Source organism: Seriola dumerili, unplaced genomic scaffold (genome assembly GCF_002260705.1).
Source record: "Seriola dumerili isolate Sdu_G_001 unplaced genomic scaffold, Sdu_1.0 BDQW01000161.1, whole genome shotgun sequence".
In the NCBI taxonomy this organism is placed as follows: domain Eukaryota; kingdom Metazoa; phylum Chordata; class Actinopteri; order Carangiformes; family Carangidae; genus Seriola; species Seriola dumerili.
In genome coordinates, this window is record NW_019174416.1 from 7,196,917 (window position 1) to 7,269,005 (window position 72,089).

The following is a 72,089-nucleotide window of genomic DNA, read 5'->3' on the forward strand; positions in this document are numbered from 1 at the left end:
TTTCTCATTCCCTGTTTGTCAAATAAACATTAACTCAGTGCAGTATGCACAGTAAATGATTTCTGACCTGCCTTTGATGCCTTTGATGCTCTTTCCCTGCAGCCCCTGTTGTTGATTTGTCGCTGCTATATCCATGTATCAGTTACATCTTTTGATTTTAATTTCACCGACTGTCTTAGAGTATTAATAGCTGCAGCTGCTATCCACACATTTATGCAGCTTTGTGTTCAGCTGTTTCCTCTGTGATCAAGTTTGACTTTGTTGTTATGCCGCCCATCCACCTAGCACCTAATAAGTTATGGAAAGGCCACTGGCAGCCGACTTAAGATTAATACTTTCCACCTTGGTTTGAGTCTTTCTGAGGCAAGGAAGAGACGGGTTTGCTACTAAGAGTTTCATCATCTGCAACTGAACATCATGTTTCCCCAGTCTTATTACATTATTATTATTAGAAATGACAAAAACACAAAGGATGAGAGGGAGGAGAGAAAGAGGACTGCTGCAACTGCAGCATGATGGGTAGGAGGAATCGTAGAGGTGTACTGTATATTGTGGCAATCCCCCAAATTATGGGCCAAATGAATATGTTTTGTTTTTGTTGCCTGTCCGGGACCGCTTCTCCCTGCTGACACAAATCATTTATATATCTCTTCTGTCTGGCTCTGTCCCTTCCTGTTTAAAAATGGCTGCAGTCACCCCAGTCATAAAAAAAAAAACTTGGAACTGACCTGAAGGACCTCAACAACTACAGTCCCATCTCCAAACTCCCATTCCTTGCAAAACTCCTTGAGCAGACTGTGGCCACATAACTGTCCTCACTAAAGTGACAAACAACCTGCTCATAGCCTTGGATTCTTGTTACCTCAACATACTCATCCTGTTAGATCTGTCTGCCACTTTTGTTGCAGTCTGTCACAAACTTCCTCTGGACTGATTAGAACATTTATTTGGTGTCACCAGCACCCCATTATCCTGATACCTCACAACAAGAAAGCAATTTTTCTCCATCAGCAACCTCAGGCCCCCCACCCTTTTTTTTTGTTCTGTCTGCTCTCAGTAAACCGCCAACAGGTGACGATCAAGAGATGTTCATCCTCCATTCATATGAAGGCCTCAGGCATTTTGCACTGGACTAAGTCTGCGTTCATCCTCAGAGCTCATGTCGAATACCTTGCAAAGTGAACTTTGTTTTGTTATGTGTATTGCACTACCTAATTGACCACTATGGAGGACAGTATAGGACAGGACATATACAGGACAGGTTTGTGGAAACAGAACTACAACAGAAATATAATAAGCACATGTCTAGACAATGTGAGAGGCGACAAGATGATTTGGACCAAGGACAAACATAACAAGCGATAGTTGATATGTGTAGACACATAACACACACCTACACAAGCTTACACACACTCAATGCTACAATGCCAAGATTGAAGAGGTAGAAAATGAGTTGTGTAGACTGAAGAGCGCTTTCTTGAGACAGGCCATTCTTTAACATGATAGTCCTTATCAACCTAGCAATTTCTATGGCATACCTGGAAAGTAACACAAGTGAACAAGGGACAGCTACTGAAATACTGGTTGAAGAAAATAACATTTTGAAGTTGCAATCATCGTACAGACTCCTCCAATCAAACACTGAGTGGCAACTTGGAAAAAAGTGGTCACCCAAGGGAAATATTATCCGGTCACGATTTAGACACACAGAAGATCAATGCAGAGACAAATGCTTTAGGTCGCTGATATTTTCAGGGTAAGTGAAACCTTCATGGCACCTGGCTGACAGGTCGAGACACAGCCCTTAATTTGTATGCCCTCTAACAACTTTGATTCCAGCGGCATTAAATGTCCAAATCCACCCTCTGAGAACATTTTATCCAGGTCTTTTCCAAATGTGCCTCATGTCTTTATACTCTGCAGGAGAATTTCAGTATGTTTCAAATGTAACTGTATCCATACATGGATAGTGAAATTTTACCCATTGAATTGGATCATTATCTGGTTGACCAGGTCCAATTCCAGGTTTCCCATGCACATTTGCTGTTGATTCTACCTCAGATCACTACCTTTTATCCTCAGGGTAGAAACCCTCCATTCCCCAAATAAAACATGGTTTTGATGTTGGCAACACATGCATATATTTAGCTTTTAAGTGAGATACAAGTGTCTAAAATAGGAGGTCAGTAATTGCCAATAAATGTATTTTCAATGTATTTTGTCCCAAAAATAAACCCCAAAGAAAAAACACCAAGAGTCATCATTCATCATCATCCTCTAATCTCATCTAGCTAGACAACGAGTTCACCCTCTGCTTTCCATTTTTTCATGTGGTGGCTATGGTCTTGACAGAAATGGTTTCATGCTCTCTAGTCAACAAAACAGACTGATTAATCCCAAAACTACCAACCGTTGCATCTCATTTTTGTCATTTAAGTGGGCAAGGCATTGTCCTGTTGACAAAGTCTGGGGCTTGTCAAGCTGAGGCATGAGAAGAATTTTTGGACATTTGTGCACTGTAGATTATGCTTGGATCTTTGACAGGTGACTAGATATAGCTAGAGATGATGGTTTGTGATTTCTGTAGCTGCAAATAAATGCTAGCTATGCAGCGATAGCAAGATTTACAAATAGCTCATTTAAACTAAAATGACAAAGTAATGAATTGAATTTTCATCAAAGATGTTCAGATTGCTTAAACATTAATTTCAGAGTGAAATTAATTATTTCTATGTATACAGTACATACCCACACCTTTCAGTGGGGATGATGATGTATGCTCTGTTTCTTTTAACCATCAGAAATTGCTTCTTCACTGCTCTCTCTGGAAGGTATTGGCCCATGAACTTTACAAGAGGGCCCATTTTCCCATTTTCTTTCCCCCCATCTCCTCCCTCTTGCAAATGGTATGTATATGCTGTATTAATTTTCGTTTTAAATCGGCAAACTGTAAATGATATATTACAACCCAGCCTGCTAAGGGGACAAATAATACCCTGGTATTATGGAATTCCAAAATGATGATAAATGAGAATAAAATGACCCCCCTCCTAAATGATACACTCCAGTGATACTTTAATAATGACAACTCTCACACCAGCAATTTTAAGAGCTCTCAAAAGAGAGAAGTGTGATTGCATTTGGCCAAGTGGCTGTGTGCTTCTGCCAGTGGTCTTGATTCAAGTGATCGTCCTCTGTGGCCAGTGGATCTAACATTACTTCATTCATTTTTATTTATAGATAGATAGACCTCTTCTTAAAGGTTCTATTTGTAAGTTTTCTCTCCTGCTGGACGGTGGAGCGGGTGCTGGTGATTGTCACTTGCCAAGAGCTTCAGCCATCGTTGTGTTTACAAAACAAGAGGTTAAAATACAGTCTTCTGGGCAGGTTGGAGGCTACAGTGAGTCGCTATCGGAAAAATGACAAGATGGGCTGAAGCTAGATGGTTAGCATGCTAACTACAGTAGAAGAAAAGATGTGATAGAGACAAGATTGAACATTAGCGTTGCTTTTCACTACTGGAGACAGCTCTTGGATATAAAGGAATGAAATTTGATTTGTGGTGTCATACATAAATTCATCTCTGGTAGCCATCTTTGTAAAGTTTCTTTTGTCACACCCCAACAAATACAGTATGCTCAATGGGGACAATTGAAATTCAAAATCTAAAGAAAGAGACCTTTTCATATGTGAACACCATGCTTCCAAATTGTTTTTGACTGACATTCATTTGTAATAAATAGTACTTTATGTAATGATCAGTGTTATGTGATTGTTAAGACAAAAGAGAGAAAAACACAAGAGTGGAAGAAAGAGAGAGTGCCCAAAAGTAAAATGAAACCATTTGTACGATGAAATATACCTGCAAATAACTAACATAGAATAATTGAGTCAAAGTCCAACATGAGTCTCACCTAGCTCTGAACTTGCACCAACCCCCAAGAACAATGTCAAACAGAAAACCTAAAAAAAGAAATCTCCAGCTTCACTGTCAATGCCATACAATTTCAGACTCATTGTTAAAAAATGACAAATAACTAATGAGAGTCATTAATAGAAACATTTAACAAATTAAAAACACAGAAACTCTCGTAACATTGCAGCTTTATCGTTAATTAATACATATATTTACATTGCAAGCTCAACTTTGAATATGGTCTCAATTGTCCCTAAATCTGATGTTTAATAATAACACTGAAAATGACTTGGTTCAATGTCTATTTTCTAATAATCAGAGTCAGTGATTGAAAGTGGATGCCTCCTGCTAAAAGGAATATTAAATATGTAGGAGGAACCTGCAGGATGCTGACAATTTAAAATCCCCCATCTAACTGTACAAAGCTCAGCAAAAGATGAAAAGTTGTGAGGAGAAACTTGAGTGAAAGATACAAAAGCTTTATTCCCAGTGTTGTCAGCAAAAAAAAGCATACAGGTCAAAAGTGTAAAACTAAAGGCTAAAGTGGCTGAGTGATGATTAAGAGGCGAGCTGGCTGGAATCCTCAGGATCGACTGCTGGTGCTCACCGAGATTTACCAAAGTTAAGTGGGGTCAATCTTCTTCAACTCCCATTCTACTAATTTCCAGCTCAATATCTGCAGTTCAGGTACCTTTAAGCAAAGTACTTCAACCCAAGCTACTTAAGTTGACTTATAATGTGTCCAGCTCTGCCATGATTTCACTTTTACAGGATTCTAATGAACATGAGGAATGGAACAATACTCACTCAGCATACAGGTTAAAACTAAAGCTTTATTATTTTAATTCTTCAGCTCACATATAGTTTTTATCAGTGTGAAGGTCTCTCTCGCTCTTGCTCTGGTTCCATTGCAGTTTTGTGCAAAATAGAAGCCAGATGCTTTTTAGAAAAGTGTTTCCATTGAGTGTTTAGTGAATAAAGCTGGATTTTCTCCTCTATAAAGCTATGGATTTCCAACATCTGATCAGTGTTGGGAAAGTGATTCCGATTGCATCCACGGCAATAACCCTTGCAGAATTTAATCAAAGGTCATGAAGGTATCTGGTGCACGGATTGACGAAAAGGCAAACCCCTTATATCTGGCAGCAGCCACATGTCAGGGATTTTTGGGAGATAATAGTCTGCAATGTTTTTGGATGTCATGCGATTTAAATGTTACACTTTTGTGAAATATTGCTTTTTTTGCTGTGTTGTTTTTAGAATAACTATTTTTTTAGTTTGCAATTTCAAATTGCACATTAAGCAGGTTAATGGAAACACGGCCATTGTCTACTGATTGAATTCTCTCTGTTGGATGTTTCCAGGAGTGCCAGAGTTGAGAGGCCTGCCCATATTAGTTTGTTGCATCTGGAGAGGGAGTGGCCTAAGGTTATGAAGGGCCGCTTGCCTTGGACCTGCTCACTCCCTCTGTTGCTGAGCAGTCAGGACGCCATCCCCATGCGCTACACATTAGATGAATTGGTTTGTGTTATTTTCCTTTACTTTTCCCGCGTAAACCTCCATCCATATATGCTTTACACCACTAATGCTACCATTTCCATGTTTCATTTATTTATTATTACTTATTACTTTCAACCTTCAGTGATGTGTGGACTCATTTGTTGCAAATCCCGGGTGAGGTTTTTAAAAAAAGGGGATTTATTTTTCAAGGATTTGAACCCAGGATCTTTAATCAAGAGTCATACCAGTATAACAACAGTTAACTGTTTTAATGTGGCATTAGATTCAGGTTACATTCCCTGTGGATGTAGTTTTAATACCAACATTTACTTACATTGCATTGTGGCAAAAGTTGAGTCAGGTTCAACTTCATTTGCTGGACCACCCCTTGTTTATTGCCTTGAGCCCCCTGCAGGGCTGAACTCAACCAAGAGTGTCCAAGAGAGTAAAAAACCCGATTAGAACCAAACCCGACCTAACTCCGACACAGTTAGTGGAAGCTAAAGCACTGACTTTGTTGCCCTGTCACACAGCTGTTGTTAGCATGGTCACAGCTTGCCTGATTATCCTGATTACACATGTGGACACCTTGCAAATGAAATCAAAAGGCCGACAGAACCTGACCCTAATCAGAGAGTAATAACTGGATACGTGAACTGCCACGCATATCCACCCTCTAGCTGGCATGCCAACTGAGCCAATGCAGCTGTCATGGGGGGGGGGGATGCTTTTTTTCATACAAAACCTTTTCTGTCTTACAAACAGGCACAGAGTCAGGTTCACTTTATTCTTATATTAAATACAAAAATGTAAATAATTAGTGTGTTTTTACTCCTGGAATTAAGATTATTAACAAAGCAGAGCGCACAGTCGCAAGTCTATTACTTCCATTGCTTTCACTCTACAATTGTTTTGTATTCACTTTCTTACTTGGCTCAAAAAGTCATTTAGTCCCTTCATAAATTAATGTCATGAACCCAGAATCCTTTGAATCCACTCAAACGCAGACTGTACTTCGCGAAATGCACGGAGGTCAAATGGGAAATCCTTTTCTAATTCCCTAAATTGTGTCTTTTAATAGATATGTGACACGCGCCGAAATGACCTCACTTACTGGGAATCCTATTCCAAATTTATTAGCGCCCGTTATTTATGTGTAACTCCCAGCGAGTTTCCATGTGGCTGTGGGAAGGTCGGTCAGAGCTAAAGCAACGCTTCGAAAAAGGCAAGAGGCAGATATTATTATTTCCTTTAGTTTCTAATAATGTGCTTTCTCATTCTTTAATGAGCACGTACCCGAGTGTGGTGGGAGGGAGAGACAAGATGATGAACACATAAAAAGTGAAATAGATTTCCCTGTTGGCAGAACTAAACGAAGGTCGTTACAATCACCACGTATTGGAGAGAGAAATAAACAGAAAGAAAAAGGCACAGATTAACAATTAAAATCTGTGAAACACCAGGGCTGTTCATCTGAATCTGGCTAATAAATGTGAATCCAAACTGTAAAATAAAGAAAGACAAGAAAGGGATTAAAGAGGGCAAGGACACATAAAAAAAACATAAAGACACACTCAGAGGAGAGTCAGACATTTGGAAAGTGCTCTGAGGACACTTTGTTTTACATGCTGATGGGCAGGTGAGCCGAGTCACCACAGCAATGTGAAGAATACAAAACATCACACGCACACACACACACACACACACACACAGGTCAGTCCTGCACGCTTCAGTGGGAAGAGACATCTACCTTTTGCTAAAATGTGAGGAGCTTTAACATGAAGCACCTGCAGTTTTCACTTTGAAAAGCTGCAGAGATTTGATTTCCCCGACATCAACTCCTTTTCCATCACTGCCTCAGCTGCTCAGACGTCCCGTCACTGTGTAGCAACATATTCACCACACTGCATGATTTACATGAGTCAGTCCAGTTCAGTTCTGTGTCACGCAAAACACACTCGCACAAAAACATGCAGATTATTTTGCTGCGACAGCATGTGGCTGATTTTACCTTATGTGTGTTTGTGTGTGTGTGTGTGTGTGTGTGTGTGTGTGTGTGTGTCATCACAGCAAAACTGTTGTCCTGGAGACACCTACTGTAGCAGGAAATACCAAGGAGTTGGTTTTGAGTACTTTGGCTGGTGTTTATATGTCTGTCTCTTCTGTAAAGTTCAGTGATGCTATCGTGATGACAAAATCTGTCCACAGGAGTGTAGTTGAGATCAAAATGAAGTCCGAGTTAGAAGATGGATGTGTGACCCATGAGTACTGACAACACATCCCAGGTTATCTTCTGGTTCTGGCTGGCACTGAGATGATTTATATATTTATCATATTTATCATAAACGTCGAGTAATGGCTTTAACTACCAGTCAACTAGGTAAATCTTTGGTTGGTGACAGCCCAGCTCCTCTCTGACCTTTCTGAGTATTTGATGTATGCAGACAAGCAATGTTTCCATATGCAGTGATGAGTGATCAAACAGAGCCTTTCCCAGCCCCTGTCCCTACCCTCCAAGCTGTCTGTCTGCTGTCTGCTGCCTGCTTTTGTGATGCCTTAAGTTTTAATGCTGCTTTTCAACAAGGCCAAATAGTAAGTTTTGAAGGTGTTAGGCCTTGAAATGTTAATATTAACACTGACTACACAGGAGGCGTTTCAGGCATGTTTTGAAGGAAGCAGATACACCTCTATTTTGCTTAGTACACCTGTTTACACAGGCCACAACCCAAAGTTACCCAACCCCAAAATGTAGGAGACCAATAAAGCAGCACTGCGCCTGAACTGCTGCTGCCGACATTCTGCTTTCCCAACATAGTGTATGTAGACAGAGTACATACCGTAATAGCTGTGGCTGCAACTGGTTTACAACTGATTACATTTAAAGGCATTATGTATATTCTTCTTGTACTCTACCTTTAACTAAATAAAATGACTCTAGGTTAAAAGGAAAATTGCTGCATGGTCTTGATAAATACATGCTGCTCTTTAATCCATTTTCTTTTATAATGAAACAAAAAAAAAAAAAAACTATTAAAAAAATGGAAAACTCTAGATGGCAAATTTTTGGCAGCATTTATTCAAACTGAAAGGCTAAATATCAACAACTTTAGATTTTGTCATAGTGGTGGATCAAGGTTGTGTAAAAGTAAATACCAATGTGGTGGTAAATACCACTATCATTACTCAAGCTCTTGGCCATTTGAGTGCAAACCTCTTTAGGAGTCAATGAGGATTTCAAAACTCCACTCTTTCCTTTGGCTCTCTGCGAGGCTGAATTATATTGTTTACTAGACTTCTGTCCTTGTCTGGTGACCTCCTTCAAACAGGCCTTGCCCTTAACTGGTGATCAGTTGTTAAAAAAAATGGTTGATGGTGCTTTGAAAACCATCTGGAAAACAGAAAATTTTTTGGTTATTTATAAAACTGGAAAAGTGGCTTTTTTCAGGGTTTAATTATAATGAGTGGCAGCGGTGGCATCAGAAATGTCTACAGCATCCATCTCGAACATCTCCGTTAATACACTTGCTCAACAAAAGTATAATATGCGAGTGCCTTGGGGGTATGCGCTCAATCAAGTGGACTTGCAAACAGGACAACCAGATCACCTTCTAGGTAAGTCTACTGGGAAGCAGTGCAACACAGTGGAAATGTTATAATAATTTGAATGCCTACTTTCTGATAACAGTAATGGAAAAGAAGAGCACAGTGAAAGAAAGGAAATCATCAACATTGGCGAAGTTGAGTTTCATAGGATTGCGATCAGTTTTACCAAGATTCTGGCAGTGGTGGGATTTGAACCCACGCCTCCTGAGAGACTGGAGCCTAAATCCAGCGCCTTAGACCGCTCGGCCACACTACCTCTGCTTTAGATGTGTCGCCTGCTTACATCGCAGGTATTTTCATGAGAAAAAAAAAAAACCCAATCATATTCTAAAGAGTAAGTAAAGTGACATTGATAAGGGCTTCCATCCAGTGCTAAGTAATAAAAGCAGCTGTTACACATCTGTTCCTGAAGGGAACTTCAAAGAGACTGGAGCCTAATTCCAGCACCACTTGGCCACACTACCTGAGCTTCTGAGTTATCAGTTGCTTGGATGAGTGGTATTTCCATGAGAAAAAAAAAACAATGAGATTCTAAACAGCATGTGTGGATAATGACATTGATAAATCCAGTGCTAAGTAAAACAGACACATCTTACATATGTTCCTGCATTGCCATGTAGTTGACTAAGACTTGTTGCTGCTGGTGCTCTATTTCCAATTCAACAAACTGCAGTCTCGGATCAGGCAAGGCTCAACACAGGAAAGGTCCTGAACAATTGGCAGTGGTGGGATTTGAACCCACGCCTCCTTAGAGACTGGAGCCTTAATCCAGCGCCTTAGACCACTCGGCCACACTACCAGACAGCAGACTTTAAATGCCGTACATCCAACCCTGAATAACCAACCTACCTATGGTAGACCTGAGAGCACGACGCACTGCAAATTTAGAAAACATCTTCATTAATTTGACAACACATACTGCAAATACTCACAAGATACGTAATGCTAAATGTCACTACGTGGGTTTCCAGGGGAACGCACTTGCTCGGATGTATCATAATACATGTATGCAGGTTCATCACTTTTATGGTTCATCACTCTTCAGTGTCCCCGGGAAACCCACATAGTGACACTTAGCATCACGTACCTCGCATTCAGTGGACTACCACACAAGGAGATCTCCTATCCACCATGTTCACAATAACTGAGGTGAGTGTATTGTTACTGTCCTGTCGGTAGCTGATGGTCATTGCTACAACACCCATTACAATGAGTCACATTGCAATGATTACAGTATTTACAGTTTTTTTTTCTTTTACTGATAAATACATTGATTTCTTATGCGGGACCCGTAGCATGTGACAGCAATGACAAAGTTTGGGTTAAAATTCCACAATGGGCTTGTGACACGTTATGTAAGATTCAAAACCAGAATTCAAACCCAAGCTTCATGGAAAACATTTTAATATTAGACTGGGTCACAAATGCATTTCTAGAACTTTTAAAACCTTGTAACCGGACATATTACAGTGACCATCTGGATCAATATATTACCTGATAGCATATTAGCCATCAACAAGTGGGCGGCCTTCTTCCCTCCATCTACTGTCAGCTGAAGTGAGAGAAAGGTGGCGCATGACAGCAGGAGAGAACGGTGCGGGGGTGAGGTGTACCTGGGAAAAAACAAAAAAACAAAAAGAACACCCAATAAGGTTCTTAATATCGAGGCAGCTTGTCTTGATTTTGTCAATCTGTTCATTTGCTTGAACGCCAGAATGTTTTTGTTACCTCATCTGACATGACTGTCCTATTTATGAATTTCATGGGCAGTGTATCTGCTCATTTGCCTGGTGTCTTATCAAAATTACACAGTCGCAAAAACATTTTCACTGTGTTTGTGTGTTTGTGCTGTGGACCTTTCACTAAGTACAATAAAATGAAATGAGGCTGCAAACAAATGTGTGTTGGCGTGGTGTACTAGCCCTGTTAAATCCATTTAAAATATGTAAAAGTTTTTATGTAATAAAACAAACTTCTTTAAAAGTGAATAAAAGAGTGAAATGGGCACCACGCAGTTTGAAATGACCTATGATTCTTGTTTATTCTTGTTTCTTGTAGCTTCTAATTCTTTATAGTTAGGAGAAGTCTGAATAAGAAATGATTTATTAATTGTTATTTAGCTCCATTATAGATGGACATATCATTTTGTTTCAAAACCCTGTTCTCTATTACATTGCTCCCACTTACATCCTGTCTATTAGTTCTGAATTCTTTCTTTTGTTTTTAGTCATTTTTGTTTTTACCTGACAGAGCACTGAGGACAGTGACGAGGAAAAACAGAGACAGGGTAACAAAAGTGACAACTAGAGTTACCACCTTGAGGTTGTGTGTCTCCACCAACCAGCCAAGCTGCAGGAAATATGGTCACAAATTCTCCTTCCTGAGTTACAACATTAAATAATGGCCAGAGGTGTTTCTGCAGAAGATTTTGATGTCACAGTGAAGACAAGATAGATAGATAGATAGATAGATAGATAGATACTTTATTTATCCCCTAGAGGAAATTCATGAATATCATCATGCCATAATTTTATCCTATACTACACATTTGTGTTAAAGTATGTCACAAAAGTGTATGAATTTGTGAGTTTTGCCCAAAAGAAGTGTGAGAGAAGTGAGGTCACAGTGACCTTGACTTTTGACCACCAAAATCTAAATCAGCTCATCCTTGAATCCAAGTGAATGTTTGTGCCAAATCTGAAGGAATTCCTTCAAGGCAGTCCTGAGATATCACATTCAAGAGGTCACAACCGTCTTTTGTGAGGTCACTGTGACCATGACCTTTGACCTTTGACCATCAAAATCTTATCAGATCATCATTGTATCCAAATGGACATTTGAGCCAAATTTGAATGGATTCCTTTGAGTTTCTAACATATTATGTTCACAAGGCCAAAACCATGTTTGTGATGTCACCTTGAGCTCGACCTTTGACCTTTGACCAGTTTCACTGATTAATATTTAAGTATTAAGTAAGTATAAGTATATTTTACAACTTCAGTGTTTAAACTAAAATAACTGAGCAAGAATAAGTCACAGAAACCAAACATACAGAGATGAGACACAGAATCCATTGGAGCAGTTCCTGACAGCCACACACAGAAGCTCTCGCCTTTGAAATTAAACCACTGGAAGACGTACTTTAACCGCAGACTAAGTAGAAATGAAGCCATAAAATAAAGTCAATTTGACACTTGAAGGCTTTACTTTGTCAACCAGTTACTATATTGGAGGGAAGGAGGAGGGGAAAGTACAGAAGTTTCACAAATAAAAAATCCTGACATGGGAAATTATTTTGGCACACGTAAATAAAAAGTGCATTCCTCCATGACTGGGAATTAACAAGCATTAAAGCAGAGACTATGATGCACAGCAGCTCCTCTCTGTTCTCTGCCTTTCCCCTCTGTCAGTCTCTCCCTGTCAGTCTCACTCTCTGTGCATAATAAGACAGTGTGTCATGGTGATGTTGAGGAGTCCGACCTGATGAGAATCCATCATGGGCGGAATGGGTTTTTTTGATGTTCAACAGAGATGTGAGTGTTTGTGTGCAGATCCTGAATCAAGCAGGCTTTAAACTGGCCTTCAAAATGACAGTGAACATTTGATCAGAACAACACATGATTTATGTTAAAAAAACACACACACACACACACACACACACACACACACACACACACATATATACACTCACACACGAAAAGATACACAGCCAGTATAGACATGTTAGGTGTCTTTTTTACTGTGTGTACTATCTTGGGTGTGTGTATTAGCATGCTAATTTCTGCTAATTAGCACTAAGCACAAAGCACATCAGACGCTGATGGGAGTGTCATTTGTTTTTCAGCCATTTAGTCATAAAGCAAGGTAATGGACAAATTAAAAAGGTCACCTGTTGATGGCTGTGTAACAAATTTAATGGTGGCCCATTCAGCAGTTGTAAAGATACTTCACTAAAAACCAAAGATATCAATCTACCTTTTCCTCCACAAGAGGAAATAATGCCAATAATGGGAGTTTAAATATGAAGCCAAAACTAACTAAAGCTAAAGCATTAAGATAAACACTAAGATAAACTTTTGCAAAATGAATACTCTGCTCACCATATTATCATCATCTCTTTTTTTTCTTTGATGATTATATTGGCATACAGATCTGATCTACACAGCAAATTAGTTTCTGGGAGAATCCTCTCACACTGCACCCAGCTGCCTCGGAGTCTTTATGCAGGTGTCCGTCCAATATCATCCTCTGATGCATCCAGCACTGCAACATCACCTACTGTAGGTTGTGATATTTCTCATCTAATATCTCTGTGGCTGTTTCATGACCACCTTTCATATTAGGATCATTTTGCTTTACAAAGACATGACAGTGCAGAGTCCCGCTCTGAAGACAGACTTACTATTAATATGTTCCGATGGTATACTGAAGCTGCTAAATTTGTTTGCTGATTTCCAACAGCAGGACTTTAAGTTCCTTGTTAATGTTTTCTGTGAACAGGACAACTCATCACATTTATCAGGCTGAAATGAACGATTTACGACATGTTTGTATAGTATATAGACAGGCTGGTGAATCTGACCAACGCTTGTACAGAGGTCCTATAGTCTGGGAATCACAAATGACATTGAGATATGTCACTGAGTAAGTGAAAACTTCAACCTGTTGGTAGCACTAGAGGAACAGTCAGGGTGTCATCAAATGCGAAAGGAGTCATCCTCTGGGCACCAGTGTTGTAGTACCTGAGTCCAGGACTAAGACTCGAGTAAGACTTGTGACTCGACTTGTAACGTGGGCTCAGACTCGGGCATTGACTGTATACAGATTCAGATTGGGATGATGGATGCTTCTTTTGTTAGCTTTAGTACGTTCATGTGCATGCATTTGTGTGGGTATTGTGTCACACAGAGTAAGTGAACTCCCTTTGCAATGTTAACAGTTGTGTCATTTGTGTTCAGTGTACACCTTTTGTATTTGTTGGTCAGCTCTTTGACTGTGACAGAGTGGAGCACTGGAACCATCTTAGAATCTCCTCACTCAACCCTGATGAGTCAGACTCGGGTCACTGGGACTCGACTCGGACTCGACTCAAACTCTTGTTTGGTGACTCGGACCTGGGGACTCGAGACTCGACTTGGACTTTAGGTTTTAGTAACTTGACCCCAACACTGCTGGGCACCATAGATATCTGTATAGAATTTCATGGAAATCCATCTAATAGATGTTGACCTATTTCTATCCATACAGCCATACTGCTAGTATGGACTTAAGACTAGACTCTATTCATAGAAACACACACATACACACACACACACACGTGAAAAAGGGGGAATGGAGATTTTAATCTTTCCCTGTTTCACTGTTAAAATGAATTACACATATCCTCTTTATTCCTCTGCTGAATGACAGTCCACACGGACACACACACACACACACACACACACACACTACAGAGTTTTCTCTATAGATCCAGGGTCAGCTCAGTTTTGTAATTGAATTCCATCGAGTCCATTCAATATTGCACAGCACCCAAAGTTATTCTTCTTGATTCTTCATTGGCTGGATGTGACAAGCTAATGCCTTTCAGTATTTCACTTTTTGAGAAGTCTCCAACTTTCAGAGGACTGAGAATGAAATGAAGCCAGTCGTGCTACATCAAACCAAATCCATGTCAGACATAGTGCCTGTAGCTACCTGAGCATAGCAATTCTGGCTCTGAAAAAGCTGCTGAAATAAAGTAGCTGCCGCCCCTATTGTGCGAGTCCCCAAGAGCCATCATACTGACGCATTCAGCCAGCTGTCAAGTGAAGGGATACAGCTTATATATATATATATATATATATATACACACACACAACTGAAACACTGATTCACCACATTTATAGAGTCAAATCATGACTCACAGTTTTTTAGCTGATAAAACCATGCATATGGCTGGTGAGTGGATTGACAGAATAAGCATATTGACAGACCCGGTGGTAAAGGGAGCAGATGTGAGTGATATTGTTTTTACGTATAAGTGATGGATGATTGTCATTGAAATTAGTTGTATCAGTTGTCTAACCATTTTTTAAAAGTACCATATTCTGTGTCTGTCTGTTTACTCCGATGGTAACACCATATCAGTTCATACATACTGCAAAATATCGGTTTAAGTTTCAGTATAAACCGCTGTCTAGAGAAGTGTTCAGCTTTCCCAGCACATTTGCACACTGGTATACAAACACATTGAAATAATTATTTGCAACTTTATGACATACATTCTTCCGTCTGTAAGTTGATCCCATACAACACTGCCTTTTACATTGCACAGGTCGTCAGTCTATCACAAGACTGACATATAAAGACAAACAACCATTCACTCTCACATTCACAGCTATTGGAATTTCCAATTAACCGAAACCCACCTTTCAGATCAATGCAGACTACATTCATGTAAAAAAAAAAAAAAAAAAAAAAAAAAAAAAAAGCAAGGCAGCGGCTCTCTCTCTTCAGGAAACGGAGGAGCTTCAACACCAGCAAACAGACCTTTACCATGGTCTACAGGTAACACACTGAGAGTGTTCTCACCTTTAACATTGATTCCTGGTATGGGAACCTCTCCGTCAGGTACAGGAACAAACTGACTCAGGCGGTGAACCAGGCCAGCAAGATCACCGGGACCAAGCAACTGCAACTTCAAGACCTCTACAACTGATCCATAACCTAAAAGGCAACCCGGGTCTACAATGACCCCACGCACCCCCCTCACTCATCATTGCAGCGATTGCCATCTGGGAGGAGACTCAAGCTAGGACAAATGAGTACAAAAAAAAAAAATCATTTGCTGACCTCTGCTGTCAATGCTGATGAAAATTTGTTTTTGTGTATTTTATATATTTATGGTTTATACTGCATAGCCAGGTTGTCAAAGACACATTTCCATTTTCCATGTAATGGACAATAAAGTTTTACCTTGTCTTATTTTAAACCTGCATGTGTTTGGACTGTGGGAGGAAGCCAGAGTACCCGAAGAAAATCCACACAGGCATGAGAAGCTGCGCTCTTGTAATGAGGCGACAGTGCTAACCACTGCACAACCGTGCCGCCTGCTTTTAAGCTTTAGTAAATCATTTTTGTCGGAGTGTGAAAGTTCATTCTTGACCATGGGAAGAGCAGCTCGACAACTCAAGGTCCACGTACTTGGATGTTGGAGAGCTTTTAGCTGGATCTCCCTCCTGTCCCTTTAAGTGAAGTATCACTGGCTCAGTTGTCAAGTTGGAACTTCAGTCACATGTTAATAAGTGGTTGTGCGTGAGGGCAATGATGGTAACGCCAGGTGGTCTTTAGGACGAGATCTTTCTACAGTTATCTACTGACTTTTGGTCAATGCTGGTCTGATGGTCACTGCTGATGTTTCTGGGGGTCATGCTTTCATGTCCAGGGTCCTCTCTGTTGTAGTTTTCCCTGCAGGCACCGCTCCAGTTTCCCTCACTAGATCACTGTTGTCTTAAGGATGTATGAGCAGAGATCTTAGGCTGTTGAATGGTTTGTGGTAAAGGGTTGAGTGGTTTGTGGTAATTGCTGACTCCTTGTGCCGTTAAGACTCGGACCATAAGTTCTGAGTGATCCGCCACTCGCATCGACCAAAAAAAACAGCTGACTGATGTGTTTCGGATGAAAGCAGCCTACCTAGCAGACACTTTCACTCTCTGTAATGAGACAAACAAACAGATGCAGGGTCCTGAATCGAACGCCGTGCAGTGCAAAGACACTGTCAAATACTTTTGTGCACAAAAAGGAATACAGAGTAGGAAAAATATCAAAAGGGGAGGTACTCTTTAAGCACTGAGTTTACCCAGCACATGAAGATGCTTCAGGAGCAAATTAAGTCCAGAATTGCCAATGTTGACAAGTTCTTATTAGAGGAATCGTAGGTGATGGGCTCCTACACTTCGCCTCAAGGACGTAGGAACACCTCAGCTGTTTCGGTGACATAGAAATATTTCCAGGAGAAGAGAATACGAAGAGTTTTGGATTGTTGCTCCCAGGCTGGCCAAACATACAGTTACAAGTGTTCTTCTCCCTCTCAGCACCACATGCCTGTCTGCGACAGCCTTCAGCACCCCTGTTATAATAGAAACAAAAACCCTCAACAGGCTGTCACTGGAATCACACCTGACATCCCATCCCTGGACAGAGGTATGCAAGACCCAGGTGGCCATTAGTTTATGAATGAACAGGATGGCACATAGTAAAAAAAAAAAAAAAAAAAAAAAAAAAAAAACATACAGAAGTTCTTGTTATTGCTACTATTTGTAATTTTTATAACACATAGTGTAGAGCTGTGTCGAAACCAGTGTTCACATGATGTGCACTGAGTCGTACTGAGGAGTGACGTCTTCAGGAGCACAGTGACACGTGGGGCAGGTGTGGCAGGTGGGGGGTGAGAGGAGAGCAGGGTGCCGGTGGACCAACAGATGGAAGAGGAGAGGAAATTGCGGTAACAGTGGAGAGGGTCGTAGAGAGTAGAGGAGAGAAGAAAAAGTAATTGACTGATCATAAAAAGTGTTGTCTGTGTAGCCAAAGCCTGATTTAGCTAGTTCACCCTATTAAAAACATGTCTTTATAACCATGAATTTACTCACTAGAGCACCTGGAGTGTTTTCACCCACACCTGAAAATCCAACCGTTTGAGTCACGTGTGCTATAAGCTACAGTAGCCCAGCTGTTTAGTTAATTATTAGCATTTTTTTTAAAGGTTTATGTCTCAGTAGGAACAAATTGACTTGGGGCTAAAAGTGTCACACTGGCTGGGGAAGTCAGAGTGTATTTTGAGGGCAAGTGTGTTGTCACTACTTCACCAGCCAACTATGTGCTCAAATCACAAAGGCCCGAATGTAAAAAGAGCCACTCGCCAACACTAGCCAGAAGGATGTTCTTTGTCAGAGGGCCAGTACATGCTAACATGTATTGTCTTCAGCACCTCATAATATCACAACTACCCTTCCTGAGTGGATTAAAAAAAAACAAAAAAAAAACGAATAAATTACATCAACACTTAATCGCACAATGTAGAACAGCTGAAGATACATATGCATGGAAACAACATGGAAGACAGAGACCTGAGACATCTTTAGTCCAGTCAGAGCTCTGAGAAAGTGCCAGGTACAAACACAAACATGCGTCATCATTTGAAGCAGCTTTTTGTTTGTAGTAACAAAACTAAAAGATACAGGAAGTTAAAAAGTAAACAGAAATAAAATGAAATAAAATAAACAAAGCCTGTTAGATTTCCAGCTTGAACTGAATTCTTATCCCACTCCAGCCCCGGTCAGAGAGTTTTACAGTGTTTAAACAGCATAAAGATTCTGCAAGGGGGCTGAATCTATGTGGGTTTTTTTTTTTTTTTTACCCATCTTCATAAAATTAGTTTCCATTTTATCACCTTGCAGGTCAATAATTTTCATGCAAAACGGTCATCGAAAGTGAATCCTGCTTCGGTGTCAAATTGAAGCGGTTTGATGAATTTGACATCCTCCTCCACAGCCAGTCGCCGTTCCGTGGAGAGCAGACAGAAATAAACAGAAGGAGTTGTTTTTTTTCTGACACTCTGCTCCAGCCTCTCCAGCTCTGGGATGTGCATCAGTCTCCTGCTCCTCTGTTGTTGGGTCCACAGACCCACCTTTACCTTGACTGCACTGACAGTGCTGATCATGTGTGCAAGTCTGGAAGAAAATCCCAAGTCTAGGGAGGTTTCTTTCTTTTTTAACTTTTTTTTTTTTTTTTGTGCCCCTCGATACGTGACTGCACAAAGAAGCTGATTCAACAGTGCTGCTGCGTTGCAAGAGCAGGTCACCAGGGCAGGTGCTGCAGCTCTTCTGTCCATAAACAATAGCAAGTGCTTGTCAATCAGTTACACAAGTCAGTTATTGACTACGTGTAACATACAGCACTTAAACTGAACTAAAATAGAATTCAGTGTCTTGGTAACCCTGATCTCATCCTTGCTGCATTCACAACTTTCACTGACGTGGAGTTCAACAGACTGTGACTGTGTATGTCTGGAGTTAAAATGACTTCAATTTGATTGGCACGCACACGTTTTGAGATGTCCCAAAGTGTTTATGGCATTTAAATAACTTCGTCCACTGGAGACAAGATATACAGGAAATCAATATAAATCACTGCTAAACATGAAACTTTGGAGACGTCGCTTAAGTGAAAGATGAAGTGAAAATTCTTCAATATTATTCCTATCCCCTAAATACTTTTAGCTCCATGGCTCCAGTTTTGCTAAGAGTATGTCCTCAATGAGAGCACACACCTTCTGAGCCATGTTTTAGAGTGACTGTACAAAATGCAACTGATTATGATAAATATTAGCTGGAGCAATATGTATAATTGTGAGCTGATTATTTGCATTTGATTTAAATATTTTCTAGGTTGTTACACCAGCATTTATCAGGGCTGCAGACAAAAAGAGTAAAGCTGGCACTGTCTTTTTTTCTTTTCTTTTTTTTTTCAATCTCATTTCAGATTCATTTTCTTCATTTGCATTTGCCAAGGCAAAATTATGTTTATTTTATTATTTCTCTAACCAGCAGCAGAATTTCTGTTCGACTCCAGTTTAGTTTCTTTTTGTTTCCATTCCAGAAAAACACACATAACTCTCACAAATCAGAGGCTGGGACCCAAATGCAGACATGGGAGAAGCAAGTCAGGATAATTAAAGCAAAGTGTTTTTTTGTTTTGTTTTCAACAGGTGAAGGTGAGTGGCGGTGAGGTGGCTGCAGGCTCGGCAGATTGGAGTAGGCAGGTTTGTTGACAGCGATTCCTGGAGAAGGAAAGAGGTGTAAATCTTCACTTTGCAGGCAGGCAGGCAAAACCAAATGACAGGCTTGAAGACTGAGACTGAGGCTGAGGCTGAGGCTGTGGTTGAAAAGTCTTTTTTGCTTAAGAAGGTTCCTGAGAAAAATCGAGTGAGAGAGAGAGAGAGAGAGAGAGAGAGCGAGCATACACATGATAAAAAAAGCACACTCACAACAAGGAGGAGGGGTTGTGAATTACTTTATCCCCATTTTTATAATACGTTGTTGTCAATTTCTCATGTTAACTGCTACGTGAGTTATTAAGGATTTTCCACTAATAAGCTTGTCCATGGATTTTCAATTGAGACAGCATTACAGCATTGTCCCAGTGTCTCCATTTCTCCAGTTTTGGTTGCACTAATAGTTCTTAGAAGTTTATATCACAAGGCACAGATGCCATTTGTTTCACATATAACGTTTCTTTGTTTTTTGAACTAGCAGGGCATTCAGACCACAGGCTGCTTCAACATTCTGCCTCATTGGGCCATTTCCCCTCTCTTGCTTCTTGATGTTATCCTTTGCAATGTTAATGTCATTCCGCCACTGTTAGCTGTGTTCTTTGTGTTCGTGGTCACTTTTTTTCTGCATCGCTGTCGCTGAGAATCAAAGGATATCATTAAAGCTCCCAAGCGCTGCGACAAAAGAGGCCTAGTATTCTGGCCTCCACGTCATAAACCATAATGCTGTCTACAGTGGATTATTAGTGAAGAAAATCCTGTATAAGCTTTGTTAAAAACCTCAGAGACACACACAGAAACACGCACTGATCCAACAATAAGCCAGTGAGACCCTTACAAGACCACCAAACACACAGAAGGATTGGGAAGTAAGCAGAGAGGAAGGGGAGAGAGGAGGTTCGTTAGCCATGAAATCTGTGTTAGATTTGTAGATAACAAATATGTACATGTCCTGTTAGAAAATCCCAGAGGGGGAGAGAGGGATGAAACAGAACCAGACAGATTAGTCATAAAATCGGTGAAGAACTGTTAGCGGCTCAAAGGTAAACCATCAGATCTTTTACAGGGAGTTGGTTTTATGGAGCCGAACAGGTGTCTGCTTGTGTTTTCAGCTGGGACCCAAACACTTGAGTGCCATTTTGTGCTTTGCGGCGGTAATGCTGTGCAGCCAGGCCAATACTCAGTGGGAGCAGAGGCTAGTTTTCAGCAGAAACAAGTCAAGCACAAAGTTTCAAAAAAAAAAAAAAATAAAAGTCTGTTTGGGACACGGCCATGAACCGAATGACCATAATGTCCTCCAGGTCTTTTTGCTATAATTCAATAATTTCATGGCGTATGACTTTCTAGAGAAAACATTAGTGAATGTGTGAAGGGAACACTCAGCCGTAACACAGGAAAGAACATTCTTACTGGTCCCAAACACAATGTGACCATAGTTATAACAGCCATTTAATTTCATGAGTAAAGAGAGCATGCTGATCAAACCTTAACACTGAACAGTATGTGTACACATGGAGCTGTGAGGGAGGTGTGCAGAGAAGCATGTCTGCAAACAGACAAGCACCATGTGACTGTGTCTTTCTAGTTTGCTTGCAAGAACCACATGCATCCAGCGTTGTCCGGCCTCCCTTGCGAGTCATTAACCACAAATCGTCTTATGTATAGTGAGGGATTTAGTGAACCGGGTTTTTATTTTTCCATCATGTAATTTTTGTGCCACTTCAAGATGGATACTCTGAATTTGGAAACTCAAGCAGAAAGATAGTGATTATAGTTTATGTAGCATATACAGTTTTTGGATGCAGCTACGAATTATTTATGACTTTGGGGGCAGAATGTTTAAAGGAGCCATTTGTAAGTTGCAGCAAGTGTTAGCGTTAACAGCTCATTACAGCCTTTTTGTTTGTTGCGTTTATAATAAAACAACAAGCTTATAAAATGCCTTCTGAGCAGCGCTACTTCTTCAGGGCAGACTGGATGCTACAGTGACTTGGTATCAGAAAGTAACAAGACAGTCTGTACACGCTGGGACTAGCTGGTTAGCACTTTAGCATTCAGTTAAGTCATGTTTCTGGCCTGAGTAACATAAATCCAAAATTCACTCTGCTTTTAGATCTCTTGTGGTCTTCCCTAACTTCTCAAGCAACATGCACATAGGTCTACAGTATAGCTGGTAAATGTTCCATTATGTGCACCAGCTACTCACTAACTTCACTAACATTAAAGGAGCCATTTGTAAGTTTTGCTATTGCTACATAGCCAACATTAGCTTTAACAGTTGTTTACTTACCAGTCTAGAGGAAATGTTGTTTCTTTGCTTATGCCTAATGGGCTGTTCCAATCAGTATGAGATCTTAAACACAAACAGCTGTTGTAATGAGGTCATTAATTAAGCTAATTGATGTATTAATTAGCAAATATTTTCATATCACATAACACATGCAGGGCATCAACATAAGTATCATATGTGGGACTTTAACAAGTTGTATTTTTTACTAAAATGATTTTATCCTCATTAATATGCACATTTATGCAGCATGGGGCCCCTCAGTGTAAATTAGATCAGTGTCACCATGTGAGTAGCTGCAGTGTGAACATGAAGCTTCTGACATTTATTAATACTGACTGATCTGTTGAAACACACAGACACACAGGATGAAATATCACCATGGCACTGTAGAAGAGAAGGGAAGAAAACTTTATCATTTAAAATGTATATTAAATGTTGCTAGGATACCAGTTCTACATGCAGTAATTAAGTGGAGGCACACACAGTTTGCTAAGTTTGCAAAGAAGCTACTATTGCCGGTGTAACTTGCATTGCTGGACCCATATTTCTATGGTTAAAGTTAAAGGAACTTACTCCACCAAATATCAACATTTTCAGTATAAAAGGTAAAGCGTAGTTTCTTTTTTTTATTGCCAACCAATCCTATGAAAAGATCAAAACTAACAATGAGCTGATCATACCACAAAGTTTTTTTCTGATCTTCTTTATTCCTCTGTGCCACAGAGCAGCTGCATTGTTTCCAAAAACCATTAAAAACACATCAGTGATTCACAATGTGTCACTGGGGGACATGTTCCTTTATTACAAAGAACACAGACACTGGAGTTTGTTTTGATTCAGTCCTACATGCACCGTCCTACCGCTGCTACAAATACTCACACCAAACATAGATTAATCCACAGATAAAAATAGCCACCAACAAATGAACTATTTACTCCTATTTAAGCACTGTTAAAAACTGTTAAAAACTACACTCTCCTGCTTTAGGAAGTAACTTTTTATGAAACTATAGATTTGTGACCTCCTAAGTCTTCAACAGGAACAGATGAGTGAGGAAAGACAGACTAATACACTCTTATTTTTTAACTTTAATGCAATTTGTGATACCACCAGTCTCATCCTTTCAACGTGCACTGCTTATTAGTCTTGAAAAGTGGCCGGGCAAAGTTTGGTGTTTTCTCCTTCATGCTGCAGTGCTGCAGGAATGACGTATTTTTTGTTTGGCTATGACATCACTGTCAAGACTTTACCACTGCTACACTTTCAAGCTGTATTTTAATTTAACACGTATCTCTTCTACAAAGGCCTTTCTTCTCACAAAGTTAATAATAATTTGTAAAAGCGTGAGTATAAACACAGTGAGGCTGTAAAGGTGGACTGGTGAGTAGATCGGTTTTCGTGTTGTGTGTGGTGGCTTTTAACATCCCTGACAAGCACTGTAGTTTCATTTAGCCTTTTTAAAGACATGTAAAAGCTTAAAACATCAAGGATGGACGTCGTAGATGTGTCCTTGTGTTAACAGACCTCACTTCAGTCATCTAACCAGAAACCCATTCAAAAGACCCATAGGAGGAGGTAACCAAAAGTCTTACACTGCTACCTAATTTCTGGCGTTTTTGGGCTAAGTCCTGAAGCACTCTATAGGAGGATCCATAGAGATCATATTGGTTTCCATTGGCGACCTGAGGTCTACTCAAAATTTTCAAAGTTACCTCCTTAACTTGCCCTGCACACACTGGGTGCAATTCGGAGTTCACCTTTTGTCAAGAGCACCTCAACATGGTGGACACACAGGGTGACTCCAAAAGCATCAACCCTACATTTAGTGGCCTAATCACTCTACACACATGAGCTACAGCAGCCCCTCTCAAACTGCTCCGACAGAATAGTCCACTTCTATACTGTTGCGTGATACTACCATAAAACTTCAGGGCAATAAATGGCCAATCATAGAAGTAATTTTGTAAAGAAACCATAAGTGTTTCAAACAGAGCTACTTTTTCTAAAGTTATATATAATTTTGAATTCAATATCTTTGGGATTTAACTGTTGGTCTGACAATACAAGCAATGTGAAGATGTCACCTTGGGCATTGGTAGACTGTGACAGGTATTTTTCACTATTTACTAATAGTTTAAAGCAAACACTTAATAGCTTAATTGAGAAAATAATTTAATTGCTAATGAATATACATGTTAATTGCAGTTGTGCTGAATAACGGTTAAAAATGCAGAAGTGGTCTGATATGTTTTAATGGAAAACAGGGAGAATATCCCTCAGAGAAGAGGCAAAGATACTAATTTGTTTTCGAGGAGGAGCCGAAGCAGATGAGAATTCAATGCAGCCGCAGGATATTTTCAGTTGAGTTAAGAAAGCAGTGTTGAGAGAAAGTGGGTACAAGAGAAAGGTAAATTGCTCCATTTCATTACAAGATCATTACTGAACTGCAGTGTCCATCACAGACTGATGTTCTGTAACACTGCATCTTGACCAAAATTGCCAACTCCTCCCAAACCTTGACACAGGGAGTGATTTCAGTGAGAGCTCTTAACATTGATGCTCTCGATTCTGATACCTGTTTCTCTCACTGCATCTCCCTGAGCATTCGACAGCCCAAAGCAAAACACAGGCTGCTGAAGGTTAGATGTTGATTCATGGATCTGCTTGATATGATGCCTGCTCATCCAAAAGTATGTGATATCGACTGTTTGTTCCTCCTACACTGTCTGACTAGTAAATTTCCCAGATGTGTGTACCTGACTGAAAGTGGGATGCTGCTGTCTGCATGATGATGCGGTTTTACCGCTAAGTAGGCCTATGGGTGGAATGAACTGATGTGTGAAGTGAGTTTGATTTTGTGTGAGATCAGGTTCAAAGGAGCTATTTGAAACTTTTGCTATCGCTACATAGCGTTAGCATTAACAACTGTTTATTTACCAGCCTAGAAGAAACATTGCGAGTTCAGCATCAAACTTAATTCCTTTACTCACCAAGAGCTGTCTCCAGTGGTGGAAAACAACCCTCTTGTTTGCTTCTGTTTCCATCGCTTTTTTTCCCTTTCACTGAAGTTAGCATGCTAACCAGCTAGCCATTGGCTATGTAGCAATAGTGAAACTTACAAATAGCTACTTTAAAGCTACTGAACCAGCAAATTCCTGCTACTTGACCACAAAACCATACATGACAAGAGTGTTATGCAGTGCACTGTTTTACTTGACAAACTCTCATAGACCCAACAAAACAAAGGCAAGACTCTAATGTCTGGCTTTTCTAATATCCAGTTAAGCATCAATCTTCATTCCTTTACTCTTCAAGAGCTGTCTCCAGCAGTGGAAAACAACACCGATGTTTACTCTTGTCTCTATAGAGTCTTTTCTCTGACTGAGGTTAGCAGGCTAACCAGGTAGCACAGGCCCATCACATCACTTTCTGAGAGTTTTTCTTCTGTAGCCTGCACTCTGTCCTGAAGGCGTAGTGCTGCTCAGAGGGCATATTATAACTTTTAACTCTCGTCTTTTAAACACACAGAAACTATTCTGTGGCAGAGAAAACTTAAAAATAGCCGCTCTAAGAGCATAGATGAATGTAATATAAAGCAAGACTAAGTACATTTTGCAGTTGCTTCTGCTGAAGGACAGCACAATAATATAATTAAAGGTGGAAATTAACATTATAGACTTCCCTCTTACTCCTCTTTGTCATCCATGTCTTAACCAATCACTCCAGCCCTCTCACTTTGTCCCTTATCTCTCCATCCATCCATCCGCTCATTCTGGTTTGATCACAAGGGAGAAACAAAGCTTTGCAGCCTCTACTAATTCACTCAGCCCCTCCATCCAACTGTCCAGCTGTTCTCTCTGTCTCATCCCCGAGGATAAGTTTAAAGCAGAAAATATATTCCCTTCTATCATGGAGGATTTAGGGGACCATCTCAAGTTAATGAGGGGTTTTAAATCTTAAGAGAAAAAACAGAGCAGACGATGATAGAAGAGAGTTATTTAAGGGGAGAGGAGTGTGCCTAAGTGCACTTGTGTGTGTGTTGAAGAGTGCGGTTGATGTATTGTTATACACTCTGAGTTTTTAAGTGATTTGCTTCCACAGATTGATGAGTACGGCAGTCAGTGCAGCCACAGACAGGTTTAGTCACATGTTCCACATACCACCACCCCATATATCTATCTATCTATCTATCTATCTATCTATCTATCTATCTATCTATCTATCTATATATATATATATATATATACTGTATATATATATATATATATATATGCAAGACTATCTCATACAGCTAAGTAATCCACATACACTTAATTAGCAGTTTATTAGGTACACCTAGCTAAAGCTAATGCGGCAATACAAGAGTCCTGCAATAAATTCTCCTTCATGAAGGTTATAATGTTCATTAAACTGTGTGATAATTTTGGAGGATGTTGTTTTGTGGTGAAGTGTTTCTGTTATTTAGCCTACCCCCACTGATAGTAATAATAATGAAATAATAAAAACACCTGTCTGTACAACACATAAATTTTCAACAGCACCACTAACTGCAGCATTAGACTGTTCCCTAACTCTCTCTACCTCCTTCAGCATCAGCATTTAGGTGTGGTGTCACTTATCTCCATGCGTCATGTTCATTTAGTGTTGTGTATCTCAGGCCCTGCCGGGTGGACTTGTAAGTTCAGGAACAGGTCTGAGTCAAGGTTGCTCAGATTTGTTCCAGGGAATTCCAGCACATGCCTGAAGCCAAATTAAAATGTGTGTCATATTACAATTTGCAGTTAAAATCTTAATGTGAGTGTCTTAATGGAACAAAAAAAATCTGATAGTAATAGAGAGAATAATCAGATGAATACCAGTCAGAAAGAAAAAGCTGAAAGAGAAGGGGGTCGGGGGGTAAAGTAATCTATAAAACCAATCTATTAACCTAGTAATCTACTGGTCCCTTGTGTAAATTAGCACCAAGCACTGTGCGTGTGTGACTCTGTAAACAGCAGTGCCAACAGGGCAGGGCGCTGAAGTGAAGTGGGTAAATTTGATATACAAAATTACAAGGCAATCCATCTAGTAGTAAAGCACTGTCATCCATAGAATGTTTTTTTTCCATGATTACCTCAAATACTGAAATAAAAGACAGTATTTTAATCAAACGCAATACAAAGATATGGATTCAGAAATTTCCAAGAATACCTTTATAGAATACTTACATCTCTGTTGTAGTCTAAACATGTTATTGGACACTAATAATTTCTGCTGTGCCTGAAGAGATGAGGTCCAGCCTGAGTTAGCCAAGTCAAGTGGCTATCTTCCAAAGTTACAGTCTTCTAACATGACTACAATGGTCTGTAGAAGCCTTATAGTTGGGCTGAATTTGGGAATGCACTTCTGCAGGGATTAAAGATTTCACTTCCCTTCTCTTTCACTGGACAATGAAGGGATGTCTACCTGGCCAGTATGAACAGGAGGACCAATTACACCAATTACCACAAATTACAATTACAACAATAACACTGAATATGTCAGTGCAAGTTAGTATGGTATTCAGACAGACTGGAAAATATCTGAGCCTGCTCTGCAAGTGATAGAATTATATCATGTTAAACTTGGGTACAGTCTTAATTGTGATGGAGCTGGGATGTAATAGCAGCAGATTGTTTCTGCTATTTATAAATGTAAATATATCAAAACTGATACGTGAGAGGTTCCGAAAATAAAATTCAAGCTTCCACTGTTTAATTTTAGCTTTTGCATGTTTCCATTATTACACCATATTGATGCTTGTTTGAGGTTAATGACGCACTGAAAATCTGGCTTAGATTTATTTTGGTGCTGGCACTCGGTAATGCACGATTGTCTACAGAGAAAAATCACTGGACGGTACTACAGAGAGAGAGAGAGAGAGAGCAATAGAGAGAGAGAGAGAGAGAGAAAGAGAGAGGACGAAGTGATCTCCCAACTGGGCAGGACAACAAAGTCATACAGAGGAATAATTCTGGTCAGGCCAGGGATGAGAAAGAGGAAATCAGTGCCAGTATCTGCAGATGGTAAAAAATGCTTTTTTTGTCAGTCAGAGCCATTGATTGAGAGTCCAATCAGTACAGTTTTCTGTGGCTGCCATGTCGCTTTTGCTATGTGACTGGTGATTGTTTTCAAATTTTAACAAAATGTTTCTGTTCAAGGCCTGAAATTCAACAAAGACATGTTGCAGCCCTGCTGTCAGGCCTTGGTAGATTATAGATAGACTGAATCATCCACAGACCAATGTCTTTGTTTTTCTGTGATTCCCAGATGAAAATGATCTTTACCCTCACAGATTTGCAGAAATTATAAATCACTGCTGTGACAATAAATCCTGCAAAGGCAGGAAATGCATGAGTGTGTGCAGCTCACCTGTTTGACAGGTGAACACACTGCTGCACTGCCACCTGTACATACTGTCTATATTATACTTTGACTGCATCATTCTAGTTTTTCTATTTCTAACTTAAATTTGACTTTGTCTTCTCTGTATACCTGGGGTATACACAGGCAGCCACTGACTATATTGTTCTATTAATAGACAGACAGACAGACAGACAGACAGACAGACAGACAGACAGACAGATAGATAGATAGATAGATAGATAGATAGATAGATTGAATGATTGATTGTATTGATCCTGCAAGGGAAATTTTTATGTCACAGCAGACTGGGGATAACAAAATATACAATATATGCATCAGAAAGAGAAATGTAAGAAAGGTTGGAGTGCAATAAGACCTGTCCGCACGGCTCAGATGCTGAAGTCTGCTTGTATTATTGTATCTATTGTATTGGGCTTGTTGGTGTTTTTAGCTGTGCCACTTTTGGTAGACATGCTTACAAGACAGTTATCGACAGTGAGTTATAAAACAGTGCAGGTTTAAAGGACTTCTTTGTAAGTTTTGCTATCGCTACATTGCCAACATTAGCATTAACAGCTTTTTACTTACCAGTCTAATAGAAACATTGTGAGTTCAGCATTAAAATTCATTCCTGTACTCTCAAGGAGATGTCTCCAGTGGTGGAAAGGGACAACAGTCTCGTAACTGTTCTAGGTCATTAGAGTTAGGAGTTGAAGTTAGCATGCTAACCAGCTATCCCCGGTCCATCTCATCACTTTCAGATAGTCCGATACTATTATAACCTCTTGTCTTGTATAAGCAACGATGGCAGAAGCTCTTGTCAAGCGACAATCACCACCATCCGCTCCCGGCAAGAAACAATGTTTGGCAGCAGAGAAAACTTACAAACAGCCCTTTAAGTGAAAACCATTCCACCATGACTTGAAGTCCTCCCACCCAATGGTTTGCAATGAAAAGACTAAACACTGGGCAAAAGATGATAAGGCGATGTTAGTGTAAATTGTAGGGCACAACCATTAATCCCTGCCTCATATCTGCCACTTTTTTTACTGCTTAAAGATGGCTTGACAGATGGAGAACAAAGGTCAGACAAGAGTAAATTCAGTAATTCAGCAAAGATGTTCATACCTCCTTTCTGAGTTTCTGCATTTACCATTTTAAATGGACGACCTTTTCAGGCAGGCAGCAGCTTTGAAACAAATAAATGCCTGCAGTGTTTTTCTCCATATACTGCACATCTCATGGTGCTGTAGAGAAGCCTGTGAAAGTGCATTAGGACCACTCACCTTTGGAACCAAATATTAACGGTATTGTTTTGAGTGGGATAGCCACTGCTTTATATTCAAGGAAATATTCCACTTCAGCGTTTTAAATCACAGCTCTCTGACAGTGACTAATTTCCTCAGTGGAGTGCCCTTTGCAAGCTTCTCCCAGCCTATATGGAGTTTAGCAGAGCAATGTGAGCCGAGCTTTAGAAGAAGCGGGAAAGTTAATATTTCTCTTCCAACAAATGCAGATGAAAATCTGTCTCACAAGTGAAACTCCACGTTTAAGGCCACACAGGGCAGACCTCCTACTTTCTCTTATGTCCATCTCTAACTATAGAGTCGCTTTAAATGCAGCTGCAGAAGTGATCAAAAACTTTTTGTGAGAAAGATACTTTGAACCCTCAGTTTTTGAAACCACTTATTCTATTCAAGTGTGCAGACAGCTGGAGCCTATGGGTAGAGAAAGATAGCATTATGGTAAAATCAGTGGCTGAAATGTCACTGAGTGCTTAACTGGCTTAAAATAGTGTATAGGTGCCTGTTAAAGAGCAGAAGAATTTTGTGTTTGTTAAGATGACTACAATTCCCATTTCCTAGATTAATTTTCAGGAAGACAGTTCTGAGGTGGAGTGGCACCCCAAAGGTGGACTACAAAAGTCCCATGCTCTACACACTAACAATGAAACAGTTTTAGACAAAAAAGAACTGCACAAAAAAGACACAGGGTGACTGGGTGGTAAAATTGAAACAAAAAAATATGATAAATGTTCCTTCAGCTACAGATGGAAGTCAGTGTCTTTGGTCTGAAAACCATTCAGCTTTACTCACAGACATTTGCCAGGCTCTATAGCACCGAGTACACTTCAGGCTCCCACACATTCAGGACGAACATTGTAAACTCGGAAGCAAGTCTGGACTTTTTAGCTATTTTATACCAGTTCAACCTGAGGTAGTGAGGCTCAGTGGTTTAAGGCACTGGATTTAGAGGTGCTATTGCACTAACTGGAGGGCGATGAATTCCTGAATGTCACTGGGCTTCTCCATCACCATTTTCAGAATGGCACATTGTTTCCAAGTAGACGAACATTGGAAGAGATTTGGTCGATCTGGTCCTCTTTTTAGCAAATCTACATGGTTTTGCATATACTCCCTCATATCAGAATATAGGTACAGGTACATTATGAGCAGAGTGGCGCAGCGGAAGCGTGCTGGGCCCATAACCCAGAGGTCGATGGATCGAAACCATCCTCTGCTAAATGAGAAAGCTACAGTTTTTCTTGCCTAAATAAATCAATGCAGTGTGTGTCATTATTAAACCAATGACAACCCCCACACACAAGGCCATGACTGCATTAACTGAAATGCTTTCTTTGGATACCATAGTTACATAATAAAGAGTTAAGAACATAAGGTAAATATTAAACAGAACTGTGGCCCCAGCAGTTAAAGCACTTCCTCTTCCCATAGTGTGGCAGAGAAGTCTAAGAGGCTAGAGTGATTCTCTATTTCTCAGGACTTCAGGGTTTGAATCCCACTGCTGCCAATCAAATGTTTATCCTTGAGTGTTCAGGTTACCCAGTCAGTGCCATCTGAAGATGCTGGCACTGTGTTTTTAGATGGGTTTTAGAGTTGTTGTTGTTGGACGCCAAAAATGGAGCTGGAACACGTTTCAGGCAGGAAAATGGGACCTCTCATCTAAATTAATGTAATTCAAAACCTATTTGGGGGGGGGGATCCACATGGTTACGTGTACACTCAATTACTGATGAGAAATTGATTTGATACCACACACTGTGTCCACACCCATCCACCAGAGACACAGCAGAGTGGCGCAGCGGAAGCGTGCTGGGCCCATAACCCAGAGGTCGATGGATCGAAACCATCCTCTGCTAATGGTAAAAATTGTCGAATATCCAATCAATCTTAGTAAGCTGTAACCACAAGTGTCTTGATTGACGTGTGTTTACCTCTTGCTGCTCCAATCACTCAACCATTCTCCTCTGATCTCTCTCATCGACAAGGTGTTTCCCACCACAGAGCTGCTAATAAAGTGCTAGGCTTGGCTAAGAGAGTGGGTTAAGTCTCTGAGGAGGTGTGGGTTTGACTCCTATTGCTAGCAGTCAGATGTTTGACCATTTAGGTTAAATTTTTATTGCCATGCGAGGGCAAAGAGTTTCCCAGTCTGGTGTTCCTTTTTGCAAGTCCATTTGATTTAGCATACATTACCACAGCGCCAACAGATAAGAGATTTGTTTGAAATCGCTGACCACAGCTGCAAGCCCCTGTAACAGAAATTGAGAGACTGAGAGCAGAGTATGGCAGTGGATGTGTGTTGGGTCCTTAACCCAGAGGTCAATGGACCACACCATGAGGCGATGTGGAAGTAACAGAGGTTTTATTAGAAACCCGGCAGCACAGAAAGAGAAAATCTGATTTTTATGCTTACATGAGACGCTAACATTACCTCTGACATCAAAATCCAATTTGAAGAGTCATTATAATTCCTATCTACTCAAAGTGACATCTGCAGTACCTCCTGTTTACATAGCCAGTTAGCCAGGACAGTTCCATTTCTATTTTTTCCCATTAACAGCAGGAAATAGACATTTTTTTTTCCATTGGCTAGTGAGGTGAAAACTGACAATTAAGGCTGTTTATTCCAGCTGCCATGCTGTACTGTGCAAGACTAAGTCATCATTTCCTTTCCTAGAATAATTCTGCATTAATTTCCAAAACTTTTGATCTCTGCAAATGTTAAACTACATAATAAAGACATGATTAAAGTAGATAGAGCTCATTAATTTAATACTACTTTTTTTAATCTAGTGAAAACTAATACACAGGGTTAACAAATGTTCTTCTTTTTGGTTGGAGGTGTTCTTTTAAAGGTTTGGTATAGGTTTTGCTATTGCTACGTAGCCAATAGCCATAGCTTCCTGAAGATGTAGCACTGCTCAAATGACGTATCATAACAGCTCTTGTCTTGTAAACGCAACGATGGCCGAAACTCTTGTCAAGCGACAATCACCACCACCCGCTCCCAGCAGGAAACCACATTCGGCGACAGAGAAAACTTACAAACAGCCCCTATAATGGCAGCTGATATAAAGTGTATCGCATTCTGTGGACGTCTGATAACAGGGCAGCATGAGTTCAGATCATCTGTTTTAAAACATCTATGAACCTCTGTTGTCTTGTCACATCAGTACGTTAGAGACTTTTGTTCAGAGTCATGTTGAAGAAACGGCACTTTGCCCTGGCTGATCAGTTGGAAAGTAGCTAGGAAAAGGTCTGATGTAAGATTGCTCCTCAATTGCAGGGTAATCATCATATGGTGCCTATTTTAGTTTCTACCGTGTGACACATCTGATCAAACCTTCAGTTATACTTTTTGTCAGTGCGGACATCCAGTCGGCAGCCTCTATGGTTTCTTACATGGAGTAAGTACTATTAGCTGTTGGCACACATGTCCTTGTTTTTACTGTATGTGATTGCTTGACAGCATTATATTTTCTTTGTTATGCAGTTCAGACACAGAGCACAGTCTGGATAATGTAAGTGTGGGAGCCATTCACACACATCAGGTCATCTTTCAGGGGTTTTTGATTACAGAAGGATTCCTCAGAGGGCTAGTCAGTGATGGTCAGCATATTTAAATGTTTATTTACATCTCTGCTGACACATTTCATGGTTAAATTTAGTGCGTTGTTTGCATTGCAAGACACAAAGCAGTTTTATATCATGAATTTACAAGGAAAGTCTTTACTGTATGTAGAATACCTTGTTGAGTTATTGCACATCAAACATTAAAGCCATTTCTCTTTCATACTTGAAATGGATGGGTGTTATTACTGCTCATTATTTTCTCTGTCCTTTCTCTACTGTTTAACTGCTGCTCTGAAGTTTGTTAGTTCTTGTAAATGTCAGTGATTTTTTTTTATTTTTTATCTCAACTGAATCAAATGGCTCCAATCAGCCTGTGTGTGTGGCAGTGACACAGCTCCAGCTTCAGACACAAAGAGAAGCTATAAAAAGTGTTCAGAGCTCAATTTTGCTTAAAAGCCGATGAACAAAAAAACCCTGTTGAGGTCAGCTGAAGTTGTTGAGGTGAAATCTAATTTGCACAGGTTGGATGTAAATTAATGAGCCTAATAAAATAATGTGAAACTGTCTGTTTTCATTTGTATGTGCTGCTTCTTTCATACCTTGAACTCTACAGAAGAACTCTAAGGATGCTGTGTGTGTATACAGTTTGTGTGTGTGTGTGTGTGTGTGTGTGTGTGTGTCCTCTATAAAGCAGCCCTCTGGATGCTGATCTGGATAAAGGGCCCTTGTCAATTTCAGTTCTTGTGTATGAGTGTGTGTGTGTGTTCACATCTGTAATTATATGCAATTGCAGTATAAATAAGCCTATACACTTCTCACTTTGTGTGTATTTGACCATGAACACACAGTTTTTTGTTTGTGCGTTTGTGCTGTCACAGATCTCCATCAAGAAAGCCATTTTACTCACTAGCTGCCTGACGTGAAGGTCGGTTTCCTCCTCCTCATTTTCTGTGCATTCATGTCACCAGTGATTTGAGGTATAAGTGATTATTACTCTCTTCATTATACATTTTTCAACAAGGAAACTTTAGAGTTAAAAAAAAATTGCAAAAAGATAGCAAAAAGAGTAACATTTGTGTTTGTGATGTCATGGGGGCTGAGGTCGGGCTAATACAAAATGTGCAGTTTGAGAAGCACATACATACTGTGTGGCTCCAGTTGAGACTGTAGGTCACACAATGCACCATGGCACAAAATTTGACAAACAAACATTACAAAGAAACTGCTGTAGGACGTTCAAGTAGCATTCTCGAAGATCTCCATTGCATTATCATTTCATTATCTGGCAACATCTGTGGCGATACATGGTAATTGCAGGTTTGTTTTTGAACCGCACTTTCATGATTTGTATTGCTTGTGATTTTGAGGGTGAGTCTTACCAGACATCCTACTTCATAAAAATGTTAAATACAAGGACTTCTATATAATTTCACCAATGGGTCAGAAGCTCAATCACCATTGTGTTACCTCACTTTGATGATAGATTGTGACTTAAAAGACACTTCAAATGAAAATCTTCAAGATACATTTTTCAGAGCATCACACACACACACACACACGCACACACTCTCTCTAACTGTTTGTATTGACACATTTTCAGACATGAGCTACATAGGTCAAATAAATGTAAAAAAGTCTAAAAGAGCCATATCAGTAAATTATTCTGCAGGTTGGATTAACAAAAGAGGAACTGGAGCTAGCAGTGAATTTGGCTGAGATTTATTTTTGTGCTAGATATTTTAATTCTACCTCATTCCAGTTTTCATGGCAACCTGATCTTACTAGAACAAATTGAGGCAACAACCACTCTGCTTTGTGTAAACTAGACAAGCTTGCATCTAACCTACCTACATCATATGCAGAAATAATATCCCCCCATTAATTAGAGTCAAGGGCATATTTTCCACTGAGTGTGGGGGGACACACACACACTCTTCTCACTTTTAATATTTCACATTGACACTGTCACCAAAGTCTCTGTGAACACTGTCCCGGACTGTCCACCATAGTACAAATGAGAGAAGATCTGAGTTGATAAAATGTTGATACACTCATCTAAATCACCCTCAGTTTTTACTGTGAGCTCAAAGCAATGAGCTGAACAGCACCAGAAAGAGCTTTACCCATCATTTCTTTCTTTTTTTTGCCCTGGGTTTTGTCTCTCAGACAGACAGAATAAAAGGCTGCTCCACTTCACCGTTGAAGGTTGTTGGAGCTGCGTGAAGCCTGAAATGAATTCCTGCAGGAACTAGTCAAACCTGAATAAAAGATTCTACTGGCTTTGTTTTTGGGATAATGTTTTTTTTTTTTATTTACTGCAAATGTTCCTCTAAAAAGATTCTACCATTAAACAAGACAGTCAAAGATAAGAAAGGAAAGTGCTGTGCTCTCACAACATACAGTACTGAAATGATCAGGTGTCTGTACATTACAAACATTAACAACACAGAGGTTTACACAGCCTTTCTTGTGACACAATCATTATTATTAATCACGCAATAACTAATATTATTATAAGTTATTATTTGTCAAGTTGATTAAATATTTGAACTAAATAGCAGAAATAAAGCTGCTTTGAAATAATACAGCCAAAAAACACTGACCACCCCTCTGTCTCCACTGCTTTCTAAAACTAATGCACACGTTTTGCTCCGTGTAGAGAAAGATGTCCTCTCCGTCTCTTCTCTCTCCACTCGTTCCATGTGGTATCTTTTGCCTGCAAACATCACAGACAGCCCTGGTTTGTAAACACGAGTGATGTTGCCCTGCAGGGCTTGTGGGAGTTGTCGTTCAAACAATACTCATGCAGTTACCACATGCTGCCATGTGGAGTCGCTAATGAGCTTAATTGCAATGTGTGGTTTTAAAAATTAGAAAAAAAAAAAGAGGGTTCACACACTGGGAAATTTTCTCATCTTATATTCAGAAAAATCTCTATATATCATCAGCATGAATGTAGACTACATTATCTGTTCTTTTTTTTGTCTGTGAAGGTCGTTTGAGCAGGCTTCTGTGTCCATGCAGGTGTGTGTGTGTGTGTGTGTGTGTGTGTGCCTGAGGCCTCTGCAATTGGCATTCCAGCCCACATGTAGTCATTCTGTCTCGCTGATTGAGCCTGTTGTCTAAATGAGGAGCGGTTAATTACCTCCTCACAGCAGCACCGTTCACCATGCGGCCTACCCACCAAGACCACAGAACAGAACACAACACGACACCTCTGGTTAACAAATTAGACAGAGATGCAAACAGAGGCAGGGGGAACGGAGATGCCGCAACAACCGAACAGTGGAGAGAAAGAAATGAGAGAAAGGAAAGAATGGGAGAGGAGAGAAGAAAAGGAGAGATGAGATTAAAGAGCTGGATGCTGTTAGCTAGCAAATGAAAGCCGGGGAAAAGAAAAGAGGGGGAGAAGAATGGGGAAACACAGAGATGACGTGGAAGAGGAAGAAGAAGAAAAAAAAAAACCACGGGACGCTGGTGAATAAATGATAGGCCAAAACAGGACGGGTGAGAACTCAAAGCAGATGAAACAGACAGGTTAAATCAAATGAGAGGGGGATGCTCATATAAACGGGAGAAGGGGGAGGAAATAGAAAAGAGAGAGGTAGAGAGGAAACTAGACCGACACCAAAACCACAGGAAGCTGCTTTAACAAATGGGGCTGTGCCACAGCCTACTAACTCTGTGCTGTGATAAGGCCCATTTTTCATTAACGCTACGATTTATCAACAGTGCTGAGAGGATCGTAGCAGGGGCTTTTGATTAAGGCCATTAGATATTAGACATTAGCCATGAGATTACTCACACTGCTGGGTGTGTGTTTGATTTTTTATGCCAGGGCTTGCCGTGGGCAGCGTCTGTGCCCTGCTGACTGCTCTCTTTGAAGCAGCCCTTGACAATGATGGGGTCTCCCCAGTGGCTCAGCGGGTGAAGGAGTGTGTCATGGGTTAAGTATGCTGTGCTGAGTTTAACCTTTGTCATGCCATCCCATCTTTTTCTCCCTCTGCTCTTTTCTGTCTCGTCTGTCACTCGCTGTCCACTTTCCTCCATTTTTTATAACCTCAGAAGTCTGCATGAACTGTTTTAATATAATGCTGTACATCTGTAAATATGTGAATCCATATGATTTATATTTGTCTACATTTTATCATGTGTATTAAAAAGTAAATATAAGACTTAAAGGTCCCAAGGTCTAGGTTCTATATTAATACTGTGAAAGCATGAAAGACGCTCAGTCCACAGAGAAATGCGTACAGCCTGTATTCAGAAACTGAGCCTTAAAACCAGCTGTCAGGACTTCCTGAACTTTGTGATGTCACAACAAATCAATCTCTGCTCTCAGCTATGCCCCAAGTCCCTCCCACCTGGACCCACCATCCAACCTTACAGGATTGGGATTCTCTGAGTGTTTTACCTGAAATCTGCTATATTTTTATTCAAGTAACAACAGGTCGTGAGCCAATCAGAGGAAAGGCTCAGAGCCTCTTCTCTTGATTGACTCACAACCTATTGTTACTAGAGTATGTAGAACAGTATGTAAAACTACACTGAGGTGGTTTTTTTGTTTCTTAAAACCACAAATATCTATTTGTATGGATCAATACTTCAAATAAAACACAGAAAAAGTGTCAAATATGGGTTGTAAAGTTGTACTAGTTAATTCATATAAACAACAGATCAGTTGAGTCAGTCAGTCACTTGGAATGATGAACCCATGGAGAATTATGACCTGACTTTGTTACTATCATCTATAAGGAGCATTTCTGGACCTTTTAGCTCATTGTTTTGGTTTTTCAACAACTATCTTTTAGCATTTAGCATCTAGAGTTTTTTGCAGGAGTAAGATCAAAAGAGAAATAAAAGCAGAGTGAATATTAGACTTACATTCATAAAAGGGCCAAAAACACAGATGAATGCTGATGTTTTTATGTGTCTGCTGGATGAGTAAACAGGAAGCCGTTTGCTAACATATTAGCCGTATTGATTTTTTAAAGGTGATATTTAAATGCTGTTCTCAGCTTGCTCTGATGCCTCAGAGCAGCCACATATGAACATTTCTGAACTTAGAACTTCCTAGTGGTAATATCAAAAAGGACACTGTGTTAATGCACACCCACCCACCCAACCAGAGAATGAATGAATGTTGTTGCTGAAACCAAAACAGACCGGTGTCACATGCAATGGTGATTACATCTTCAGACCATTACCTGAACAGATCCCGTCTTATTTGGACTCTTATTAAATGAATAAGGGTAATTGTGATTCTTTCATTTGAAAGCTCCACCTGATATAATTCAGCATCTAAAGACATAAAAGCAGATATGCAACTCATCAACTTCTACTTTTGCTGTGCCACTCACTTTCAGAAAGATTTCTTGGCCTTACAAGAATCATTATCATCAAAATTATTTGAGAAAATACTGTTTGTGTTGCTGATTATTTTTTAATTATTGAACTGTGGTACTGCTGAAGTAGTGGAAACTGAAGCCTCAGAGAATATGAGTGCAGCACTTGAGTTGAACATGAGGACAAATTTCATTGCATTGGCAAGAGGCTGTGAAGTAGAAAGTCTGTTTGCCTTGAAACATTTTATTTTGAAAAATGTTGTTTGATTTTCCTATGTTGTTTGTTTACATGTACTTCAGTCTAAATGAGTTGACAAGACGCCTGTTTGGGTCTTCCAGCGAACTCAAGCACCTTTGCTCTTGACTTTGAAAAGAAAATTGATATGTGCTGTCTGTGGTTCGACAGCTGTTTTCAGTTGAGTGAGTAATAATTACTGCACTCAGCAATTTCCTTTGCCACCAGTTTGTGGAGCATGTTGAAACCAGAAATCCATCACATTAGAAAGGTTCCAGTCTATTAGTAATGCATAAATATTTTGCTTGTGCTTTAATGAGTGCTTAAACATTATCAGATAAACTGTGCAAACACAAAATTAAAATTTTATTAAAAGTACTTGTTTTTCAAAATAGTTTCAGATTAGAAATAATTTTGTCGTTGCTAGTGCTGATATGTTAATACCCTGCGAAATTAATTAAAGCGTATGTCAACAACAAATTTACTTAATTTAGTATCTATTTAAACATGCATTCAGTGATTTATTCACCACTTGGTGGCAGTGGAACAAGCTAAAAACACAACCTGTTCATATATCAACTATACGGTGTTAGCTAACAGCTGATGGGTAACAGAAAAAAGGGAAGCCACTAGAACAACACGCAAAGGGTCATAGGATCTGGTGTCTTCAGAGACAGAGCAAAATCCAATATTCATTCCTTTTTAGCTCTGCTTTTGGTCTCCCCCAGTTCACGAGGGAAGTATCTGACTCTGTAAACCTACTATTGTTATTTTCACTGTAACAATCAACAATTTCTCTCCTCTCAACCCGGTTGAGGCAGACGGCCTGTTAAAAGGGACTTTTTCTTCCCCCTGTCGCCAACTGCTTGCTCATGGTGGGAACTGTTCAATTTATTAGTGAAAGAAAACTCAAGGGAAAACAAGTCCATGTTTGAACTATATGACGGACTAAGGGGTTTGGTAATGCCACATTTGAGGACAGCACAAAAAGCCTGCCATCATAGCCTCCTCTGGCTGCATCCCACTGCTTCCCTGAACTCCTTCCAACAATTCTCTGTTTTTGTATTCTCGACTCAATGAATCATATAAATATTGATAAGGGCTCACATTGTAGTGCAGTCTTGTCCCCGAGATTCATGGTGTTGCACTTGTTTGTATAGACCAAAAAAAAATAAAAAAAATGGATGGAGAGACGGCTGGAGTTGTGTGTGAAAAAGAAAACAAAGGAACTGTCACAAAGTCTGCAATTCTGACGGGTTAGGGCTATGAAGTATGTAGTATGTTTTTTTTTATAACGTACTGACACACACCAGACAACAACTCCTCCAACCTGAACGACCATACAGGTTGTTTTCTTCAGCCTTCTGATACGACCCGTACAAGTGTCTCCTGAAATGGCGCCCCTACAGTGGCAGATGTACCGGACTGGGTTGTCATGGTTACAATAACACATAGACTGTACCGAGAGCACCGTACCTACCTTCATCACCATGGTTACTATAATGACAGTCATGGCTTGGTTAGGTTTAGGAAAAGATCGTGGTTTCGGTTAAAATAAGGACTTAACATTGGACAATCTTTGTTGTCATGGTTACCATAATAACAATGTGGCTAACTGTCGAACGTGCATGGATAATAGAAACAACATAAACTACTACTTTCACATGGGACTCAAACGCCGCTCTCCTGTGTCATATTCCTGTGTTTTGTTTGACCCATCCATCCACCACAGACTTTGTCTCTCTTTATACTACGTCACCGCACTTTTCCCTTTGTTCCTGTCACAGTTACTACGACCACTACATGTCGCCTAGCAACAAAACGTATTTTGGTGTATCCAGTGTGTGTTGCATTTAACAGTTGAAATAGATTTTCATCATCTTAATGCTCTAGTTCAGTCCGACCACACAGCTCCTCCTGTCCACATGTCATAGTGACCTTGGGCAGAACACTAAACCCCCCAGAGTTGCTTCTGATTGGTCAGACCAGCGACTTGCACAGTAGCTTGTTGCCATCTGTTTCTGAATAGGTGAATGAGAGGCCAACCGTAAAATGCTTTGGATAAGTGCTACAAAAATGAAGCAATTTACCATTTTCTATGATGCTTTTTGGTTTGTGAAATGATTGTGCACAATTCAACATGTTGCACAAGCCTGGCTGATTTAAAGGGCACTTGTCTAAATGATGTGGTCTTTGACTGTAACATCTGGGGGGAGTGTTTGCTACCTTGGTGCCGTGATTGACTGACTCCTCTCTTAAACCATACTGTGCTCAGCCGATGACAGGTTGAGACCCTCCGTAATACATAAAAAAAAGATGGCTTCCATTATCTATATCACAAATACTACAGATGCAGTGATCTGTGTTTGTTCAAGTCCCTTCAGTGGATCAGTGGATTCAGTTTTTTTTTTTGGCAGGCCACCATAATACCACCTATTTCTTGTAATGTAATACTCAGCCTGCAGCTGTACAGATAAAACAGAGCAGCTTTTATTTTGCTTACTGATCTGCCCATGACAGATATCTCGATTCCTTCATCAGCAAGATGTGTGGGTTTGATAACCGCTATCTTCTCAAGAGGCGGACAGAGCTGTTGCCATAACGATAACCCTGTAATAAACAGAATAATTAAGCTGAAGCTCCGGCCAATGTTGTAACGCAAACCTGGCAAGCCTACGAGTACGAGCTGGCCAGTACGATGTGGTTATCAGAGGGGAGGCTATTAGTGAACATCTCTCACCCACTTGACTTTTTCTCTTCCTCCTGAATCCTGACTACTCTTGATTTCTCTATACAACCAGCTGGTGTGATATTTTTTTTTTTCCCTTTCTTTAACAAACAGCCTCTCCTCCTCCTCTTCTGTCTCTCCCTCCTGCTCCCTTTTGCCCAGCCTCTAATTCAATTACTCTTTTGTCTTATCTGCCTCTTCACTGCTCTCTCCAGCTAATCTGATTATAAAGAAGAGCTGGCAATTAAAACACAGATATGAGAGAGATCTATCCTTCATGCTCGCTGCCTTAATAAGATCCAGCTTCATGCCTCTCATGCAGCTAAAGTTCAATTAGGTGATGCACTTGAGTGAGAGGACGATCTCCTTGTGGCATGTGCAGCACGTCGGCCTCTCCGGGTCTCGACTCTGTTTGTCTGCAGCTGTCTTATTATATAATCTTGCATCTTGAAATAAAGATTTCATTTGCTTATCATCTCTAAAAGTCACCAGAAAAAAATCCGCCAAAATGATTTTTTTTTACAAGGCTGCTTACTGTTATGTGATTGCTGATGTTAAGTGCGCTGATTGCAGCATGTTTACTTACAACACCATCAGATAACTGCGTATTGCTGAACCTCAACAGCATCTATAAGAGAAACAGATGAGGAAGATACAGGCAGGTTATGTGTTACTGTTTCAGTCTGTGTTTCCCTCTGACTCACTGTCTGATCGCGGCTCTCGAACACAGCCGACTCATTTAATTCTATAATAACAAATAATTTTAGTAATTTGAAAACAGATGACACTATCTGATGGCAATATTCCTCACCCTGCCATCTTGTTTATTAAGCAAATAAAGTCTGAAGGATTTTGTCCAGAGCATGCTGACATTCGTAAAGACTTAGTTGATGTGTGGATGTGTGTTCTTGCATTAAGATGTATGATTGATATGCCAATGATAGGAACTTTTATGTTGTAGCCGACTGGACCACACTGTTAACTTGTTTGCTATCTCAGTCTGATTGTGCGCTAAGAGATTACATCCATGGCAAAAACTGGAGAATCAAAACGGAGGGAAAGGGAGTCAAGAGACAGATGGTGAATCGACAAGCGACCCAAGTGAGGTTTTCAAGTGGGCCATGCGATGGAAAAGGTTGGGAGCTACTGACCTAGTTAAATACACATATACAATCAAACACTTTTTTCTCATAATAACACAAGACAGGTATTCTCTGGAATCACACACACTACATAGAACTAGATGTACAGTATATTTCTGCCTGTATCTTGGTTGTGGGTGAAGGTGAATTCGTCAATACCAACAAAACCTTTCACATTACACACAGTAGCTTGATCTATTATTCTATTATTAAGTTATTCTTGGAATTGGTAGCTATGATGATTTTTCTGTCACATCTTGTCAGGACGTCTTAGACACTCTGGTGTTAATTGCTGCTGTAGCCTGTTAGCGGTTTGCGGCCTCCTGCCGATCACAAATATTTTTTCACAGCTTATATTTACTCATCTGGCACAGCTGGTTCAGTGTGTGTGTGTGTGTGTGTGTGTGTGTGTGTGTGTGTGTGTGTGTGTGAATGCAGAAGTGTATTTGTCTGCTGTGTACATGCTTGTGATATTTACTCAATTGGCTGGCTGTGCCCTTCATATGTATGCGTGAGTGCCACTGTGCTCTCATGTGATATTTGCTCAACTGGTCATGCATTTCCTCTGTGTGTGTGTGTGTGTGTGTGTGTGTGTGTGTATATATGTGAGTATGTGAAGTTGAGGTTTGCTTTGTGGTTCATTGCCTCTTCTCAGAGAGCACAATGTTTGTTTCTATACTATGTACATTTGAATACTTTTGACATCATACTTTGTACTACAGTAATGTTATATATATACACACACACACACACACATGAAACTTGTCCTAAGGGATTTACAAGAATCAAACACTTAAACAAGCAAACCCCCAGTCCTATATAGACTAATGTGTGGTGCTGACTGACTGATTGCTGAGTGATAAAGTTACACCACTGGTCCGCCGAATGCCGGGTGACTGAGTGATGAGGTTACACTATTGGTTGGCATGCCGGTCTTTGTCGCTAGATCAGCTGACCTTTCAGACCTCTTTAGTGACTTGTTTTTTCAAAGAAGCACCTAGCATCAAATCTAGCAACTTCAAGGACAAGACTTTGCCGTCAGTCGAGGTGTCAGTTTTCCCCTGCAAGAGCAAAGCCAGGCTTTCCGGACTGACTGCATGGCAAGCTGATGTGCAAACAAGCCTCTAACTTTCTCGCTGACTTGTCTTGTAACTTATGTGTTTGGTGATTTTGCTAAGATGTGGTTATAAAATCAGGATTTTAGCAGCAGCAGAGCAGCAGCTTGGAAATGACTTGGAAATGAACATGTAATCTTAATGAGTCACGTTCTGGTCATTATTTAAAACTTGTTCCGTTGTCTGACGTGAAACAGAAACAGAAAAACATGTAAATGAGAACAGATTTATTGGGAATTCATCTATATTAAAATACTGTACGCTTGACCTAGTTTTGTTTCTCTTTTTCCCCTTCTTGATTCTTAATATGTGTCTGTTATTTCTGAATTCTCTTTGTTTGGACTTGTGCAATATATTAAACCTACAGGAGAAACAGTTACAATGATAAAATGTTACAATGATTAAGGACTACACTGTTAAGGCAGTTTGTTTGACATAATTGCTTATTAAAGAAATTTGCTTCCATGTTTTCAATTCTAGATCCTCTGCAGTTTAATACACGGGGTCTCAAAAAGCCACCTCAACTAGATTAATCATAGTTTTTCAATCAAAATTTATTTTGTTATTTATGTTTGATATTTCAGAAAATTTTCTTTGTCCAAAGTTTGCAACAACACTGTATGTGATTCAAAGGTTTGATGAGTCTTCCCAATTCAGGGAAGAATTGTGATGGATGTGAAGAAGGGCATTAAAGTAGAAACATCAGGAGTCCAATGAGGCGGCTGTGGGACAGATATATGAGAGGTCAGGAGGGAAAAGACTCAACTTGCAGGATGTTTTGTAGTGTTGTGTTAACAGAGCCTACACTGAGCATTAAATGGTGCCTAGAGAATGGAGAGACAGGAGGTAGGTGTGGGTGATATATCCGAAAAGTAAATTTACAATGTACAAGGATAATGGACTTTTTCCTGCAAGATGCAGGAAGACTAAAGCCTGATATCAACATAAGTTTTTTAACTGGAAGAGAATAATAAGAGACCTGCACCACTGCACTGCTTGCAAGGCTATCATCATAATGCATATTTAAAAATGTGGGTTATCCCATAGAGCTCTGGACTGTCAGAACCAGATGCTTTACGCATGGACTTCCAGAGTTACCACTGTGTGACTGAAAAAGAAGGCATTAGTGCGCGCACATCGTGCAATAACAAACATTTAAATTAACTGTCAAATTATTTAAATTAATGGAATTAATGTGATATGTTGCCTAAGCCTGGGAGAGGTAGGCATGTAGGGAGGATAAAGCAGAGGATGAATAGGTGTGAATAGCGATGAGTTGGAGTGGGAAGGTAAATGGGCAGAGCAAAGGGGTTTTGAAGGTGGGCTGAGAAAGCTGAAATAAGCAGGGGAAGATGGATAACCAGGTATAGGTTTGAGGTTGAGGTGTAGAGGAGGGCGACACCTAAGTTACAGTAACCAGCTAATGCCATTAACAGGTCTTTGATGTATTTCAGAAAGAGATGATAGCGGTCATTTGTTAAAGACCCTGTGATAACAAGAAATAATATCTCATCAACTGAGCACTCAGACCAGGATGTGGTAATTCCAGTGTGACTAACACATGAACTCTTTACAGGTACAGAAAAGATGTCATGTCATTCTTCCGCATCTAATATGACATGAATATCGCATAAAAACCACCTTTCAGCTCAACCTGAATGTGTGTCTTGGAGGATTAGATTGTAATTGGATGAGCCAAAAAATCCATAAAATCTAAATCTCAGTGTGTCTGTGCTCTCAGGCAAGTCACACTGAACATCATCTCACATAAGCAGCTCTGAAAGTTGTCAGATAAGAAGCCTGGTTGTGTTAATATGAAAGTATATGCCAGCCTTTCTGAAAGGGCGGTTCGTGGGCGAGTGACCCCTGGTGGTCCACAAGAAGATTTGTTAAAATATCATCTTTTAAATTTAATGTCTTAAAATCTTTTAAGACTTCTTTGCAAGTCACCACCAAGCCAAGTAGTGAGTGATTTATATGTGCTGTTTTCAATATTAAATCAACTCATACGCAAATTGAAACATTATTATTTGAATTGGCTGCTTTGCAGTGTTGTTGGACTTCACTGTAACCGACCGTTTTGTAACACTGCCTACTCACGCAGTTATGCCAGTTTACAGTTTTTATGTTTTACAATTCTGTTACACATTACACCATGTCACACCATTTTCTACATGTTCAGTTTACTATAATTTACCACCGCTATTGTAACATTTCATCATTTACTATCCCGGGTCTGCGGAGTCTGCCTACCTTACCTTGACCTTCGAGCTAGACTATTCTACAAATGATCAGTGTGACATTTGAAAGGAAATGTGGATGGAGCTAATGGTTAGCCTACCCTGAGGTTGTGCTAAATTTCACCAGTTATCAGTCACCTATTAACTATCAAACACTGACAATGGACAAGATCAGAGACTGGCGGCTTAAGACCAGGTCAGTTAAAAGATAATCGACACATCGGACACAACAGGCAAGGTGCAACAACTTAATGCAGGTGGCTGATGAATTAAAACTGTGTCCCAGCTGACATTCTTCCATGCAAGCTCGTCACAGGTAAGGTGGTCCGTGAGTTTACACGGTAAAACGTAAAAAAAAGACCAGCATGTGGCTTTGAACAGAACATGCTCATCATTAATAGATTTACAAGATTCTGCTAACAGGAGAACAAACAAGGTGAGAGGTTTACTTTTCAGTTTTAAAAAGAGAAAAATATGATGAGATGAAGTAACATCGGGGAGCAGACTGAGCGGCATCCCAGTGTCCCAATTGAGCTGATAAGAAATTGATTTGGAACACACTAAATAACATGTGGGACCAGTTCTGGATGATTAGACTGAGTGATACACAAATGATACAAATGAGTAATACATGCAAACTATCAGGCACAGACATTTGGTCGAGATGGTTTTTATGACACCTTTTTTTTTTTTTTGCTAATCAAAACCAAGAAGAAAACTTCAACCTTTTGTGAACTTTGGTAAGAACGTCACTAAAGTGCGTCTTGTTTCAGGAGGTGGAAACATTTACTGAAAATTGTGAGAATAGGTGTAAAAAAAAAAAAAAAAAAAAAAAAAAAAAAGTTTGGCACAGTGAGAGAAAAAAAAATCATCTGTTGAGTCTGAACGTGTACCAGGAAACATTTTAGTGTAAGGGATGTGAGGATGGGTGAGGCGGTGCTGGGAGGAGAGAGAGAAGAACAGAGCAATACGCGATAAAGACACAGGGAGCTGGAGATCATTGCTCCTTAAGTGTATTCACACCCTAAGTATCAAGCCATCTGCTATGCTAATGCAACCTTCTCATTTACAAGAATAAGTAGTAGACACATGCAGATGTTTAATTCATGCTAAACTAATGACTGCAAATGAGTCTAAACTCCAAAAGAAAACATTAACCTGTTTGGAACATCAAAATAACGACGGAACAGATGCTCGGCACCACTGATGACGTCTTTACCTCCACTTTCTGTTTACCTCTTGACTCTGCTGCTCTGTTTCGGCCCTCTGTTCTGTAAATGAAAGCAGAGCAGTAGAAACAGACAGGGCTCTTTTTCAACTCTTTCCTCATGGCACGCATCAGAGCCGTACCACAGAATCAATGTGATGTACAGTCATACAGAGCTGGTATGCCGCCATAGAGAACAAACCTCATCTGATGGAAGTGGTTCAGGTGCCAGGAACTTTACCTGTGTTTCAATTGGAGGATCCTGGGATTAAAATGTGTTGTAGTTTTATTCGGCATGTTTTATTATCATGTTACATTTCCTATATTTCTCTCATCATCTCTGTTGGTGGTCATTAGACTGGATTTAATTAACTTATTGCCTGCACCTGTCTGAGCTCTCCCACTGGGATCGACCAGTCAGGTTTCATCCATTTCCTGTGTGACATGTGTGGAACCAATGAGCCGATGGCGTGGCTGCGAGGAGGGATCAAACCTTTGGGAGACAGAGGTTTACCTGCTGGTGGAGGAAAGCAGGAGACAGCATGGCAGCATGACACAGAGGGATCTGGAGCAAGATGACCAGAACGGCCACACATGAACGTGAGCCAGCCACCTGCAGAGAAAAGAATCCAGAATACAAAAGAGCAACACAGAGCTGGCAAGCGGAGCAAGAAGCTTTGCCCGAACACGAGTACCTCTACATCTACAGGCAGGTGTGTGGCCTACAGCAAAGACAGTCTCTGGGCTGTGTCCAATGGACCCCGATGCAAGAGAGGGCTACGGCCCCAGGACGATGAGGCAACACCAAGTCAAAGAGACTCTGCTAAAGGACATTAAAGGCCAGATCAAGGACATTTTAAGTACCCAGTTTCCCACCTCATGTCTTTCTTTTAGAGTCTACTTCCGACATTTTTACTTATTTAGTTATTGGACTTAAGCTTGCAATAAACAATTCTTTTCACTATTCCTTTTTCTCTGTGGTGCAATGTGGACATTCATGACTATACAGATAAAAATATAAATTTGTCTTAATGACAGTGATTAAGGAGCCTTACCAGGACTCTGTGGTTGGAACCCCTCAGGCAGTATGCTGCATGTGGATTACACTCTTTACACACATGAAGGTTTTAATTATTACGGACTTAAAGACAACTCTAGTTTCTGACAGGATGTTAGTTATCCAACCAAGACAGCAAGGAACAAACTGCAGGAAGCTAAAAGATGCCACTTTGTGTAAAGCAGCATAAGCAGCAGCCAATTAAAGGCCTGTTGGATTCCGAGCCATTATTTGGGTTTGATTTGACTGAAATGAGAGACTCAGACTCCCAGCCAGCAGCTGCCTATAGCTGCTGATAGCAGCTGCTGTTAAATAAAGAAAGGACTGCTGCAGTGGATCATCCAGACCTGGCCCCAGTAAACAGTACTCTAAAGGCAATGGCTCTGGGTTTAGAGGCTGGACCCACGAGTCTGAATTCACTACAGCACTTCTGGTTATTCCAGAAGACACATGATATATCTGAAGTCTCCTCTCAAGCATCCACATTGACCGACACCATTTTTATGTGCAAAAAAAATAACATGCACAATTGTGGTTTACAACCAAATGACCCTGCACACCTTGACAGGCGTTTCCAGTTACTATGGTTAACTGATTGCTGCAGGAATGAGTCCTTAATTTTAAATTTTATTGTGAAAGCCAAGAAAATTGCTCTTAGCAAAATTCAGATTAACACTTAAAGTTCACGTGGACAATCTTGTAAAAAAAGCTACGGATGAAACTTGGTTTCTTGTATAGAAATAGAACCTACTTTCCCATGTACTGTAGAAAAAGAATTTTTGAAGCTCTGTTTCTTTCTGCCATGGACTAAGTGATGTAATATATAGACATGTCGCCACCCTTAGGTGCTTAGATGCTGTATATCACTCTGCGCTTAGACTTATTACTGGGGATACCTATCATTGCACTCTGTTTGAAAAGGTCGGCTGGTTCTCTCTCTCTATGAGAGAAAATCAACACTGGTATATATTCATTTATAAAGCACTCTTACATAAATTACCAAATTACCTTGCATCACTAATAGATCTCAATGTAGGTACTCATCAAACCCACTCTCAGGACTGGATCACTCTGCATGTTCGTCGGGGAAACTCTGAACTTGGAAAGACTGCTTTTAGATTTTGTGCTCCAGACTCTCACTCTCACATATTGATTCCCAGTTTCGAAATATGCTTTTAAATCTTTTAAATCATAATGTTCCTAAATGTGATTGTTTTAATTAAGAACTGATTTTTGTGTTCCAAATGTTTGCTTGTTTTCTTTCTGCTTTTGTATCATTGAAAATGAGGGTCACGTCTCAATGTATTTCGGAGGAAATAAATAAAGGTTGATGATGCTTTTTTTTAATGGGGAACGACATTGTCAATACTAATGGCTTTTTGGATTGCAGAGATTCTCAACTTGTCACAGGGTAAGACGACACAACCCTCATCTCGGCTGTTTTTATCTACGGTGTTATTCTCTCCCAAAGCTTGAAGTCACAACCTGTTGGGCTGAGTTCACATTTAACCACCAGTCTAATACATCACCAGCTTCACTGTAACTAATACAGCTGAACAGCAGACATTTTTTAAATAGATTGCAGCCATTTTCGCTGAAGGGCTGCAGGTGTTTCCACAGATGCATATGATTAAAGTAATTCTGTTTTCATACTTTCATGTATACCAGCCTATGCAGAAATGAATGCAGTGATGAAAGCAAAGAGGTGAATGAATCACCTTTCCAGGCACAGTTATTTTGACCATCATCACATTATGATCATAGTAACAAATTATGTCTGCTGAACTTGACTGCTTTTAAGCAAGGTGCATATTATGTGCAAAAACATACAGCTCTCTGCTTAGGACAAAAAAATCGAAACCTCATTCTTAGTCTAGCCTTGTCTGTAGCTTCCAGATGAAAATCATGCAGCTAATGAGCTATACTTAAATATCAAGGTGAATGCTGGTAAACAAATTCCATTACTTTTCCGAGAGAACTTTAAAACACCTGGTGGTATGGTGGTATATACCTGGTGTGGTGACACATTTAGTCCAGCTAAAGTTGTTTTTAAGGTACTTCCACCCAGGAGGGTGGGTCCTGGTTGACCATGAGTCCACATCACTAGGCTTAATGTGCCAGGGGAAGGTCAAAGTCACTCTTCCAGCCTTCTCTAAATGAGGGAGCTTCCACTTTCTGAGGAATACTCCACCAGCACAACTGCTGGTGTGAAAGTTCATGCACAGCACACTGGAGCTCATTAAAAGCATTCTTGTTTCAGGTAGTGCCAATTAAAAGTTTGTCCCCTATAACCTATGAGGTGATGCCATATTTAATGGCAACTTGGAGTAACTGAACAAAACTGTTTGTTACACTTCCTGTTGAATTTATTTATATACTGGGACCTCAAAAGCCCTGCTGCAATAAAACAACTTTCTTCTGTCTTAACACTCATGCTAGTTATTGCTAAATGGTAACACTTATGCTAGTTCTGTTAACAGTTTTGCTACATTTTGACAAAAGTAGCTTACACTGGGTTTCTGCTATGACTTTATGTAACCTACATTTTCTCCCTTTTACTTCATTAAAATTGTTCAAATGTTGACATATTTTCTCATATTTGTTGGCCAGTCCCAAATCTTGGGACTGGACTGGATAATTTTCCTCCCAGATGAACATAGTGGTGAAATATATAACCAGTCTGGTAGGTGCCACATCAACAAACAGGCTCAGCCTATAATGGATGCAATCAAATTCTCAGTCTGAATTATTGTTTCTGTCCGTCTCTGCTGATTGGTTCAACCGTGTGGCTGTACAGGGGATTAGAGAGAAAGCTCTGTTTTTAAAAGGTTTGAAGGTTTTCTTCATACTTTAACTTTGGCTGAACAGGTGATGTGTTAGGTTACTGCCGAAGTGATGAACATTTCCTACTGTTGCTGCTGCTTCACATTAAAAGCTTTCCACCAGCCACCCACAGAGAGCCTTTTTATTATGAGGCAGATCTACACACAGCATTATATTTGTCAGCTATTTAGCAGAGCTTTGGTGATGGTGCTGTTGTTGTTCAATAAAAAATGGTCTGCACAACAAAATATGGACATATTCATTTGGCTAGTGGCATATTTTTTAATAATGCAGGGAGGACTAGTGGAAGCAGAGACAACCACAGTGAGCTGTTAGATGCAGAACTGCAGGCGACAGGCTGCAAACCAGCACACCTCCACATATTATCACACAAAACGACTTAGTTTACCTTGATGTGCTTTTCTGTGATAAACCATTCACAACGGACCAACATGAATGTGGCTGCACAGGTGCACAGCTCAGCAGAGTGCCCCCACTCCTATGGAAAAATGTCCTCAGAAACCTAAAGGCCTGGATCTCAAAGCAATCATCATCATCATCATCATGTTCACGTTCCCTGTATTTACATTAATATTCCAATAATATATACTGTATTTCCTCCAGCCAGTATTTATGCTTTTTCATTCTTTTGAAGCAAAGAGGCGTTCTCACCAGTATTTCCTCATTATTTCTGTGAAAGAGTTTCAACAATGGCCCCAGAGATGTGGCTCCGACCAAAAGTTTACAGACTCGTTTACACAGATATTCATCTGAACTACAGTTATTAGGAGCACCAAAGTTCCGACAGTATCTACAGCCTTATGTAGGCATTAGCACCTTTGGGAAACACTCTGACCTGTGATGGGTTACACCGCAGGATAACAAAGCAACAACTTGGACAAAAGAGTGGATACCTCAAACTGTAAATTCACACACAGTCCACAATCGCTGGAGCTTAAGTTTGAATCCAGCTCGCTAACCTCTCTCTTGTCTTTTTCCACCATCACCTACGCCATCCATTTTACCTGGCAGGACCATATGTATGGCTGACTGTAGCCATCAGAATAGTATATCTTTGGGAAAAATGTGGAAAGGGCAACTTGCAGCCTTAAGCTTCATTCTCAGAACACAGCATTGTCTCCACTCCTGCTGCTCTGCCCTCCAGGCAGGATAGCATCTGCAGGCCAAACCTCCATGGCCCTCACACCATGCTCCTAGCTATCTTTACCCATCATCCCAGGTTAGGTGCAAGCCTGGCGTCACCGTCTACCTCAGCACAATCAAAACAGCTTCCGTCTCTCTGCAGGACCTTTCCAGCTGTGCACAAACAAACCTTTGAAAGTCCTCCACTGGACACCAGCGGCTTCTATCTGCCTCCATCTGGGCAGATTTGCTCGGAAGGCAGATGGTACCTCAACATTTCTACATGTTGCATTAAAAAAACAAGGTGTTTAACAGACGTCCTTCAGGGCGGGATGTGGCCCAGAGGCAGAGTTTGTGAAAGAGCGGACCTTGTGCGCACATGACATATCTTTCAGTTAACATTTAACCTTCTATCGCCTTTTGGAGATGAATTACATATATGCAGGCGAGTATATTAGTAGCACTTAAATACAGAGAAATCTCTCTGGTGGAAAACAACATATAGCCTTTGACAGTAAATATTTAATGAATGTGCATTCCCCTCTGCAGGAATTCATCCTTCACAGTGGAGTAATTGCTCGCATCCTCTTAAGCAGATATGTGCTTCAATAACCTACTTCATTTGAAACCACTTACTAATGGCCTTTGAAATGTATATTTATGCCCATATGTAATTGCCTTCTCATTGGCAGAGAGATGGAACGTGAATAGAAAAAAGATAATGAGCAACTGGAATAAGAAATGACTGGAGAGACTGTATAGGATAACAGCAGGGAGTTAAATTAATTTTCACACTTAATTCTCGTTCTCTCTGGCTCTTGCTTCTTTTTTTTCTGCTTTCTTCTCAAAGCCTGACTTTCTTCATGGCCATTCGGTTGACCCACAGGGACAAGGTTAGGCCCCGAGGTCATGGAGCTCTTAGCAATGGTGAAAGGGAGAATTCTGTGTCTAGGTTTTCCCTCAAAAACTAGATTTGTCATATTAAAGACTGCAGAATGCAACCTGCTTCAAATGACAGTGACATTTTGCCGTTTAGTTCTGGACACTAAATGCAAAAGCAGGTTTGTATCTAGATTTAATGAGAAAACTGAGTTAAAGAGAAAGGGAGAGGTTTAGGGGGAATTGGGGCTGGGGGTTCTGGTGCACGGGGAGCCGCTGGAGGGTTGAATAGCACGGGATGTCTGGGGACGAGGAACAGGGACCAGAATGGAGGATGGAGGGCTTACGGCATAGTGTAGCAGGGGGGCGGTGTGGATGAGCTGATCCAGCTGAGGCCGGAGAGGGGGGAATTGGGATCTGAATGAAGATGAAGACTGATGAATGGAGAGTGGTGGGTGAAGCAGGCAGCTGGGCAGCGGCTCTGGTCAACAAGCACAGGAGAATCAGCAAAGTTTACAAAGGAGAAATAAAACTTGAAAGACAAGAAATTGGCCGAGCCCTTGCTACCACTGAGGCCGCAGAACAATCTGGCAAGTGTGAAAAAAAGACCGGAGAATTCGTCCTGTGGCTGATGAGATAATGAAATGCAGGTGTAAGTAATCTCCAGAGCCAGGTAGACACAGCACCTACACACAAAGGCCCAATCCCAATGTCCCCTCCTAAGGCCTGAGCCCTGAACCCCTGAACCCTCACGGACTTAATTGACGTCACCTGATAAGTGATTGACTGCGAGAGGCTTAAAATGGTATGAAAAGGAATGGGACAGCACTTCACATTTCCATAACGACATCAAAAACATTTTGTGCCCAATTTTGGGACTTTTGATTTTACATTTTTCATTTCCTCCAATGGCTCCCTGTTTGTAAACAAAATAGTGATGATGGATCAGATCTGATGAAAGCAGATTTGGAATTCATCATCATGTCATCATAGGACAGATAACTCCACACAGTTCTGGCTCTGAATCAACACTGAGCTCTGTGTTTAAACCTTTTTTTTTCTTTTTGAGTTAGTTCCTTTCATGGTTGTTCGTTAACCATTCTTCTTCTATCTAATTCTTTTTTTTTGTTTTGTGGTTGTTTGCCATTACCCCTGGTAACCACGGTAACCCCGTGTTTAATGTCACTACGTCATGAACTGTGGGTAATTCCCTCAGGCAAAGTCTGCACAAATGCAGGCTTATGAAAAGTTTGCAAAAACAGCCCCAAATATTAAATATTCTATATAGTATATAGAATATATATAATATGTTCATCGTGGGATGAAAAACATTTTAAACCTCTTTCTGAAGTTGCTGCTGCCATCTTTATGTTGATTTGGAAACAGAGTAATAATCTTTTTTATCTGTCAGTAGATGGAATATTTTTTCATCCAGATGAACAACAGTAAGTGTTTTTAAACAACCTAAATATATGCTAATAGATGAGACACACAAACTGGACTCAAATACCTAAACTGTACCACTATGACGTCTAATTTTACTAATCATGTACATAATGCATTATGTTAAAGCCCAGAAAATTTGGTTTGAAAGTATTTTTCTCTAAGATTAAATATCACAAATAAACAACAATTAAAATCAAAGTTTGCAGGGAAACAAAATCTTGGTTATTATTTATTATAGAAAAACTTGACATAAAATCATTATTTATTTGTTTGGTTGTGTTGTTTTGCTTTTTACACTGCACACATAATCACAGATTGCTGTTGGCATATTATGCTAATACAGGTAATTTTTCAAGAAATACAAAAAAATCTCTGGTTCCTCCTCAACCATAATGAAACAGGCTGTGAGATTCAGAGCTGTATTTTGTATTTTGTTTATACCCCCAACTGTGGTAGTAGTTTCCATGCCAAGAATAAATTGAGGAAGACTGAGTTTGAGACACTGAAACTCAGTATTTCTTAAGAGCTGTGTGGGTGTGCTTTCACCCAGTTTCACTGACAATAATCCCCTGGCAACAGATTCTGATTGAAATTTTGTAAAATCCTGATTGCCGCATAAAAGTGTGACATCGTGTCTTTCCATCTAAGCCCCGTACACTCCAAACCACTAACACAGAAATCTCTCATGTTCCAACTTTGGGTGATGGATTCTTACATAAACACACAATTATCTGCCAGAGTACAAAACTCATTGAGAAAATAGGCATTGTATGTTTTTTTTTTTTTTTTTTTACAGAGTTTGTTTCACACTGTTCATCTTTTGTTGCTTCTACTCAAGCGACAACCTCCGGGCCAGAAAAATGAACCAACACTGAAGTGACAAAAGCTGCAGTTCCTCTAATGACCAACTGAGTCTGGCTCCAAAAGAGAGTCAATCCCTAGACTCTCATGTTATAAAATGCCCAACTTTACAGCAGAAATAAACATGTTTGCAGCCTGGTACAAAGACAGCGGTTTTGGTCTCTATAGCTAATTTCCTCCTAAGTGACAACCGTACAGGGGGTGAATTTTTATATAATTAGGGTGCTGTAATAATGAGTGACAGGTGGGTGAGCGTATCTGCCACAAACCAGCATTCACTGAAGATGCGGCTCCACACGCGCCTCACCTCTTTGTCCATATTTGGATTAGCTGGGAGTTAGGCGGAGTCAGGGCACTGGCAAGATGGCAACAGCGGAGCAGCCCACTCTGAGTTTCAAACCGCTCTTAGTTGATGTCACAGAGGCTACGTCCATCTTTATATAGAGTCCATGGTCCTACTGTGTTCAAACTTACATTACAGTACAGCAGTGCACAAAGGAAATACAGCCAACCGAGGCGGCATATTGCGGACAAAAACTGGGATATATCGCCACTGAAGATTCCCTGAAGTATATAATGTAATCCAGATCTATCTTTTTAGTGAGCTTTTAGATTCTACTGGCCGGTAACGAATTGCTTTGAGCTACAATTTCCTGAACAACATTGAATTCAGGAATGGGAGTCTGCTGCTCTGAAATGGTGTTTTCTTGTGTCCCCACATAATCACTCAGTGCTCAATTTCCATTTTCTGCAGGTCCGGAGTTAGCGACCACATCATCTTGACAGGTTTTCTGTCTTCTTGACAGCTTCTTTTTTTCATTTGTCTTACCCGCAGAGACAAGGTGAAGGTCCCATGTCATGTAGAGCCTTTGGAAAGACCGCATTTATCTGTGCATCTCGATCCTGAACGTCACATTTCAGTGTTTAAAGGGCTGTGCTACGGTGGGGCGAGAGGTCTGGCTGTTTAAATGTCAGCTATATTTGTATGGAGCAAAGTAGATATGGATCTATTGTACTTTGAATATATGGTTTTCAGTGTAAGACTTAATCTAAAATTAGGTACTTCCTTAGTTTTAGTTTTCAGACTCTGAATTTAAAGCTGCAATATATTTATATAAACAATGGCCCAGACGACTGTGTGGAGAGTGAAAGGTGTCACTTGTGGTGACAAACCCACACAGAATTATCACCAAACTCTGAAGCTTCCCTAAGCTATAGGCTATTATTTTAGCCTGTTTTTAAGCTCTTCCCCCAAGTGACCAAAACAAGGATTAGTGCAGCTTTGAAGACGCTTCTGGTGAACAGAAACTGAAGGTGTAAGCTGCTGATGAAGTGCAAAGACTTAATACAATACATTCAGGGAGAGGCTTCACCCTAACTCCTGTACAAATTATTGGTTCAGACATTAAACATGCACTCTTAACATCAGTGTCACCATAGCATTAGCAAACAAATGTGGGTCAATATTCTCCACTTCTCAAGGCACTTTTTATTATAATAGTATATAAACCCTGGAACTACTCACCATTCTTCGCTAGATTGTTGTTTCGGCTACGTTGGTAGTATCTCAAACTTGGCCCCTCTGAAAAGTGTTCCTGTGTTTTGCTTCCTTCATGTGATTATTACCACGTAACTTGATTCTCCGTTTGCTTCAGGTCCATCCCCTCTCACCTTGATGTTTCCCGGTCTGTCCGTGAGCTCTGCTCCAGCAAGTCGTTCTCCAGTCTCCAGTCTTCACTCACCCTCAATCTTTCGCTCTCGTCTTGCATCCGTCCAACCGGACCTCGACCCCTCGCTCCTTCCCCGCACTCCTGAACTCAGCTCCTGCAGCTCGGACGCTCTGTCTCAGATTCCTCACCGCCATTACCTCATGACTGGATTCCTCCTTCCCAACCATGGACTCTCCTTCACTGACACTGTTTTGCACTATCAGACTGTGTTTGCAATAAAACACTGTTTATCTTATTCTGTGAGCCTCTGTCTGTTTCTGAACTCGGGTCCCGCGAAAATCACATTTGTTGTCACTATCACTTCATTTAATCCTTATTGACGTGAGTTAAAATGTGTCATTATTGATGTATGAATTTTTGAGTTATGACTGTTACAGTGACCTTTGACCACCAAAATCTAATCAGCTCATCCTCGAGTCGAAATGAATGTTTGTGCCAAATTTGAAGTAGCTCCCTCAAAGTTTTTTGGCCTTGACCAGCACCAACACAGAGGCATAAAAAACTGTGTAAGTACTTGCCATTTGTGATGTTATCTTCACACTAAGGGAAGTTGTTCTGTATGTCTTCAAATCTGTGGCTTCAGCAGTTTCTCACACTTTCTTTGATTTGTAATTATTTGGGACGGTCTCATCTCTGCTGATATCATCATGGACGATAAGAGGATCGTTTGCAGATCATTACTGTCTCTTTGGTGAAAGCCTGCAGACTCTCATTGACCTCACAGAGATATTTTGAGCAGCAGGCATCGGAAGCCTGGCTGCTATTATTGCGATCAATGTGTTCCCCCCCTTGCTTTATTTTCTCTCTCTTTGGTGATGGAATCTATCATGAGCTGAATAAAGTTCAATTGATCATTATTGCTCATGCAGTATAAATAAATAAATAACTATCTCTGATCTGGTGCAATCTTTATAAGAATTTCCACATAAGGAAGGAGAAGTTTATTGTGGAGGTCAATACAAATATATTTTGAAGGGGAAAGTGCCTTTGGGCTTTGCATTAAGTTTAGATTTGCTAACACAGTGTTTTAAAGCCTGGTTGTATTCACCTGTAGTCATTAACTGCCCTCTCTAGGCCCCAGTGTTGTGTCCTGAGGCGAAGCTACAGGACCCTCAGTCCTGCAAGACGATTGGCCCTCCCCTTCCATACCCCTACTCTTTCTCACATCATTTGCAATGCATTTATTGTTTCATGCTGAAGTACTAACCATTGGAGGGAAGGGTGGTGGGTGGTGGTAATCTTGGGGGATATGCATGTTTTTCCTTTAAAGTTAAACCGGTTAAATAAATGTGAGAAAGTATTAAAGAACATAAATTCTCTTCTTAATGCATTTTGTTAGAAAATAGACAACTCAAATAATATACTCACTGTTCCAGTATTCTGTTGTGCTGATTGGAGTTTTTTTTTTTACAATTTGACAAGAAAAAAATCTGTTGAAGCAAACACACACACACACACACACACACACCCACACACACACACACACAGCAACGATAACACTTCTCAGGATCCAGACTAAGTTACATCTGCAGGTGGATCATGCTGAATGTTAAATTGACCATCTAATCACACACATCAGAGTCCATGGTTTTCCACATGAACTGATTCCATCATAGATGTGGAGTGATGTTACTTTCAAGGCCCCACATTGTCTCTGATGTGAATTGAGGCAGGATGAAGTTTACTAGTAACAACTATTACTATGCATGTGTGGCGGTACGAGGGCTCATACAATGTTACGGTACAGATTTTAAACTTATGGAATTAGAGGAGAAAACCGATAACGCCACCCTGGGAATTGCACCCAGGGAATTGTAAATGATTATAAATGTAATAGGGAGGCACACAGGTAAGCAATACAAGGAAGGGCAGGAGACGTGGTTCAAGGTAACAAAATAATTAACAAGTTTATTTAATGTTGGTCTCACAAAGTTAAAAAAAAATATTTCAAAACAGAACTATTGATTAACACCCTACTCCAGTGGCTGAGGCTTACCAACAGTGAGGGACAATGTGGGGTGAGGAAGTCCAAAACAAAGAAAGGCACCCCACTCGTACGTGACACACACACAAAAGGTGACGTGGAAAAAGAGTCAAATCCAGGATCACAGCACACGAAGGGAAACCACCACCCAGGACACAGCCACCACCGTCGGCTCTCAGCAACTACAGGGGGAAGGGAGAACACAATTAATCAGCACAATATACACTAACACAAACCCCTTTTTAAAAGTATACTCTAACAATTGTCCAAAAGCAAAACAAAATGATATAAAAATGATATTAACAGCCTAGGACTGGAACTCAATGAAACAAAAATCATTAAACCATTAGCTTAATAGCAACTTAGCAAACAGACAAAACAGACAAAGAAAAAGTAAACAAAGAAAAAGGTCTCTGGACAGAGTTACCAAATTAACAAATGGACACAATCATTCAATTGAAATGAAAACTAAATGATAAATAACCAACCAATTAATCCAAAACAATACAATACAATACATTCGAAGAAAACATAAAAGTACCTGATCCCATCTAACCCCCCCCCCCCCCTGCACCCGCTCACTCATCCACGCACAGCCAGTGAGTGAGTATGACCATTCATCCCCTCTCTCGGTCCTCACAAACAAACACACCCACACACAGTCCTGACGGGGCAACTCACGCTAAAGCCCTTCACCAAAACCAACAAATCATCATCTGATGATTTGTCTTGCATCGCCAGCTGGCCCGGGGGAGTAGGAGGAGAAGCATAAGTGCTGCCCGGAGAAGCGATCCCAGCAACGGCCTTAAGCAACGTTCGGTGCACCCGCTTGACCTTGGTGAGGTCATCTAATGGTGTAACGGTATACACAGGACCTTCTCCAGGGGGAGCCTTGATCACCCTATGCACGACTGAATTCCACTTGTCCTGAATCTTGCAACGACCTCTCCTGCCAAAATCTCTCACCAGCACCATCTGGCCCTCCACCAGGGGCTCCGACCAAACGGTCTGATCATGGTTCCTTTTCCGGCGCTCAGCTGCGACCTTTAACCTGTCTCAAACACCTTGAAAAGCCAGGTGCAACCAGGTCTGGTGCTCTTGCACCCAGTCATTTACTGTCCCACCAACAGGATCCTGCACTCTCCCCAACAAGAAGTCAACTGGGAGCCTTGCCTCACAACCAAACATGAGGAAAAAGGGGGACTCCCCAGTCGATTGGTGGGGGGTGGTGTTATAAGCATACATTACCTGTAGTAGACAAGAATGCCAATTGCGTTTTCGAGAGGCTGGAAGGGTGCGCAACAAGTCGTGAAGCATGCGGTTAAACTGCTCGCATTGCCCATTCCCTGCGGATGGATGGATGGATGGATGGATGGATGGATACTTTTTAGTCACTTGTAACAGTACTGTGCAGTCCTAAATATGAGTAATATGAATTCTTCAAAATAATTTCTACTATGTTTTTGCTCAAGTCTTCCTCTAGTTTCCTGAAAGATATTGTTAGACTTTCTTTACTGAACAGAGCTTTATTTATACACTTACATATTATTACATGTTATACATGTATGTACATACATACATACATACATACATACATTTATTTCTTTGGCCATCTTTCATATTCAGGTTCTTTGATGCAGCTGCAGTTACCATTTTCATCCCTGCAGACCCAAATGGAGGTGAAAGATGGATGGTCTGTCTGTACAACTCTGGTTGTGATGGCTTTCTTGCAGGGTTCCAGAGTTGCCAGAATTGGTGTTTTTACTGATGCATATGTTCTCTGAATCATCATGTCTGTCTCTTTCTTCAACATCTCCCTCATCCTCAGGATGTCAGCCTCTTTTTTAATATAGGTTTTCCTCATGTTTTCAATCTCGTCCTTGTCCACCTCAAATGCCGTCCTCAAATTTGTCATTTCCTCCTTTACTGTCTTGAAGGACTCCCTGTCTTCAACCATGGCATCATTTTCTGCAATGAAGGCCTTCCTCTTCAAATGCTGTGCCTGGAGTTGCCTGTTGAAGTTTTCTTTTTCTACCTCCATGTTTTCTTTCTCCAGCTGGAATGCCTGTCTCATCTTCTGGATGTCTTTCTCTTCTTCAGTGAAGGCCATTCTAAATTTGGCCATTTCATCCTTTTCAAACTTGAAGACCTGCCTTTCCTCAAGCATAACGTCTTTTTCGGCATTTCTTTCCTTCTTGAAGACTTTTCGTTCTTTTTTCATCTTCTCTCTCTCCAGCTGAAAGGCATTCTTCACCTCTGCCATTTCAGCACGCTGGCACAGAATTGAAAGATTCTGTGCCTTTCCATCTGCAGCTCCTCTTTCATCTTGTTTATGCGTGCCTCTTCGCACAAAAGTTTCCTCAATTTTCCTCAACAGAGAATTCTCCAGCCTCTGCCTCCATCTGCTCCTCCAGGTTTTCTTTCTCCTCCAGGTTGTCTCTCTCCTCTAGGTTGTCTCTCCCCTCCAGGTTGTCTTTCTCCAGAGTGAGATGGAACCATCCTTCTGTTTCACACAACAGCAGAGTCTCCTCACTTCTGCTGCTCCGCTGCATTTCCTCATTGTTCTCCCAGATCCATCTATCCTGGTAGGGGGGGCAGTTAGCCTCATAGCCCAAAGGGATCTCTTCTGTCTGAAACTGCTGGGCATTTTGCTCTATTCAATACATGTCTGTGTCCTGTGCTTCCTGTTGTTGCTGAAGCACATACGACATACGTTTCTGTCAAAAAAACTTACAAATAAGTTACTTACCACCATAAAAGGTAGGGTCTGTAAAACTTCCATCAGTGAAATTTCAGGATACTTTTTGCAAGTGCAGTTGGTATTTTGCTTCTCGATGTCTTGGTGTGTCCAATCGTCAGCTCTCGGTGTACTGAAATGACTGCTCTCTCTAACCAACAACTGTACTAATCTACTTCCATTATGATGCCTGAGATCTAAGTTCTAAATTCCGTTTGCATCACACTACAGTAAGTTCTAAGTTCTGAATACATTACGGTACAAGCCGTTGCCTAGGTAACCTCGAGTCCATCAAAGGCAGAGCTCAATTTAATGTCAAACTCAAACGAGCTTGATAAATGTTATACTGTCATATATATATACTGTTATGTCATGATTCATATTATGATAACATGCATTAGCCCAGCAAACATCAAGTCCCAATTTCAAATGAATATATCGCTCCAGTGTTTTATTGGATCCTGCACCAAACACCAAGCCAAATATCTTGTAAGTAAAAACCTACCTGGCAATAAACCTTATTTTCAGATTGTGCCTTTGTGATGATGTCATCATCCCTTACTCACGCTGCTGTAGCCTGACTCAAGTTTGAAATAAAGCGTCTATATCAATTCTCAAACCTAGAGAAATACGTGTTTTATAATCATGTTAACGGTCAGTTTAATTTGGTCGTCCGTCAGTGACATCATATCACCTATGCGCATTGTGGTTGTCTGCCAGAAGCTCAGAATTTAATTTTATCTTGTTTAAAGCCACAAACACACATTTTTGACACCTTGGTTGTTTTCAACTATGAATGATTTTAGTCATCCGACGTCTGGATCTTAAGTTATCAGAGAAGAAAGCTGACCAAATGTTAGGCAGCTCAGCTGCCAGCCGGTCCAAGACGTCCTCATGGCAAATAAAATAAAACTGTAGAACTACACATACAAACTGAGCGAAAACCACTGAAGCAACATGAATAACTCATTAAAACCAAACTGAAAGTCAAAACGTAAAAGTACATCTGATTAAATCTGATTAAAAGTGTATAGTGTGTAGTCGGGTATGGGCATGTGGATTATTGCAAAGTGTTTAAATCTACTTTAAATCGGTTTTGAAGTGAAATGTTTTAGTGAAGAAAAAGAAAAATATCTCTTTGCTCCTCAGTTTACTTTCTCTCTCCTCCTCTGCATGTATCCATACATAAATGTGAAGGACTGATTTCTCTGAATATACTTGTTTAGTTATCTTTCCACTCCTCTTTTACCACATTCCCTCCAATCCATCCCAATCCGTTTCTGAAGCGTGTCTATGCATCCGGCGACATGTCTGTGTGAATAAATGAATGCGGCAGGGGAAGGAATTGATCATATATTATTCCATCACTCTCTGTCAGTGTCTCCGTTTCTGTAATTTCTGTGTGGATATATGATTTGAAAATTCATCCATTTTCATTCTTTATCTTCCCCACCCCTCTCTGATTCCCCTCCTTCCGTCTCTCATCCGTGCTCCTTCACTCCTCATATAATGTGCTTATATGTGCATCTATGATCGGATAATTGTCTGTCGTCATGCTTCCATGGCCATTGCGGCATGTGTAATTGTGCATGAAATAATGGTAGGAGCGAGATCTCCAATAACTGACTGACTGACTGACTGATTGACTGACTTCATTCTTGGTGCACTGGATGTGCTGCTGCCACTGCAATAAGCACAATTTATAGGAAGGAATTAATGTGTTTTCATGTGAGATATACAGTAGCTTCTGCTGATCAATAAGAAGATGTATTTGTGGTTTTAAACCATCTCAATGTAGTTTTACATCTCCTGTCTCAGGCTTTTCTCTGGAGCTCTAGTGACAACATGTCAGTGAGAAGAGAGCCTCCTCTCTTCTGATTGGCTGACTGTTTTCTGAGTGATCAAATAAAAATATTAAAGATTTCATTTAAACACTCAGAGAAACCAAATCCTGTAAGGTTGGATGGTGGGTTGTTCTTGGAGCATGGGCGAGGGTGGGCGGCGCCTGCTTTGTTGTGACATCACAAAGTTCAGGAAGACCTGACGGCTGGTTTTAAGGCTCAGTTTCTGAATACAGGCTGTGTGCATTCCTCTGTGGACTGAGCACTTACACAGTATTAATATAGAACCTAGACCTGCTTTATAATCAAAAAAGCATGACTTTAGACTTTATACAATATGGGACCTTTAATGTTATTGCAGCATTAACCAAGGAAAACGCTGAACCCGAAACGTGTGATGTTTTTACACAAAAATACACATAACTTAGTGTTAGAAGGTAAGATAAAACACCCACAAACACACATTTCCAAAACACCAGTTGCTGGCTGATCTTTAAAAAGCTTTAAAAAGATCTTTAATAAACATTCACACACAATATGTACGGCTTTAAAGCAAGTTCAGCTCACGACACAAACACACACACTGTTCCACAGATTATTTGTTGCTTGAACGTGCTTGAAAGGCGAGAGGTGATGCATCACACATTAGGTGAAAAGCAACTGCCTTCAAAGTGAAGTCTCCCTGGGAAGTTGTAGAAAGACATTTTGTCCTCAAACTTCTTCAGAAACTTAATAAGACGTCTGGATATCATGGCCCCCCCACCTGCACTCAGCAAATTCCCCTCTGCTCGTCTGATAATTTCAACTCTGGGTCCCTCCATTTTAATTTCCCTCAAAGGCTGAGGTATTTTTGATGTGTGCGATGCAGCCACTGAGGAGAGGGATTTATGGTTGACATGGTGGGATTTATGACAGAAAATGAAACAAGGCACTTGATGGGGACGCTTTGCAGACAGTTGCACAATGAAAGTTGTTGTAGGTAAAGATATTGTAATTACAGCTCCTGAAAAAACCTACAATTAAAGTCTGTTCTGTGATTGTGTTTGTTTCACATGTCAAGTGTGGAGCAATGCTTTTGTCCTCCATTGCGATCACACTCAGCACATTTTACAGAGGAATGTTGTACCTCACAGTTTATGCCACACACCAGCATTCAGTGCCGTTGCAAAAAGCAGCTTCCCTCTTTATGTAGTGAGGTGAAAAGTGAGGTTGTGGAAGTCAGGTCGGTGGATGGGAATGCACTGCAGCACATCTGACGTTCATGCAGGAGACCACAGTTTTCATCTTTGAATCCAACAACATTTGAAATCACAAATGTTTTCCAAATCTCACGCAAAAAGGTTTAGTTGCTTAACTTTAATCATAGTCATGTTCATCTCCACAACAACACAACCTTAACCACACTGTTATCGCCATGTGTAGAAATTGTCAAAAAAGGAAGAAAAACAAAAACAAAAACAAAAAAACATTGACAACAAAAAGAAAGTTTATTTTAGTTTAGCATGCTAGCAAGATAACGTTTGATAATTATCTCTAAGCACTGGGATTAGTTTTGCAGGGTCTTTTTACTGTTTAATTGAGAGCTCGGCTCTCCGTTGCAGGAACACCCTGACCACACTCACTTAAAGCCCTTGTCCACTGCATGGTACCAGCTCAACTCAACTTGACTCGACTCATTTTTTGGGGGTTTTTTCTTGGACAAAGGTTGCAAATAGTACCTTCCAAACGATGGCGTGAAAACACAGCAGACTGACTGGTCAGAGAGATTTGTCATTTGGGTTGCTCTGAACTAACCCACCATTTTTTTTTTTTTAAAGTATATTTTTTTGGGCTTTTTATGCCTTTATTGGATAGTATAGTAGAGAGAGACAGGAAATGGGGAGAATGACATGCAGTAAAGGGCCGTCCGATGCACGATTCGAACCGGGGCCGACTGCAGCGAGGACTGTAGCCTCTACATATGGGGCGCCTGCTCAACCCACTGCGCCACTTGATGCCACCTAACCCACCATTGTTAAAGAGCCAACCGACATCGCTCACTGTAGTCTGATATATTTCTTTTAACTATTGTACTATACCTTTAGTATGACAACTCACAAAGCCATGCTGTGGTCAATTGAAGAGGCCTTGATAGCTTTGTGTATTGTCAGCAACAATGCCACATTGTGGTACCCGGTTCCACAAGTGAGTAGAGTGGAGTAAATGTGGAAGCAAAACATTGCTATACACAGTGATCTACTTCCTCTCATTTTTGATTAAGGAAAGAAAAATGTGCGAGAAGAAAGACAAAACCATGCAAAACAATCATGCAAAAATAAAAAAAAATCAGGGATAAAGAAGCCACAACTGATAACCATGATTTGACGTTTACTACTAATGAATCATTTTGGTAACCTGCTCAGTCAGAATTATTTACCTCATGTGACATGACCAATGGCCAAAGAGGGGAGGGGATAGTCCACAGAATCGATTTAGAGAGAGAAACAGAAGTGGACACAAAACACCTGGACACCCCCTAATGCAAATACACGCACACACACAAACACACGCACACACAAACACACACACACACACACAAACACACGCACACACAAACACACACACACACACACAAACACACACACACACAAACAGTTGCATGGTATAAGTGATCCCTCCACCTTCCTGCATGCACACTGCTGTACACTGCTACACACACACACTCACAAAGGCTATTAGGGGTCCCTACCTGCTCTCAGCTTCAGGAATGATTGATAGAGCCTTCACTGCAACACACAGGCTGTTTAGTCATACTGATTGCCCTGCATGTGTGTTTGTGTGTCTTTGCTCCATGTGAGTTTTTTTTGTTTGTTTTTTTTTTTCCTTATGGCCACTGCAATCCTGTGCGTTTTATTAGGGTCTGTTTCAGAGGGTAAATGTGTGTGTTTTTTCAAAAACAGTTCACATGGTTTGAAACTGTGTGTTTCAGAGGTGCATGTTTATATGTAGTTTGTGTGTATGTGTGTGTGTGTGTGTATATGAAAAAAACTTTTTTTGCTTCTTTGTGATTAGAACAATACTTAATGATTAAAGTTGCAGTTTCACATGCGAATAATGATGTCACACATTCTCACACACACACATACATGCTTAAAGAAAGTGTGACAGCCTTCCCACACCTGGCTGCACGGTAATACTGAGAGAGAGGAGAGGGGGAGGCAGAGAGACGGAAGAGTAACGAGACAAAGAGAGGGTGAGTCAGAGGAAATAAGAGCAACGGAAAGAATCTGAGACTTTGTTTGTATTTCAAGTTACTTTTGAAAAGTTAAACAAGAGCATAATTCGACAGCCTTTCTAAAAGTAACACAGAAGGTAAATTTAAAGTCTCACGAACTAAGGTTGTTTACTAGACTGTTGTTAGACTGTTAATGTTAATCATATTTATTATTTTTCTCCCCTGGATTGCAGCGGAGAGATGGAATGGTAATACCATATAAATATGCAATAAATATTTTTATTTAATCCCTTGAGTAGCATTATAGTGTTTAATGGCAAAGGGTATGTTTGAGTTTGAAATAAAAAAAAAATAGGAATAATAGAACAACAGACACAAAGAGGCTGATAAACCCACACAATACAAGTTCAGTTAAAGTTGGTGCAGGCAGGGTGATAAATCAGAACGCTCTTGAAGTTAGAGAAGGGTGCAAGTGCTGATTTTTCCATACCACTGCACTCACAGTAAAATCAGCCTTCCCCAAATCACTTTTGGTGCGAGACTCCTGAAGCATGGGAGCGAGTGAAGAGAGTTCCAGAGCAGCTAAGATGAGATGTAAAGTGCCATTTTTTACAAGGCTATTTCTGTGAGGTCATGCTGGTCAGATGTTTTCAGTCGCTTTGCATTGGAATGTAATATAGTTTACCATTGTGGGAAACAAGCTTATTCTGGATGTTTTGCAGAGTGAGACGAGAAGATTGGCATCAAACTCGTGTCTGTGTATTGTCAAGAGCTAGAGCCAGGAAGTGATTAGCCTAGCTTAGCATAAAAGTAAAACAGTCAAGTTGTAATAGTTCAAAGTATAAAAACTTGGAGGAAAAACAAACAATAACAAATCTCCAATGATGGTAATAACTGCTTGTTGCACACTGTGTGCAGTGTTGCCACTACATGCACAACTACCGCAAGCACAGTACGCCAGAACTGAACCAGAAAGTCGATACGCTGTCGCAGTCTGTGAACTGAGACGGATCTTCACAACAGACAGTTTTGATAATAATGTTCCTTACATCATTTGTTCATTGGTTTGTCTTCTATTTAAAATTGTTGAACTTGAGGGTTAAAATCTTACTGATCATATAAGCTTTCATTTCTTGCCCATTCAAACTTTTTTAAGAATCTTCCCAAATGTCTGCAATTAACTTCCATTATGAAAATGAGACCTATGTTGTACAAAATAAGAGAATTCTCCTTTAAGTGAATTGAGTTGCTCACACCAAAACCTTCATATTCATTCCCCCATTGTGTTTATTAATTCATGATCTCTTTATCCTGGTCATGTCTTGATCGACTTCCCCAAAAGAATCACTGTAGTTATCTGCAGAACAGCTGTTTACATGTATGTCTACATCCTTTTATTGTCTCTACCCTGTGTCCATTATCAAATATCAAATGATATATTTTCTTTCTCTGCACCTCTGTCTCTGTGCCACTCATTCTCCAGGTTTTTGGCAGAGTAAATATTTAATTCAGCCAGTTGCTCCTCTGTGTCTCTATCCACCCTCTGTATCTCCCTCTTTCTCCTTATCTCTGTCTTTCTACCTCTATCTCCCTCTCTCCCTCTCCACCTGGGTGGTGTCTGCAGGTGTCTATGGGGGTCTGACTGACTCACAGTGTGAATAATTCACTCAGTCCAAATGAGATCTCCTTGGCCTTAATGAAGCCATTAATGAGACTCCATGGAATCACACTTCTGCCTCCAACCTATGCTGACACTCCCCCACCCCCACCTCCCACCCCCCCCTACACACACACACACACACACACACACACACTCACTTTTCCACATGCCACACACAGTGGACATACACGAGTGAAAGCTGGCATGTACAAAGAAAGCATGCAAACACACACAAACATGCAAGAACATACACACACACACTGCAAAAGCAAACAAAGGCTGGCATGTGCTCAAACACACACACACACACACACACACACACACACGTACATGTACACAAGTCCAGAAGCACTGGCATGCACACCCACACACACACAATAGCGGACCATCCATAGAGCTAAATAGATCAACAAGGAATCACGTAAATGGCTCAGTGACACCATGGTTGTGTGTGTATATACAAGAGTGTGTGTGTTCTGTTCTTCATACATGGTTTGAGCACCTGTGTCAAACTCATATGCACATTAACAATGCTAACAAATAGTAATACAGTATTTTCCCTGCACATACTGGAATATACTTACCAAAATGACTTGTTTACACGTGTAGCCACTGGCTTTGTTGAGCAAATTGTGTACATTTACAGAAAATATGGCTGTACAGTTATCTACAGTACATTAAATAATTATGAAAAATCTTCTTAAAATCTCTTAATATTGATAAAAATGTGTTTATTTCTTACTAAGGTATTGTTATGTGCTGTGGTGTTGTGTTGTGCCCTCCCCTCTTCTCCTACAGGTGGCTCGGCGTGGCCGTCCCTGGTTCCCAATCACGAGTCGGAGTTTAAAAGGCGGAGTGAGGAGGCTTGGCCGGGGGCCAGAGTGAGCCATTCGTCTCCTTGAGAGAGGGCTTTGTGGAGCTGTAGTGGTCTTTAATTCCGATTTTTTTTTTTGTGGTTATTGTTAGTTAGGATTATTTTGGTTTTCCCATTGATGGTGTTGATTTTGTTATGGGGAATGACATTACGGGCGGGGAAGTGTACCCTGTTTCTGCGGTCGTGGATGTGTCCATTTCTGTGTCTGAGCGTGGTGACGTGGCACAGAAACATCCTGATGTGATCCGTGGTGGTGCTGCGACCAGAGTTCAGACCTGCCGGAAAGCTCAACATGGTTGACCTGTGTGATTCTTTACGTTCTTCCAGCCTTGTCAGAGGATACGTTGCCCTCTGCTGGTGAGCCGGTGAGCTGGCTAAATCGGCTGAAGTTGTAACGGAAAGTGTAAATGTTTCAGGTGTGATACTGTCGCTGTGTTGTGGTGTACATCTTGGTAGTCTTGTGCAGTTGTGGAGGAAGCGTACAACTGTGTGCATCCTCCTACTGTCTGGACTGGCTGTTTCCTCGGTTGGCTTGGATGTAGAGTGGGATGAAAAGTTGACGTTAGTCGTGCGGCCCCGCCTAGTACCCCCTGATCTTGGTACCATAGTGGTCTGGAGCCACATGACTGCTCACAGTTAGTGTTACTGTGTAAATTTCTCCGTGGTCACCCCTCACTAAGCTGTGTGGTCCTGCTGACCCGCAGTGTCAGGAGTGATGTTGAGGATGCTAAATCTCTCCTCCACAGCGCTTCAGTGTTGACTTCCCCACCCGGGAGTAAACGTCAGCGCCTCCGGAGCCGGTGCTTTGCTGTTGCAAAAAAAAAATTCTGTCCAATTCTGACTTGTGGCATATTTCGTGTTATCTGCCTTACACGGTTTGTCTGTACCTCTCTACCAGGAAACATACATTTTTTGGCTTGAAACACCTTGTTTTCTATCTGGAGAGATCTTTCTTTTCTTGTTGCATGAGCACTCAGTTTTTCTGTGAAGCCCTTTGATGACGTTCTTGAGGTCCTTGTTCTCTCTGTGGAGGCCTCTGCTGTTTCTGTTCAGGGTCTTGTTGTCCTGTCGAAGGGCTTCACTCTCATCCCTCAGAGCCCTGAGACTGACAGGCTGCTCCAGCGGATTCATTTTTAACCACAGACAAGACAAATAAATAAATAAATAAATGATTTCTGAAATCCATGGCTGTGGCTCTAGTTGAGTCCTCTGCACAGACACTACCCTCTTTTGAACACAGTCTGTAATCTCTCAACATGCGTTCTGAGGACTGACTAATTATTGGAAATCATTAGCTTAATGTAATAACTGGAAACAGCTACCAGACTGAAGTATGGGATGAATCAGTTCATATCTATATCTATTCATTAGTGACTGGGAGTGGCAAAACAAGAAATTAATAGCAATGCCGAAGCCTATTATTTTTTTTTGAATATGAACACCATAAAAACTGCCTAACATCTATGATTTGGTCTAAACCTTCCCCTATCATTCCTTTATTTACTGTTCGTTCTTACTTTTCTACTTTAGATGATTCCAATTAAATAATCTCAAATATATAAATGGAGTGCACTTTTTTGTCTTTGAGACCATTTAAGGTTTCTCCTTGCCACATTCACCCATATACACACTTATTCACTGATGTACCAGCCATCAGGGACAATTTGGGATTCAGCATCTTGCCCAAGGACCGTTGGATATGTAGACTGGAGGAGCCGCGGATTAAACCACCAACGTTCTGATTAGTGGACAACCCGCTCTACCTCCCGAGCCACAGCCTCAAAACATTTTATTCAATTTCAGTTTCACTTTTTTAATTGAAGCCTGTATTCGTGTAGTACTTTTTGCCCATAGAATTTATGGTATATATTAAAAAAAAACACTTTACTAGACAAGTGAAAATTTTCCTTTTTTTTTCTTTGGCTAGTAATAAAAAGTAGTAAATATTGTCCTGATGCCACAAACACTACTGAGGTCAGTAACCTTTAAACAGCTTGAAAAACACTGGGACCTCATGTCTTGTTTAGCATTACATTTATTAAGGGAACGACAGCAGGATCTAATGTTGTGCCTATTTTTGGTGGTCGGGTCGGTACAATGTTGTTTAGCTTTGTAGTATTGATTACATTTTTCCTGAGCCAACAACAGGATTCTGTATCAAGTTTGTGGAAAGCTAAGACTACATTTAACATAAAAATGTCTTGGAAAAGTTAAACTACATTAGACATAAGTAAAATTATTCCATCCCACAGCTGAACATAGAGAAAAAAAAAACTTTTAAATTCTGATTTAAATGTCTTGAAAATGGCTCCTCCTCGTTCTCCAGTATTTTTTTTAGATTGAAAAACCAACACAAAGCAAGAAGAGAACTTGTCTATACCGAGCATTTTCAAAGTCTGACCCTCTGGACCTTCCTTGTGTGTGATTTCTTTTTTTATTGGGACACTTTAAGAT

At 40.5% G+C, this 72,089-nt stretch overlaps 4 non-coding genes across 4 annotated transcripts; 2 read left to right on the forward strand and 2 right to left on the reverse strand.

Annotated features, from left to right (window-relative positions):
• Positions 1–9,193: 9,193 nt before the first annotated feature.
• On the reverse strand, positions 9,194–9,275 carry trnal-uag. The gene has a single exon. It is a non-coding gene; the product is annotated as a tRNA-Leu (tRNA).
• A 461-nt stretch (positions 9,276–9,736) lies between these two features.
• trnal-aag lies at positions 9,737–9,818 on the reverse strand. The gene has a single exon. It is a non-coding gene; the product is annotated as a tRNA-Leu (tRNA).
• A 21,133-nt stretch (positions 9,819–30,951) lies between these two features.
• trnam-cau lies at positions 30,952–31,023 on the forward strand. Its single transcript has one exon. It is a non-coding gene; the product is annotated as a tRNA-Met (tRNA).
• A 565-nt stretch (positions 31,024–31,588) lies between these two features.
• trnam-cau lies at positions 31,589–31,660 on the forward strand. The gene has a single exon. It is a non-coding gene; the product is annotated as a tRNA-Met (tRNA).
• Positions 31,661–72,089: the final 40,429 nt, after the last annotated feature.